The sequence below is a fragment of the Drosophila willistoni genome, chromosome 3R, assembly GCF_018902025.1.
Source record: "Drosophila willistoni isolate 14030-0811.24 chromosome 3R, UCI_dwil_1.1, whole genome shotgun sequence".
Classification (NCBI taxonomy): Eukaryota; Metazoa; Arthropoda; class Insecta; order Diptera; family Drosophilidae; genus Drosophila; species Drosophila willistoni.
Genome location: NC_061086.1, coordinates 31,136,674 through 31,188,479, shown reverse-complemented (window position 1 = coordinate 31,188,479; position 51,806 = coordinate 31,136,674). Strand labels below are relative to the sequence as shown.

At 35.2% G+C, this 51,806-nt stretch overlaps 1 protein-coding gene, 1 long non-coding RNA gene and 1 other non-coding gene across 4 annotated transcripts; 1 reads left to right on the top strand and 2 right to left on the bottom strand.

Moving 5' to 3' along the window:
* Positions 1-9,673: 9,673 nt before the first annotated feature.
* LOC6649777 (forkhead box protein O) lies at positions 9,674-36,370 on the bottom strand. Of its 2 annotated transcripts, none has more exons than XM_002072106.4 (9): positions 36,268-36,370; positions 25,769-26,107; positions 25,484-25,698; positions 11,948-12,240; positions 11,228-11,455; positions 10,719-10,923; positions 10,464-10,659; positions 10,226-10,350; positions 9,674-10,158 (listed from the first exon to the last, which is right to left on the bottom strand). In XM_002072106.4, the coding sequence occupies exons 2-9, from the start codon at positions 26,004-26,006 to the stop codon at positions 9,745-9,747; spliced, it is 1,914 nt and encodes a 637-aa protein (XP_002072142.2). In that variant the 5' UTR covers positions 26,007-26,107; positions 36,268-36,370; the 3' UTR covers positions 9,674-9,744. The 2 variants fall into 2 exon arrangements, with proteins under 2 accessions (XP_002072142.2, XP_023035448.1); XM_023179680.2 differs by having other exon boundaries at positions 10,226-10,323.
* A 316-nt stretch (positions 36,371-36,686) lies between these two features.
* On the bottom strand, positions 36,687-37,954 carry LOC124459701. Its single transcript, XR_006953739.1, has 2 exons — positions 37,813-37,954; positions 36,687-36,729 (listed from the first exon to the last, which is right to left on the bottom strand). It is a non-coding gene; the product is annotated as an uncharacterized LOC124459701 (long non-coding RNA).
* Positions 37,955-50,396: 12,442 nt separating this feature from the next.
* Trnas-gcu lies at positions 50,397-50,478 on the top strand. Its single transcript has one exon. It is a non-coding gene; the product is annotated as a tRNA-Ser (tRNA).
* The last annotated feature ends 1,328 nt before the right edge of the window (positions 50,479-51,806 follow it).

Genomic DNA, 51,806 nt, shown 5'->3' with positions numbered 1-51,806 from the left:
ATATGCATGAGCAGGACACAAAACCCTCAACCAAAAAAAAAAAAACGGCGCGGCGTTTCAATTAAATTTACTGAAATTGCGGCAACGAGGGTTGAGCGAGGTCAAGAATTTGCATGCGAATATTTTTGGCATTTTTTTGCTCTGTCTCTTTATCTGTTGGTATCTTCTTCAAACCCAACCACCACTTAGCCCTTCCACTGACCCCTCTCTCTCTCTCTCTCTGAGCACTCGCTTGATGGCAGGAACCTTAAGAATTTATTTGTTTTTTGCATTTATTATGAGCATAAGCAGTAAAAGAAAAGAAAATGAGTTGAATGCTGGGTTATGGGGGTTACAAGGCGTCGGGGGGTGTGGGGGTGTAGGGTGGAAGAACGCAAATTAAGACAACCCTTGAAACGCGTGCCATGAAAGTGTTAGAGTGCCAAATGAATTTAAGAGCCAAGAACTTTAATGGGCAACATTCTGGACTTGCGACTCCGACACGAACTTCGACTCAAATTGGCGGAGGACTTTGGTGAATGAGAATGGGAATGGGAATGAGAATGGGAACAGCAATGGCAATGGCAACGGCAACGACAACGGCAACGGCGAAGGAGTTTTCCAGGCAAACATGAACGAAAAACATGAAACGTGCTTAGACTGTTAAGGACATTCATTACGCAAGCAATGAAGCTGCCTGACTGTGTTTGCCTGCTTACCAGCTTGGCAGCTTGCTTGGGGTTTTCGCCTTTCTGCCACGCCTCCTATTGAATTATTCCAGTTTTATTTCTCGCCGTTTGGTTTCTCAAACGATGAGCGCACACGCATATTTACACACACACACACACCAAACCGTAACCATTACCCACATTCAAGCTCACGCATACACACACACACACACATAACAAAGCACTGTGGCCATAACCTGAGGCGCCTGCTGACTTCTTGGCCAGGTTATTGAACCACAAACACAAGCACAGAACTAACACACACCTGTTGATTTGGGGGCGGTTGGGCGCGCCGTTCAGAAAATTTCAGCCGAAGCCGAAGGTAACGAACAAAGGCGATTTCCTTGCAGCTTATGTGGGCTCAATTGTGTAAGCGAGCGGACTTCTGTCTAATGGCCATTGGATATTGAATCAATAAAAGGTCTTGTCTAAGATAAAAACGACTTTCTTTGAGAGTAGACCACAACTTTTTCAAAGATTTCAAAGATGCTTTTCTCTAATTGTGTTAATTCTATTAGAGTTATTCAAAATTGTTTACATGATTTACTAACTTAAAAGAAAAGCACAGCACTAGCAACATTTGGGATAGGTTACGACCATGGTGAATGCCATTCAGTAATTTAAGTATTTACTTAAATGAATGAATCATAAATTAATTATTATAAAATTTGTCTGTTTAATTTTCAATTCTTTCTCAATAAAATATTATTACTGAACACAGTATTAAAAGTAAATTCAGGTAAGTGAAAGAGTCTGTATTCTTTTTATTTAGAAATAGAAATTTTAACTATTAACTACAAGTACTTTTTAATTTCTGATTTGGCAATCTGTAAAAAGATAATAAATTGTCAAGAATTTTCATCTGTCTATTAAGATAAAATTTTCTCATTCTAAACAATGCAAAGTTCATGTGGCAACAACTTTACAAGGCTAAAATTGATGTATTGTTTTAATTTTTAGATAAAATTGATAATTTTAAAATAGATGTAGCTAATAAATAGTAAGTCTTATTTAAAACTATAAGTTTTAAAATTGTATTAGAGACTTGCATTTAAGTTTTTCTTACAAAAATAATCATAGATTCTATCTAAATTAAAAATAACTAACCATTAATATTAGTTAGTTTAATCTTAAATTTCATTCTCCTATCTTATGCTTCTTTTAATATCCTTGTCTTTGCTTTAGATTTAATTTATTTACACGCAGTCTTATTCATATCTACCTAGAACCGTGTCTAGCCAAGACACAAACCAAACGGTTTTATATGCATTTCAAAGTTTTATTTAACCGTTTCGGCGGATATTAAAGCTTTTATCCAAAGCTTTTAGTACAGTGAAAACTCGTTTTAATGGTTTGTATCGTTTATTGGAACGTATCTTAAGTACAAATACATACATCTGAAGATACCATATAGAATTATTAATAATAAGTAGCTAAATTTATAATTTCTAAATGTTGGGCTATAGCAACTAAGGTCTTATTCTTGAGATTCCTTTAAGTCAAGTGTACACTTCTTATTTTAGTTAACAACTTGCCGTTTTAAAGCAATCGAAGAAGTTGGAAACTGATTTTCAGTTTCAATCTTTTTACGTGAATCTGGCTTCAAATTTCCATCTTTTTACGACAATCTGGCTTAACCATAGTTAAGTTAAGTTAAGTTAATCTAAATGCCCAGTTAAACTAAATACCCCAGCCAACAAATCGAAAGTAAATTGATTCTGTTTTCTCATATCATCATCATCATAATCAGTTTTTATTTTCTTCACTCCGTTTGTTTTTCTTTTTAAATAGTATGAACTACATTTGAATTTTACAGTCTAGTTTTAATATATAACATTTAGCCCGAAATAGTACACAAATATGCTCATGAATTTCATTATTAATTTAAGTTTATGTTTATATTATTTATTTATATATATATATATTAATATATATATATATTGTATGTGTGTGGATATTACGATTTGCGTTTCTTTTCTTTGATTTTACATTTTTTGTGGGATTTTACGTGTTTTCCAATTTTTTTTTTGCTTATGTTTTAATTTTTTTGCCTAGCAACATTTACATTAACTAATAGTTAAATTTAATGAATTACATTCAATTTTGTTTGTTTTGTGTGTGGGTTTTTTAGTTTTCTTTCATTTTATTTAAATTTTTTATATCAACTTTTACAAGCTACGTGGTATAACAAAAATAAAAGTGAATAACTCAGTGGGTGCGAGGAAGGGCGGGGGGCGGGGTGGCATAGTAGTCAAAGCAATAAAAAGGATTCGTTTATTTTTCTTCATAAGCCTAGAGCGCTGAGAATATTACGTATATTCCAAATTGTTATTAAAATAATTATAGATTAAGGATTTTGCTTTATGAAAAATGTACAATTATAATTAAAACACTCTTCGATTACGATTTTCTCTATTTCTCATTTAATTAAGCATAAATTATTAAATAATTGTGCTAATTTCTTTTTCACTTTAGTGTTTTTTTTTTGTTTTGTATTTATTTGTTTGTCCCTTTTAGTTTGTTTTTAGCTTGAACATTGAAATTTTTGTTTACGTTTAACGCTTTATATATTTTACAGTTATTTTGTAGGAAATCAATTACGTCAATGTTATTAAAATTAATATTGTTTATACTATTTACAAAGTTTGACTTAGCTGCTAGCATTTTGTGTGTTTCATCATTCCATCCAACAGAATGCTGTCCGAGTGATTTCAAATTGTTTTCTTTGACGTTCATTTTTTCTGCTTCTACTTTTACTTTTTGTTTTTTTTTTTACCTTCAGCCAATTGAAATTACGCTTTTTCGTTCAGAGAATTTTACTAATTTGTAAGCGCTAATTATTGGTAATTAATTGGTATCGTATTATGCAATTATGTATGCGTCTATATATATATATATATTTAAGCATATATATATATATTCTTTCTTTAATAATTATGTGTGTACGTATATTAATTTGTATGTTAAATTAGAAGCGACCAGATTTATCCTGTAAAGGAGACAAGAAAAAAGTTAGTCTCTATCAAAAATTTTTCAAATCTTTAAAAAATATTTTAACATTGAAAATAAAGGAACAAATATGCAGTTTTGATGATGAAAATAGCTAAAGATAAGCGTTCATTTAGTTGCCACATTTCGGAATAAACTTTCTAGACACTATAAAATAGTTTCTATATAAGTTTCTTCTTCTTATGATATGTATTTTAAGTTCACATTAACACTTCATAAAAGTCCGATCAGCAAGTTTCTGGCCTAGTCCTAGTCTAGATGTAGCTGGCCATCTCAACTAGTAGCGCAAAGAAGAAGAAAAAGCCCTCTTCCTTGGCTAATTTATTCATTTAGGCCACTTGACAGTCCCTTTTTGGCGTGGCGTCAAAATATTCATAAGCGATAGGCAAATGTGAGAGATTGTCGCCAGCCATTCATTCACACTTCAAGCCAACTCCACTCCACGCCCTCCTCCAAATGCCCCTCACTCGTGCCACACCACAGCCTTGGGCAATTTTTATGTAAATTTTTCATCTTTCACATTTTTTTTTCTGCTTCGTTTTTGTTAACATCCACCAAGTGAAACGGAAAACTACAAACGGAACGGCAAAAATTATGCCATAAAAGCGACAACGCGAAACATTTAAAATGAAATTTTTAGCTTTTGCTAACAAAAAAAAAAAAAAAATTCCTTTTTCCCCCCAATAAATTTGTTTGCTAATAAAAATCACAGCTCGTTGCTGCTTATCGGGCTCATTTTATTAGTTACAGCTTAAAATTATATTGTATATGTAGATCACGCGCAATTTTTATGACCTGCAATTGAATTTTATGAGTTGCCAGTGGAATGAGCAAGCAGACCAAGAAGGACAATGTGTAGAAAGGAAGGAAAAAAATCATTGCCTACTTATAAGGGCAGCGCTGCTGCTGCCGCTGCGCCCATGGCATATTTGCACTTGGTGGTGAACGATGAAGATTGGGTAAGGAGCTATGTGGCAAAATTCATCGCCTTTAGGGTCCTTAAACAAGTCCTTTACTTGCAGTTTATTACACAACATGCTGCTGTCTTTGCTTGTTTGCTTTATTTCTTACAACACACACACCCAAATGCACGGTGTTTCTGTGTGTGTGTGTGTGTGTGTGAATCGTCATTATCCTTTGTCCATGCAACAAGTGTTTAAATCGCAAAGCTTTGTTTGCCATGTCTACGTATGAACGGGTCGCGTGTGTGTTTGTGTGATGGTACTAGTCCTTAAGGACCTTAAGCAGATTGTGTCGTTTCCTTTGCTCTTCTGGCTGCCCTGACAATTGTTTTCCGACCTCTGGCTCCAAGTTCCATGCTACAAGTTAAGTGAGTGTAAATGCGGTTGGTTTTTGCCTTTCCTTTCCTTTCCTTTCGTTTCCCTTTATTTCATGCCACAAGGACGACACTCAGTCCTTTTCGCCTCTCTCTCTCTCCTTCTGCTTATCAAATGTTACCGCTGGCAGCTTAAATGTTATTAAATTGCTGACAATTTGCCTTCATTCGCCCCATTCGCTGACAAATTGATTTCCCTTTTGCGCCAAGGATAATGAAATTTTCATTCCGTATGCCAAATGCTTTGCTGCCACTTGCCTGTAACAATTAGGCTGACACTTTTAGCTCTACGAGATTGCAGAGGTAAGTTAAACTTGTCCAAAGTTTGGCAAACAATCTCGAAAAAAAAAGACTAGTTTAGTCCTCTCGGCTAATTCAATTTATTCAAACCTCCCTGGGGCATTTATTAATGATGCACTGGCATTAAAATTTCATCAAATGTGACCAAAGTAGAAAAAAATGAAGTAAGTAAGTCGTCTCGCCGACTTGGGTATACCATACACCAGGTGAAACAAATATTTAAAATTTCGAAAACCAAATGTATGTCTACTAAATTGTTTTAACATGCCTCATACCATTTGCTATCTCGCTCACTCTACAAACACACAAACACTCTAGCGCCGCCACTAGCCAACGGCCAATTCTGCCCTTATGGATCGCGTAGCAAAATACGTTCATACGTATATTTTGTATGTTTCTAGTCCGATTTCAATCAAATTTGGTAGTTTGATAGAAATAGATAAGATTTATTAGTCTGCCAAATTTGATCGCGATGGTCAAAAAATTGCAAAAGCTAATCGGTTTTTTCTAAATTATGGAGGCGGAAGTGGGCGTGGCAACATATTAAAATATATGTGTTCTGCGCGCATACTAAGCCAATATACATACTAAATTTGGTGACTTTAGCTTTGTTAGTTTTCGAGAAAATCAGTTTTGTTTAATTTTCGGGGGCGGAAATGGGCGTGGCATAATTTTTAAATAGTCAATATCTGCGCGTCTATTAAGCTAACTTACATACCAAATTTAATGTCGGTAGCTGTCATAGTTTTTAAGAAAATCAGAGTTATGTAAATTCCGGGGGCGGAAGGGGGCGTGGCAAAAAGTTGGAACAATTATTTTCTGCCCGCTAACTAAACGAGTATATAAACCAAATTTGATGTTTCTATCTGCTATACTTTTTAAGAAAAACAGTTTTATGTAAATTCTGGGGGCGGAAGGGGGCGTGGCAAAAATTTGAAACAAACTCGATAAGCGTACATACTACACGAGACTGCATACCAAATTTGGTGGCTCTAGCTCTTATAGTCTCCGAGATCTAGGTGTTCATACGGACGGACGGACGGACGGACAGACGGACATGGCTAGATCGACTCAGTTTTTGATCCTGATCAAGAATATATATACTTTGTGGGGTCGGAGATGCTTCCTTCTGCCTGTTACATACATTTTGGCGACTTTAATATACCATTTCACCCTATGGGTGTATGGTATAAAAAACCAAAGTTTGCTCCTTCAATTATTCAGCAAGTTGAGGGCAAGTTTCAACACCTAGGACCACAAGCTGCCAGCAAGCAGCTTGAGGCGGCCCTTCTGTGGTTGTTGCCTACCAACGCAGAAAAAGAAAATGGAAAAACAAAAAGTCGCGCATTTCTTTTTCTTTTTTTTTTTTTGTCAACTAATAAATTGCCTCAAAATGCTTTTGTGTTTCACGCGCGGTTTCACCGGGGCAACCAAACCTTCTCCCTTATCCACAGTGTATCTCAGCTCCCCTGGCAGCTGGCGCATAGTCATAATTTGAGTGTGACTTTATTATGTGCCAAGTCAGTCAATCTGCGGACGATGATGTGATTTCCCACTCCCACTCCTCCTCCTCTTTGGCTGTTTTACAACAACGTTTTATAGGCTATGGTAACCCCAGGTTCTGTCAGCTGTTGCGGCAATTTTTAGGATTTTTATTGGCATGTGTCACACACTTGGCCTAATAAGGCCAAGACAGTGCCCGCCATTGTCTGCTAGTCAAGGCAATGTGTTTAAAGTATAGAATATTTCTTTATTAAATATGCAATATGTCCCCCACCCCCTACGCAGTCCCAGACTCAGCTTTAAGGCATTAGCATAATAAGAAGAAAAAAAAAAATTTCGAAGAACAAAATCTTATCGCTGCTGCTGTCTCTTAGAGAAAATGGAAATCCACTTGCTGATGCAATCCAGAATTATTCAGTCAAATGAAGCCAAACACAAAAGTTTGCACTTGGCATAAATTCACCCTCACTCGATCCTTTGGCCCATCGTTTTTTATTATTTTATTAGCACGTCATGCGATTGGCGCCAAACTTGATAAAGTTACAACTTTCTTGGACACTTCCCTACCCCGCTTACGAGAAGCCGGCAACTTTGTCGTTAGGGAATTTTTCTGGTCGCTTTGCTGTTTTCTAATTGTTGGCTTACAAACTTAATGTGAAATTCAATTTGTGTGTGAGTACATACATATATATATTTGCGAAGGAGTGAGCGGAATGCCATTTGTAAAAGTTTTCTTCTTTTTTTTTTGTCTCTGTTGCGCCACAAAACTTTGGCACAAAGCAAAAATGCCCAGTGACAGTTTTAGTGGCATTGAAAAAAAAAAGAAGACAATTGTTAATAATGTTAAGTAGAAAACGAGATGGTCTGCTCTAAAGAGTTGGTGAATGATAAATATTGCCAATTAATGGACCTTATGCTGCTTAGATTTTTAAAATCCAGTCAAAGAATTTAAAGGGCTTTAACGAAAAGATATAAATTGAATCAACTGCATGATTTTAAAAACAAATCCTTTACAAATTTTAATATCCTGCTTTTTTATTAGAAAAACTCCATTTAATCTTATGTAACTGGGTTTCAGTTTTTAGCAAGAGTCAGTCAATGAAACATCTGACTTGATTTTTAATGAGCAGAAAAAAAGGAATATTAATTTGCCTCTAAATTGTAACTAACTGTCCGAAAATTTGAAGATCTTCAAGGCTGTCGGTCACCCTGATTATTCATTTCTTTTAAAGAACACTAAAATAGATCGGGAAAGCAAAGACTCTTAATCCAAATCTAACTAACAACCATAAAGCTAATCGTAAGTATTTAAGTTCTAAAGACACTGATTTATATACAGTTTTAACTATTTGCTCTATCCTTTCAAGCAATTTCCCTAATCTACAAATTTAACACCTTGATGCCTGAAAAGCCAATCATTTGACACTTTTTGCCTTCTGTGCTTGTATAATTTTTCAATATCAGCAGCGTTTAGTACGCTTGATTAGTCTTCCACCTGAGTGGCCAGACCATTATCCCACTGGTACCCATCCACCACTCGGTAGAAGAGACATCAGGACATGCATAAGTCACCCTAAGGACGTAATTAATTTTTCAGCATTTGCTTTTGCAGCGATACTCGGAACTGGGCAACTTTTGTTGGGTCGCCTTGACGAATTTGCGCCGCGGTTTGCCTGACTAGAGATGGCTCCTGTTCGACTAAACGTCCACCCCCGTTTGTGTGCCTCAAGGGTCGTTTTGACCAAAAAAAAAAAAAAAGGAAAGAAAAGAAAAATGGAATTAGCGAGAAGAAGGACACTTGCCAGCCAGTCAGTCAGCCCACCTGCCTGCCCATCTGTTGTCTACCCTGTGCTCTGTTGCTATTTGTAATGGTTCGTACATATTTTATGGCTTAGGTAAATTGACTTAATTTGCTATAATTTGAGTGGCCGATCACAGAGCTTGCACTTTAAAAACGCCAAATTGAAAAGGAATTACAGCATTTATAACGTTTTCGTGTTTTCCTCCTTTTAGTTTCTCATTTTTTCGGGGTCTTTTTTCTTTTTTTTTTTTGGTTCCTGTGTGCTCTTGACAATGTATTATAATAATTGAACGCTTGTAATTGCCCCAAGTAGCGGCAGACAAAGAGTCAGTCAGTCAGTCAAACAAACGAAAAGAGAATGGTCATAAAAGATTCATGGCAATGTGAAGTGAACCTAAGACGATTTGTATATGTACATATATATAAACAGGACACGATGAAATCAGAATCTAAAGAAATGGTGAGAGGGGTGGGCAGGATGCTTCCGCTTTATTTCTTTCATTGCCTTGCCTTTACTTCGGCTTTTTCTTTCTCTCTTTTTTTCTTGCTTTCCATTCATTTTTACATATTCATAAAATGTGCTGTGAAATTACATTTATTAACATAATTTATGCTGTCACATTGAATGGCTTTTAAGGCTGATGCAAATTGAAAACGACTCGAAGCAGGGAAACTGATTTTCAGATTTCCAGTATCTGGATTGAATGAGAGGATAAAGTTTCAAGTCGGAAGATGATTTTAACTAATTCTGACACCAAATGGCAGAAGTCTTTGGCAGAAGTAATTAACCATTTACTTACTTTGTAAACTGTTGTGGCGACCAGCTGCATCTGCGTCTGCTGCTGTTCGTTCTTCATGTTTGTCATATCATGTCAGCATGATCATTTTTTTTGTTTTCTCCCGGTTTAACGGCTGCTTAAATCTTTACACTATTGTCCTTAGATTAGCGTTTAAAGCGTTCCATTGGCGATAAAATTAAAACAAACAAACAATCAATCAATCAATCAATCAATCGATCAACACATATGCACACAAACAATAACAACTAAACGTCGACCGACCGACCGACTATTGACGTGTCAATCGTCCTAATGCACCCAGGATGGTGGCGATGTGACCACACTAGGCTGTGAGTACTGTACTCGAGCGTTTAGATTTGCGCTTGCTGTTTGTGTGGCCAATTCTAGGCTATTGTTATTATTGTTATTGTTATTGAGTAGCAACTGTTGCTGTTGTTGCTGCAACTGTTGCTGCTGCTGCTGCTGTTGTTGTTGTTGCTGTTGTTGATGTTGCTGCTGAAGCTGAGCCTGCAGCTGATTCAGCTGGGCACTGGCACTGAGACTACTGCTAGAGGTGGTCGTAGAGCAGCCAATATTGCTGCTGCTACTAATTGTTGTACTACTATTATTTATCAAATTCACAAGAGGAGCATTTGTGCTGACAGCGGCCAAAGGTATATTGATATCCAACAGGCCATCATAGCTCATTTCCTGTTGCAGCAACTGAAATGATAGACCAATTGAGATGAGTTTTATTCTCTTTGGATTTATATGTATGTACAGGTTTTACCTCTTCCATATTGCATTCCAAGTTCTCAACGGGAAAATTTTCCAAATTAAATTCGTCAATTGGTTGCGCCTCATTGTTAAGCACCTCCAGACATTGTCCTATCAAAGTAGAGGCGCAGTTATTATCTAAGCAAATGGGAATTTAGTAAACGAGGAAAAAGAAGATAAGTAGATAGATAGACAGAGATGGACAGAGAATGAGATAACTGATCGCTTGTCGATCTTATAAACTAAATTACCTTCCAAGTTGGAACCCAATTGCTGTTGTTGTTGCTGCTGTTGCTGCTGCTGCCGCTGCTGTTGGACAAGCAATGATCCATTGTCGCCGCTGCCATCGATTACCACATTGCTGTAGGTGTTAAGTGAGTCCGATGAGGGCTCGCTATTTGGATACGCAGGCGACATTGTGGTAGTGACTGAGTTTGGCGAGAGTCCCTAATGGAATGAATAATTAGAATGTGAAAATGGAAATCTAGAAAGTCAACTTCACTTACATCTCGCGCATTATGCAGGCAACTACAGTTTAGAGAACGATGAATCAGACACTGGGGTTGTGGTTGCAAGGATGCATATCCTCCTGGTGGGCCCCCATTCAATGTGTAGGCCTGTTGTTGTTGCGGTTGCTGCTGTTGTTGTTGTTGCGGTGCCGGATAGGGTGGTGGTGGTGGTTGTGTGGGTAAACCCGAGGCAGCACTGAACCTACTCCAGCCGTATGATCGTTGGGTTGGCAAAAATGAGAATAAGAAAACATTGACTTTATAGACCTGTTCTCTGCCATTAAATCGAAATCAAAACACAACCAACGATCTCACACATGCAAAGCATTTTCGGATCAAAACATGCAACAATAAGAAAATACCAACCAAAAGACAGACAAAGAAAGGGCAAAGTGAGAGATAAAGAGAGAGATACAGAGAGAGAAGTATAGAGATAGCGAGAAAGTGTTTTTTTGGGGGAAGTTTTCGATTTGGAAAAGGACACAACAAAATAAAAAAAAACTGACCCTTGTTGCTGCAACATATCGGGATGCAATTTCAGCTCATCCGCTATGGAACCAGCCAGCTGATCGAGTACCTGCGACTGAGCCTGCGTCAATGTTGTATTCTGATAGTCAACCGTGAAACCCCATTCAGGCTCGAGATCCAGGGCACGTATGGGACTGAGACGTCCGCAGGAACTGGCATTGGATGAGGCGCGCTGACGAAAGTCGGGCGACAATTGAAACCCGCCGCTTTATAGAAAAAATAAAAAAATAAATAAATAAAATCAAATCAAAACAAAAACAATAATAAATAATAATAATAGAAAACAATAAATATAAGAAATAAATCTTATCAAAGTAAAACTATTTTGGCAAAGACTTTACAAAAGTTTTCAAGAAAATAATATATTATTATATTCTACATATTACAGAAGAAGCTGAAGCTCTAAAAGGTCTAAATACTACATGCTTTATATAAACTTGATTATAATATAAATAAGTCAAGAAAATTTACTAATTGTTAATTATATGTCAAATAAATTTTTGTTTCTAATTAAAATTTGGCGTTTTCCATGCTTAAATTATAGTTTTAAAATGTGTGGTTTTATTTTTGCAAAAGCCTGTTCTAAAAATTCAACACAGGCCAACAAAAAGTTCTTCAAATATTTGCTTAAAGTTCTGGCCTGTGCTCATTAACTATTTACTAAGTGTTTATCATTTATGTTTAAATTTAATAGTTACCTGTGTAATGGACTCTCTGGGAAATGATCCAATCCCTCGCTGACACTGCTACTGGGCGAGGGCGTGGCATCATTTAGGCCCACAACTCCAGCCTGTCTTAAAGCCTCGACGCGTTTTTTGGCCCGACCTCGACGCTTCTCGTATCGTGATGTTTCCATGGAGGCGGCACGGCGACGCACAGATTTTCCAGGTTTGGCCTCAGGATTTAGCATCCACCAGGATGATTTGCCAGTGCCCTCATTCTGGACACGCATGAAACGATTGTGCAGCGACAGATTGTGACGTATGGAATTCTGGAATAGAATATGAGAGACAAAATTTAAGAAAATTAAAGATATATGTATTTTCTTTTGTATTTTGCAAAATGTGCAAATCAAGTCAAGTTTTTCTTATTCTGTAACCTAACGAACTCGTGCTGCTGATGTAACAATTTCTAAGCAGCATTTTCCTTGGAAAAAGAAGGAAAAAATTCTTATGCAGCGTTTCCTGTGCGTTTCAACGTTTCTCGCTATTCAATTGTCTGTCAACAATTTTATGGGTTACATTCTAAAGGGAGCGCATGAAGTCTAATTGGAAGATGTCTGTATATCGCCCTGTTGTCTGTCTGTCTGTCTGTTGTCGCTGTTTAAGCTGTCAATTCATATTTTATAACAATAGTCATAAATAAACGCGTAAGCAACGTAATGACAGCAAATCGACAAGCCATTCTATTTTCCCTATTTCCCCATTTTTCCCATTTTCCTCCATTCTCCCACTTAGGTGAAAACCAACAATTACAAAAAATACACACAATCAAACACGTTTAGCTAGGATTTGTCATCAGGAATTTTTTGCAACAAAAATGAAGCAAGTAAAACGTTGGCAGCCAAACTAAATGGAGCATTACAAACTAAACTAACTGTAAAAGCAAACTTGCCACAGATTCCACCTACAACAACAAAAATCTGATTCTACTACTACTAACTCGTTCCATCCCCCGCGTTTTGTGTGACGCGTCGCGACTCGAGGCGGCACATTGGCGCCATTTATCACCGTTGCCGGGACGTATGTATGTACGGACGCATGTGTGGGCGGAGGGTTAGCAGATCCTTTCGGTTAGTCGCCCGCCTGACGACAACGACGACTAAACCTGTTCGCAGACAGGAGAGCAGCAGACATGGCAGACTTCCTAATTTTACTTCTTTTCGTTTTTTTTTTTGGTGTCTGTCAGTCGAAAAGTTTTGCTTGGCGTCAGTCGTGGCAATGCTTCTCGCTTCTGTTGCGTCGTCCTGCGGTAGAATCCTGTAATGACAATTTGGCTGCCATCTACATTCTATGTTCACCCCCTTCGCATAAAGTTATCATTTTTATTTAAATGTTTAAGTGCTGGTTTACTTAGCTCTAGTTCCTTTTTTTCCAATAGAGAAGCATTATGCAAATATATAGAAGGATGTTAAATTATCTTCACTACTAGAATAAAGTGGAAATTTTCTTTGATATACATGATGAGAAAGGAAAATGGATTGCTACGATTGAATGGATATGTCTTTTGATCACAGTCTGGGGTTCAGTCAGAAATGTTATTTAATCTATATTGAGAGAAAATTAAATGATTCTCTTCACAAGAATTGAATTTGATTGCAACAACTAATATAAAATCTTAAGGTTTTTGGTTTTAGGCAAGAAACATTTAATATAATGAAATTTAAGCATCTTGAGATGATTGCTCCTTTAAGAAATACAAAAAGAATCTTGTTCTTTTCACAGTCAGACTTAAGAATCTTGCTCAAGGCCATAAAATTTGTACACGAAATGCAAACAAATGGCATTCATAATTTATGGCCACACACTTCATTGAATATTCATAAACTTAAATCTGGCAAAAAGGAGGCACACGCACACACACACACACACACACACACACACTCGCATTACACACACAGAGAACAAAATTCAATTCATCTAACTAATTGGGCCTATTAAATCGCAGGATACTGAAAATGTTTGCAGACTCAATGACTGCGAACAGAAAGCACGACCACATACTAGGCGGGCCCAGGCAAGGATCTGACTAAAAGGGAAACCCCCCAGGCAACGCGAAAAAAAGTTGCCAAGGCAGTGCATTATGTACACAGTGATACATATGTATGTATAGTATGTACACATATGTAGGTCATCCCTCCAGCTACTTCATCACCCTCAAGAAAATATAAAAAGAAATCGCAACAAAAAAAAAAAAAAATAATTCAAGGAAAATACGCAAACTATGTGGGCTTCTCTCATTGCAACAAATGAGCAAAAACCTACAAAAAGAAATGTAATATATGTAAAAGCATACCAACACGCACTCACACACACACACACACACACACACGAGTACACACAATAGTCACCAAGGATATGAATGTCCTTTTTCTCTACAATTAATGTGCAGCGAGCGTAAATTACCAAGAAGCAAATAATTTTGGTTGCCACGACAAAGACTGACCCAGTTCATGTGAAGGAATCACAACTAAAGCTAGTTCCTTTTCAATACCCTCAACCTGTAGGGCATATACATACATATATACTCTTGATCTGCATCAACAGCTAAACCATAATAGATTCGCCTTCTTACAGAGTATTTTATAGTCTTTGCTTTTTCTTGAACATTTTTTTTTTCCTATGCCAATTACAATTATTAGAGCACAAGTTTTATTTATTACTCAATGAACAGCAGGAGCAGCAGCAGCATCACTAAAGAAATAGAGGGATGTCCTGTATGTCCTGATTCATTTATTCTTTATAATTTATACGAAAAGAACGGCACTAAAATATATTAAATGCCCCACATCCCTCTTCTCCCGTTCCCCTTTAGCCATCATATTCATAAGAATTCTGCTTGTCTGGCATCTGGCATCGGGCACAGAGGCACAGGGGCAAGGGGGTTGATGGTTCATTGCATGGTTGGTAGCAACTTTATCAGCAATTTGCCCTGATTTGATCTCTTTTTTTTTGCCCAGAGAGATAGGAAGAGAGAGAGAGAGAGCGAGACTGAAGCTGATGATATGAGCCGTCATCTCATATCAAATATGCATATTTCATTGGGCCATTTGAGCGGCTTATGAAGCGCATGGAAAAGGCACAAGAATCTCAATGACGACATGTGTCTTTAAGTGGGTCGCACTTGAGTTGAAGAGCTTCCATTTGTCTAAAGGACGAAAGTTCTCTTTTCGGTATCGTATGAACCCCGAAAAATCTCTTGCAAATACCTCAAATGTAACATCGTTTTAGTATCTTTCTCTTGTAATCAGACAGAAAACTTTAAATACTCACTCAAAGGGTTAAGTTAGTAAATGTGAAGGGATGGATAGATAGATGGATAAATGGGTCGATAGAGGCTTAGATTTATATAAAATTATATATACATGAAAATATTGATCGAACATTATAATAATAATGTCATCTGAATTTTTAATTTCTACAAGAAAAGTTCTTAAAACAATTAAGCAGACATCTTTTACATTAGTCATCCACTTATTTACCAAATTTTAAATTTAAGTTATATAACATTAAAAATGTATTGTCTCGTATATGCCAAAGAATTATTTATCAGACAAGTTAATTTGTTTAAACAGCTTTAGCTTTAGCAGACACTTAGTCCATTTTTGGTTAAATCTCAAATGGGAAAGATGTTTGAGTTTCGTTATTTTTATGAAAACCACAAAACTGTAGCTTTTGAATCGTTTTTGTTTTCAAGCCAAACAACAAAAATTTTGCAAGGTTCCATTTGAAATCTGAGATAAACTCTTTTAAAGTCCACTTTAAACTCTAATTATGATGTAAAAACTAAGCCATTCTAATATATCTGTATGAAATCTCTGAAATCTAAATGTTTCTATGGTTATACGTTTTGCATTTTCCATTGCATTGGAATACAATGTATTCTTTATTCTATATATTTTTCAAGTCTGCCAAACATAAAAGGTTCATTCAGTACACAAACAAATAAAGCAACTCTCTTTCTTTGAATACAGCTCAAAAATAGCAAATGTTTTGCCGCTTAAATGCCAGTTAGACGCAGATCTATATCAAATACAAAATGTTGGACACAAACACACACACACACACCAAAGAGAAAAAAAAAAGATATATACTATAATAAAGAAATCGCGCTGAAATGCTAAACAGCTGCAACGATTCTCACACACAAATCAAGTGAACTCCGAGTACTGAACTTCAATGTACAATACACACACACACACACACACACACACGCAGTCGAAAAAAAATGGGTGGAGAGGGGTGAGGAAAAAAAGAAAAGATTATTCGCATTTAGATGTGAAATTGAGATATAAATTTTTGAAACGACACTGCAAAGTTGGGAGTCCATAACAGGTTGCCCTGGCCTGGCCTGGCCTGGCTTGGCCTGGCACCGCACAACAACTCGTCCGCCCTCGCCGCTAATTGCTGTCGTGCTCGGCAGTTAAAATTTAATGTTCTCCCAGTCCAGTTGGTTTGGTTTCAATTTCATTGTTGAATTCAAACCAAACCAAAGCAAGCAAGAATTGTAGACCACAGAGAAAAATTCAACTGACCAATTTGTAAACAATTAGCAGTGAGATTCCTCCCCTCCCTCCCGCCAACCAAAAAGACTAAACAAATCCATGAGAGAGATACATTTTGTCGATATGAAACTTATGGGATGCCGGGGCCATTAAATAATGGCATGTCTATGTTTATACTAGTCTAATTAAATGTTTAAACAAACGATTACTTTTTTGGGCTTTTTTCTTTTTTTCGAATTTCTGTTTATGAATGAAACTTAAAATGGAACTCTTGCCTGGGAAAATATTTCGAGAATGCATTGCAAATTCAAATGTTCTCATCGGTTTCCAATAATTAGGCTCCGACACGCGCCTCTGATAGGTTAAAGATGATGACGATATCGAATGGCTTATCAATAAAATGGAAAAGTTTGCCTCACTCTTCGATTGGTGGCGCGTGTGTTTGAAAGGGTTTGTTTCATTTGTGATCGATCTTTGATTGATATGAAAGAGTACTCCATAGATTAGATATGAAATGACCTAGATCAAGTGAATATTAAATGTTTTCTTTTTTGGGCTTAATTTTGCAAATAAAAATTATAGTTAATACTCTCTTAAATCAATCAACTAAAGTTTGATGACATAGAAATCTAAAAATAGACCTACTTTAAATTTCGATACAGCAACACTTTAATTTAAAATCAATATTTAATCAATTTAGTCTATCAAAGAGCAATTTAAGACAAGAAAAACTTGAACTTAACTTTGACAAACTTGCTCACATAAAAAATGAATAGCTAAAGCCCTGAAGACTATAGCAAAAATGGGCCCAACCAAAATGCTATATACACACACACAACTTGCAGATACATTTACCAATACAAATACAAATACAGATACATTTATATTGACTATTCCCCTACTATTTGCCTTTCTTTCCTTTTTGTTAGCTCTTCAAGAAAAAGAGAAGAAAAAAAAAAAACTTTCTAGATATGCGAACATAAAACGCGAGGGGTTAGGATTATCATGGCAATGATGATGTGATGATATGATATGAAATTGCTAAACTTTTCTTCTTCGGTTTCGTTTGCTTGGCCAAAAACTTTCGATATGTATGTATGATAACTATTTGAGAGGGGGGGGAAATGCAGAAGACCAGGCAAATATGTAGGTTTTTGGCGACAAAACCACCAGAATGCTAGCGATTAATCGTGGGGACATGCTGGCGCCTGCCAAAATCTTATTGCAACGGAAACGGAAGTCGTGAAAAGTAGAAGAAAAAAAAATATTCACTAAACAAAATGATGAAAAAAAATTCACCTGAAGACAACTTTAAGAACCACAAACCGAAACCAAAGAAGGCAATCAGCACGAATAGAAGAAAATTGAATGAAAGAAAGAAAGAAAGAACATTTGCAGCAATTGCATTTGCCAGCCACACACTCTATGGTCATCAAATGATGTGCAATTTTCTCTATGACTGTGTGTGTGTGGAGGACATTGCCCCAAAATGTATGCAATGGCATGTGAACAAAGCCAAGTTCATAAATGTCTGTCTGTCTGTCAGTATGTGTCTGACTGTTTGTGGCTTAGTTTGTCTGATATTGCCCTTACTTATAGGGTTTATGAAGCTGATGACATTCATTAAGTACAAGTTCTGGAATATTTATAAGTAAATCCTCTATGACCTAGACTCTTCCTTCTTCTCTAGCTGGCGGCTGGTATCTACTAGTTGATTGATTATGTGGCAACATTTTTTGGGCAGACAAGGCTTAAAGTTAGCCTCGAGAACAAATTAAATAACAATTTCGCAAGCTTTAACTAACCAGCATTTATTCCCCTTGACCGCCAAATGGCAAACATATACAATTTGCACCAAACTTAATTTATGACTCGCTGTCGCAGTTCCATTCTCCTTCTCCATCTCCATCTCCGTCGTCGTCGTCGTCGTGGTCGTAATCGTTGTAGTTCTCCCTTCCCCCATTTGTCTTCCAGGGCGTCTCAACAACTCTCCCTCCCCCCTTCCTTGCCAGTCTTTTGGACCATTAAACTGGACATGAATGGGTCTCACTCAAATGATAAACGTTTCCCAAAAGGAAGTAGTCAAACAAATTTATAGAGCTGAAGTTGTCTTCATTTTAGTGTATGTTTGGCATGCCCCGGCGCAAACAGGTTTGCGGCCAATTCGCTATGCATTTTTATTAGCGTTATTACATTTAGTTAGCATTCTTAACTGAAAAGCGTGTCAAGGTTGAGTGCAGTATTTAAAAAGTGAAACAAACAAGGCTGAAAGAAATTCTAAAAAACTTCATAAGCACTCGGTTAAAAAAGTCAACAGTCTTCTTTCCATTTTATGGCGCCTTCTTATGACGATTATTGCACATTTATTGTTATTCCCCTTAGACTTGGTCCGCTTTCAATGCGGCAACGGGTAGCATTTTATGACCACATGAGATAATTTCTCAATAAATTTTTTAATTTTTTTTCTATTCCTTTTTCTTTATTTTTTTTCACTTGGGGCTATTAAAAACCAGTTTGATTTGCGCTGCTTTGTTTGTGTGTTTGCATTATTTATATATTTCATATAACGAAACAAAAAGTTCATTAAATGGCAAACTTTAATATTTATGTATTTGTTCTATATGTGATACTTTTATTTTATTTGTATTTTATTCAACCGCTTTGTTCGAATATCCGAAACACTTAAAAGTCACTGAGAAAGAAACCAATAATCGAAAAGCAAATATATTTGTCTAAAAAATATATATATTCAAATCATAAATGGTAATATGATTCTAAACCACACAGAAATATTAAGTGTTTCTTCAACTGCTTACACTGAACAACACATTAGGGCCTTTAATATATTATAATTGATATGACAAGAACTTCTTTGAACATAAAGAGCCATATCTTTTCACTCACAGCCAAATCAGATGGATCCTCAAGCTTCTGTATCCTCACTATCAAGGCATTTCAAAGTCTAGTATATATAAATATACAATAAAATGATGTCACAGATCATTGAATCAAAACTTTTATACGCTTCTTTATTAACATCATCATCAAAATGATTTAGTCATGAGGTTGTCTTTGCGTTCATCTCATACTCTTAGCCATAGATAGACAGATAGATAAAACAAAATTAGTTTATATCTATTAATAGGTATATGAGTTCGATCTAACCTATTCCAATTCCAAATGGTTATGATCTAGACTTAATTTTAACCAACTATGTTTAAATCAAAGAAAAACTATTAATAGCACTTAACGGCAGCTCTAAAAGTAGTTGCTAGTTGCCAACTATGATTTAGTCGAATTAAAACAATTAATAGCACTTAAAAGCAGTTTTAAAAGTAATTGGCTAGGTAGTAAAACGAAAAGCGATCACTTTCAATTGATTAACTTCTAACTCAAATCAATTAATAATGCTAAGATAAAAAACTTACATAAACTTTCATTGTCCACATGTATTCGCAGTAAATTAACCACAAATTTGCCTAAATTAATGTAAATAAGTTAAAAAAGATTCTTCATTTTAGGTTTCCTAAGACTCTTGATGTAAAGTTACGATCATGTAGTTAAATTATACTAAAATCTTAAGCGGTTATGCTATTTTGGTTTCTTCAACATAAGTTTCCTTCGAAAATTCTACAAAATTCTGTCTGAAAAGAATAATTTTTCAATTTCTTGTGCTGATTTATGCATTTGTATTTTAAGTTCTTCGTCAGACAATTGCATTTGTAAGTAGATATTTTATGATGCAGTTTTAGTTGTTTCGTCTAGATCATTTACAATGTTAGACGAAACATAAACTCAAAATGTATGCATATATGTTTGTATATATATTTAGATATACTATACATTTTTTGTTCATTTACGCTGAAACATTCGACCAGACGCACAGCAGACATGCCATGTGATGTTGGTGTTAATTGGTGCAAACAAATGCGAGCATTTTGTATCGTAAAAATGCCAATGCATAGAGTATAAAGGAATGTAATTTTACTGCATGTGCTTGGTGAATGGCGCAACTAATGCAACTAACCTCGCACAATGCAAAAATCAGTGCAAAGTTGCAAAAAATGCGACGCAATTACTTACACTACATATTGTGTGTGTAAATTCTAGGCTACGTGTCTCTGAAGCAAAACAAATTATGCCAGACAGGGCATAAAATTCTTAAGGTTACAATATTTGAGGATCTTTTGAGAAATGTTTCAGGAAATATTTGGCAAGGCAAACTATATGCCAGGATCATTGCGTCTCGTTAAATTGCAATTAACTCAACTTTTATTATAGTTATAAATATCTTTTATATAAATTCTTGATTAGCTGTAATAAATCTTAATAAAAGTTATTGAAAGAATCGTAGGAATACTTTTGTGTCTTGCATTTTAAAATTAATTTTCTTAATTTTTTGAGTTTCAATCAAGAAAGTTTAATCAATTTTTATGCTTTCAGGAGTCCTAAAAGTTTTTCTATTTCTCTACTCTCCACTTGAACATGATTAAAAAATACAAACTCCAAATTTGAAGTTTCTTTAAGTTTCTTAACCACATTAAATTCAATGAAATATCCTAATGTAATTGAATGTATAACAATATCATGCGTTAAAATTAATTTTTTTAGTTTGCATTTTGAAGGACACTTGTTCTTGGCCCACACTCATGAAACAGGTGTCACATTGTTCACGATTCTAATGATTTCTAAGGAATTTGTCGAACAACACACTGAACAAACAATCAATTTGTCGAAAAGAGAGGCACGACACCGTTGGCTTCCGTGTCGCCATTGCCATTGATAAGTGAAAAGTGGGCGTGTACCTCAATGGTGAGGCAAACGCCAAATGCACAACATACTACGCAGTTGCCGGTTATAATAGAGTAACAATAGCAAAGCGCTCTAAATGAAAGTTGCATGCCCAGATAGAATAAATATAAACAACACTATATGTATCTTGCCACGGTCTGTTGAGAGAACGAGACGAGATTTGTGTTTATTTGTGGGCGAGAGAGGTTTTTGGTGGGAGGCGTTTGGAGCAAGGTTAATGTTTTATTTATAAATAAATATTATGTGTATATAGACGATGCTGATGAGAGCAATATCGCCAAGTCCTACAACTAAGAGTGCTTGTGATCTCTATCACTATTGAGAGTAAGTTAGACTAAGATTTTACTCTTATCGACAGCAGAGTGTATCTCTCTCTCTCTGTGTGTGAGTTTATTTGGTGTTTTTGTCTATCAATGGGCTTAGAAGATATATTAAGTTTATATTAATTACAATTCAAAACAAAAACATGTTTTGTTGAATTTTTTTTAAAGAATAGTTGGTGCTTGTTGTTGTTTGTTAATGAGTGCATTTTGCTGTAAACAAAACAAAATGCGCCGCAAATTAAGCAACAAACCAACTCTGCGTATACTTAATGTGCGTTTAACTAGCGTGCAAAACAAATTTGATAAACTTACAGAGAAATAGAGAGAGTAAGAAAGAAAATAAAGAGGTATGTATACAAACGACCTAAATAGAGAAACAAGGGAGAGAGAGAGAGAGTGAAAGCTTGAAAGAACGAGAAGTGAGAGGCAGCACTGCAAATGCACCTTATAGTACATATATTTGTATAAAGAATTTGATTAAGACGTAGTTTAACAGGCCAAAGGAGGGGGGACTAAGGGAATACTTCCAAGCGTCAAATTGATTACACAATTGCATTTGTTAAATGGTATTAATGAATGGCATTATTTACCCACAGTAGCACAGTTATGTAGAAAACACTCAACGGAATATTCACTTTATTGCATATTAATCGAAGTCTTGTCACCGACACTTGAAGGACATTGTTATCCATATGCACAAATGGTCTATGAGGTAATCTATATTCCCCAACAGATATACAATAATCTGAGTCGCAATGCACTCGGGTGCAAATCGATAAAGCCCAATTGAATCGTACACCATGTGAGTATTCCTTTTAAAAGACAAGTACTTTTGGGAATTTATTCTGGAAATTCTTAAAAATGATAAGAATTTTTTTGTAATAGACAATTTATAAAGCAAATGCCGCAAAGTATTTTTTCCACAAATAGAAATTTATCAACTTATTTTAAGGAAAAACTTGGTAAGATAACAAAAGCTTTCCAAGAATTCTGAATGAATTTAAGGAAACGTTTCAATGTGTTAGAAAATGGAAAATGATATCAAGACCTCATTAAGACTGTGTAGTTCTTAGTTCCTAATCCTAAAGCTAAAATCTTGCATTTAAGACCAATATTGAGAGTCGTTTACTCCAGCGTGTGAATTATTATAAAGTTTCTTCTTTTGCTTTATTATTTTAGGTTCAAATTCAAATCAAAATAAGATCAATTGAGTGCCGAACGAACATCCGATTCAAGAGTTTTGCGTCATGCTTATTACGTTGTTTTTTGTTTAACCGTTCATAGCGTTTGTTATTGTTTAGCGCATTGATAAAAGTAGAATGTATGTGTGTGTGTGTGGATTTTCAAAAAATATATACATTCAAAGCATATATGTATGTGAAGCCCCTTGAAAGAATGCGCTGAGTTGGCTTATTTATGGAGCGGGTGATACCCGAAACTTTTGCGCAGACAGCGCGCTTCCAATGAACCCCAAAAAATGCTCTTGTTTGATATTTTCATTATTTTTATTAATATTTGATGATTGTGTATTTGTTTGTTTGTATTTTTCGCGGAAGTAGTCGAGCATTGTAGTATTAGTAGTAGTATGTAGTTGTAGTAGGTACTTGTCGATTACGCAGACAAAAACAAAAAAAAACACAAAATTATGTGATAAAGAAGTTGCGACGGCAATATCGTTGATGATGTTATTATTATTTCCATATCGTAGTTCTCGGTCGTTCCCAGGAATACAAAAAAAAAAGCGCCAAAGTTGCATATTTGTGAGCTTACACGGTGTTTGTTTCTATATAGTATAGTAAGGGGAATAAAAGTACGCAGTTGGCATAAAACACACGTCCCCAACACCCCCTGGAAGTGTGTGAGAATGGTTTGGGAATAAACAAACCGATTGGATTTGGCGGTTGGGGGACACAAAGCAAAGCCATTCACATGCCGGCTATTTTTAGTGATGCAGTTTTCCGGTTATTCGCATTCCTTTATAAATTCTGTTGCCAGGAATCTCCTACTACCAGGTTGTCTTGTCATCAATATGTGTGTGGAGGGCTAATTTATGCAACACGTTGCTAGTGCTTGTGAGACAGTTGCTTCCTTTCCACATCTACCTTACATATTTCTTCCTTTTTATTTCAATCTCAATGTGATTCTTGTCCACTCTCTCTCTCTCTGTCTCTGTCTGTCTCTGTCAAACACCTTCTAGTGGCGTTTCCTCATCAAAAACCTAAAGAAACTCAAATGACATTTGTGGAATTTAAAATGTTCTTCTCTGTGTATGTTTTCTCCTTGTGCCGCCTTCCATTTCCAACTGCATTTGAAAGGCTTCTTTTCATCGGTCTCGTGGCCATGTTGTCTTCATCAGCACCAGCAACATGAACGGCAGCAGCAGCAGCAGCAGCAACAGCAGCAGCAGCAGATACCAATACGACAACAATTTGGCCATTGAACCTGTGCCAAGTTTTTCTTTTTGCTCAACAACTTATTTCTGTGTATAATTTTTGTTTCTCCTTTTCTTTTCACTTATTTTTTTTTTGATTTTTTTATATATTTGATTTTTTTCTTCGCTTTAATTGGCAGCGACCCGCAACGTGTTAAAATATTTTTTGGCTCAACATTTTGTGGTTTTTAGTGATATCGTTCAGCAGTAATTTGTGTGAAAACCTGTGTAATTTATGATGCCACAAAAAACTATATGCTAAAGTCTACATTTATATATTAATGACATTAAGACATATCTAGGACATTTCAATTCAGGCAAAAATCTAAATGAAATGGAATTTTATTTGACGTTCCACAATGGATTGCCCAAAAAACATAATAATTAAAAGTCAATGACCCTAAATCTTGTTGATTACATTTAAAAAAAAAAAACACCCAAATTATGTTATCTTTAAAGAAATTTCAAGTCAGTGACTTTACCCCTATCAATTGAAAAGTTTCTTTATAAAAAATTATTTATATCGTTAAGAAAGAATATTAAATATTAAACCAGATAGGTCATGTTTCACTTTAAAAGAATTTTTCTATTTGGTAAACTATAGAAAGAGTATAAAATAGTCACTAAACACATGTTTAAGTCTAAACGTAAATATGATTTATTTTTTCTAAAATAAAATAAATATGACTGATCCGATTGACCTATTCCGGCAATGTTGAGTAAGAGACAAAAGGCAAACCGGTCTCTGAATATGAATGAAAATGAAGCATGACATATTAAGTACATACATACATATATACGTATTTACCTACCTACATACATTTGTGGATATATTCAGATAACTATATGTATGTGTGTGTGTGTGTAAATAAGCTTCTATTCATTTATGAATGGGTGTAAGCGAAGCAAAAAGAAAAATACTTCATTCACTCGCTCGTTCGGTCAAAGATAAAAACGCATTAATTGCAACATTCTGTTGAAAGGAGCGAAATGGAAAAAAAATTGTATTCATTGAGACAATTGAATGGAATAATTTGCAATGCTCAACAAGTGATACATGAGGAGTAATGCAAATAGCAACAAGAAGAATGGCTACAACTGAATAAAAAATACGTGCAAATACTTTAATTATGAAACAGAAAAACCAACAAAACGAGGAGTCATTGTCGAGCACTTGGCCTTTTGAAATTGACCATAAACTTGACCATTCAAGCACTCACTCGATGGGCTTTAATTAAACAAATCATACATTTCCCTCACAATTATTAGAAAAACATTGCTCCTGTTGACATCTGATATTCTTTTTAGAGAACAGACAAAAACCAAGGGACTTATACCATTTGAAATGGGTCAACTATATAGAAAAGAAAACACTCTTGTGCTTTTACTTCAAGGTTCTTCAAGTTTAGAGCAATTTGGAAAACTAAATTATATGGTTACTCACCTTCCAGCCGGCACTGCTATTCGAATCACCTTTATCCTTAAAATATGGCACATTCTGAACCATCCACTCGTAGATCTGACTAAGCGTTAAACGCTTATCGGTGGCAGAGCCAATGGCATGAGTTATGAGATCCGCATAGGATAGATTACCCCATGCATTGCGACGCGCTGAATTTTTCTTAGCTGCATTTGCACTCTGTATAGTCTGTTGTGAATCTAAAAAAACAAAACGAAACACATCAAGCCATTAACAGGTATTCAATTAAATTGGATTGATCGTATTTACCTCCTGCTGCCAATTGCTGATTGCTTGCTTTTGTGCTATCCAATTCGTCGGCAGGCTCAACAAAAGGCTCTGGATGGGGACATGGCCATGTATTGGATCTGGCACGAGTTTGTGGCTCAAAGCCAACATCTCCTGGCAGGTCACCCACAGCTCCACTCACACCACCCAGCTGATCCATTGTCAGGACATTGTCTGTTGTGTGGGTCAGTGAGGGCCAATCCTGGGCAAACCCGTCCATAATGGTACAAAATTGATTGTGGAGTTGCAGCTTTGCAGCTTTCGCTTTTCAGCCCAATTGCAACAGGATCGAAAACTTGATTCAAACTATTCAGTGTCAGCCTGTAAGGAAAAAACAGTTGGATATTTATGAGACCTTGAGACAAAATAAAATTGCATAACATTATCACTAATGAGTTTAAAAGTCTTATGCGTTATTTATTTCGTGCCTGAAATGTTTTCGCTTGGCAAATTCAGTTTATAACTTGATCATTTGTACGAGCATTGCATGGAAATCACTTTCAAATCAATCACTTTAAAACGTAATATTGCTCATTGTTAAATCGGCAACAATGACACTGAATTTAAGTGGACAGATGAATGCCTAATACATTTGAAAAATGCGAAATTTTTGGCAAGGGAACTCAAAAAACAAATAAATTCAATAGCCAAAGTGACTAGTAAGTTTAAGTTAAGAACCGTTAAAATCCAATATATATATACATACTTCTCTCACTTCAATTTAGAAAAGTGTTGTAATAACAATTTCTATTTTGTTTCTCTTTCTGTTTGTAAATATTCATAAATAATACTAAAAATACTTCATTTTAAGGCTGGTATCAGCTGAACAAAAGAAAGTAGTGTCTATATGTTTGTTTCAGTTATCAGCAAAAGACGAAATCAGAGAGTCTATATGTATTTATGTATATGTAGCAAGACGAAAGACCATGGCGATAATGTGGGTTATGATCTTCCGACTCACACAATTTTTGTTTTTTTTTTATTTTAGTTTGCTCTCAAAGTTATTTCAGCTTTTATTTCTAAACAAAAATAATTACAAGTGTAACCAAGTTGTATATAAACTTGAAAAAGTAAACAAAAGCATAAGAAATCCAAGAAAATTTTAAAAGTCCCAATTGATAATAGAAATTCAGGTAATCAAAACAAAAATGAAAATAAAATAATTATCAATAAATGTATAATTGTATTCGTATATTGTATATGTATATTATACATAGATAATATTTATTATATTTGTTTGAATATGTAAAGGTATGAAAGTCTATTGACTCGCTTCTGTCTACACTGGAATACTGATAAGTTATTGAAGCTTAACGAACATCGAACCAACTTTTGCTCCGATTTCCATACCCTAGAAGAGGATCACATTTGAATAGAGACTAGCTAAAGCTTAATGACTATCGATAAATATGGATTGTGGATTCTAAATAATTGACAGAAAGGAATAAGCCTGATTGCTCCTTCGTTTCAGGATCTAGGCCTTGTACAGGGTATGATAAAAACCATGTTAATATGTTCCACTTGATATGTAGATTTTTTTTTTAATTTTCGTCGTCTGCTGGCAATTATCTTATCATTCAAAAAAAAAAAAAGTCAAAGTCTCTTGTATTCTCCCCCTCTCTTTAGATTATGATAACAGAATCCACACAAAAGAGAAAGTCCAAACTCTCCCTCTCTGTCTCTCTCTCTCTTTATCTGTGTCTCCCTGTTGTTCGCATGTTCTTAAACTCTCCACTAATATATATTCTCTCTCTCACTCTCTCTCTCTCGCTGTCTCTCTCGTGAGCACTGTAAACAAAATATGAAAATGTGTGCGTAGTGCGTAACTTAATTAAAAATTCAAAAAGAGCAAGTGAGAGAGAATTGGTGATAAAGCAGAGTGGGAGAAAGAGATGCAAAAGTTCAACGAAAGAAGTTCTCACCTATAAAATAAAATATGCTTCAATGTATGTGTGTGTGTGTGAGTGTGTGTAGATCGCTGGCACAGTATATTTTATTGAGCTTTTTTTTTGTACATTTTTTAGCGGCTTTTGCTGTTTTTTTTCACTTTTGCCGACAAACATATTAATGTGTATGTATGTGTATGTATATGTACGTGTATGTAGGTGGAATGAAAGGCCACGAAAAAGAAATACCTTGAGACCAAAACCAAAGAACACGGAAGTCTACAGATGTAAGATACACACACACACACACACCGCTCTCAAAATTTTAGATGTATCTTTGGACTGACTACCTACCTGTGGCCAATATATATACAGCCAACAGGGAAAGAATCTCATCATCACATCGTATGATTCTTAGAATTCAAGTTTCATAATACATAAAACCTTCTCCTCCCATATTAAACCATGCTATACTATTCCGACCAGGTCGAATAGAAACTAGAACAAATGTGGCATGGGCTTTGTTTATACCCTATTAAAAACATAAGTATTTCCGATCTTTATTGCTAAATTATTTCTTTGGGGACAGATCTAGGCATGTAAAATGAGGGAAAATTCGCCCATCAAAGTATGCAATACAATCCACAACATCTTTTCAGTTAAAGGACATGTAAATTATTATAAGTTTTGTTCAAACCAATACATAGTTATGTATGTAGGAAATAAGTAAAGTTACTGCCATTTTACAGCCCTTGATCCGACTATATAAACTTTACTTTTGTTCTTATTATTTGTTGAGCAATAAATTTAAATTAAATATAAAAATATATCTAAATAGATATAGATTGTTTATCCCTTTAGGTCCTCATCTGATATTTGATTCATAAATCCACTTTTCATTGTGTCTATTATAGACATATTGCCATATCTACAGGGTATATATGTATGTATGTATATAAATTATCACGCTTTCTTTGACTACCTTTAGACTTGGGCCATAAAAAATAAAAGCGTTCTCAAAAGCACACACACACACAAACACTTCATATTTAAATAATGAAATTATTTAGATAACGTAGCTCGCGTTGTGTTTCTCCTCTCATTACATAATATCCACAAAAAGAGAGAAACAAAAAAAAAACATTTTACGACCACAAATAATGGCAAAATTTAATAACTAAAACAGCAAAAAAAAACCCCAAACTGACCTAAGCCACTAGCAACAACAAAAACAAGAAAAGAACAGAAACTAAACAAAATAGTCATCCATATACATACATACATACATATATATTATTAACTTAATTTTCTAGAGTCTAGAGTGCGTTATTCTAAAAATATCAAGAGAGAAATCTATTTATTTAAAATTATTATTAATTTTGAAAACAGATAATATGTTTTATTTAAAAATAGATACATTTATGACCAAAAAATGGTAATACAAATATATTTTAAAATTTTAATTAAAAAGTCAAGCAAATGATTGAAATTTATGACTTTCTTGTAAGCTGTTAGCTTAAGTTATTTGATATATTCATTTTTTAGAATCTTAATCTTATTCTTTATATACAAAAGTTATGTAAGAAAGGAAGTTTTGAATACCTGTTTAATTTATTCACTAAAAGAATGCTAATAGAACCTTAAGTAATAAATTTGTTAGTAGTTCTACTAGAATATATATTATAAATTTACATCATTTTGTATAATTGCTCTCTGTACTTTCCCTTAATTTCATGGTAATTCGAGAATCATTTTAGGAAATACCCACTAATAAAAAGGGTATTGACAATTCGTTACAGTGGCAAATTGGTTATACTCTATGGTTTTAGTGTTTGTTTGGCGGCTGCCAAACCAAACTATATTTAGCAGCTTTCGTAAATTAAACATTAACAATTTGCTTTATGCATTTCGCACCTAAAAATAGTCTAAACACATAAATTTCAACTTTTATGTGAAAGACACAATTGCGTCGCACACAATTGAAAGGAATTGAATAATATGCATTTAAAATAATATAAATAAAAGGTAAATAATAATAATCACGCACGTCATTCAGAACAACAAAAACAAAGAGAAATCCAAGTTAACTGGGCTTTGATGGATAGATTGAAATCGGCTGATTGCCTTTGATTTTGATTTGGATGAGCTCTGAGCTACGTCACACACAAACAGCTTAGCCAACTTAATTGCCAATATTAAAGACAAGACAAGAAATGAGATGTTTTCTGTTTTCCTCTTTAACGACTCAGAGAGAGAGAGAGAGAGAGAGAGCGAGATAGATTATTATAAAATTATTTTTATTACATCAGATTATGCAGATTTTAATATTGATAATAAAAATGACGCATATGTAGTTATGATTCTGATTCTGTTTTTGTGTAGGTGTTTTGCTTTGATCGCAATAATAGGTCTAAAGATCAGAAGATCTAAATGTTGTTCGAGTATGTTAATAAGTTAACAAAAATCTGTTCATTGTTTGTTTGTTTTCTTGATTGCCAAAATAAACTAATCTGGGTGACTAATATATTCTCTATGGTTTATTCCTAACAAAATTCCCTGTACAGTTTCTTTAACTAAAATTTACAAGGAAATTTCAGATTTTTAGATGGAAAAATAAAGATTTTTTTCAAATATTACTTTAAATTAAACTAAACTAAAAATAGACCCTTAAGGTTCAAGCCCAAATGGTTTATTTTATAGCTATAAAAATTTATTAATTAAAAGTTTTGGTGGTTAGTCTGTATCAGTTCCTAAGAAATAGTTAAAAACTCTGAATTGAATTTTTAACTAAAGTTGACCTTGATATAAAAACATATCATTCTAGTCACTGGAATCTGTAAAGAGGTTCTATTTACTATAAGAATTATTAATATACCCATTCCATGTATTAGAGTATAGAAATGATATCACAATATGCCATAATATGAATGATGTGCTATTGACCAACAAATCTTGGAAATTTTCTTTAAAAATATATCCGAAAAAACAAATTCTGCCCTCTCACTTAGTGCCCTCTCATCTAGAATCACTACTTATTGTTAGTAGTAGCAGGTAGTTTTCCAAAATAATGCCTCTAAAAATTTTGTGTGTTGCGGGGGCGTGCTCTAATTTTATATATTACACAATTTGCGAATAAGGAAATATGCCCATATCTATCTATATATTTATATATATAGTTTTTTTTTTGTTCAGAGAGCAATTTTCAATGTCACGAACAAAGAAAAGGAAAGACGCCCCAAAAGACATGAGCTCATTAGCAAAAAGTGTCAGGTTTGAGATACTTTTTGTCGTACGTAGGTAGTCATAGTATGTAGTATATTAAATTCCGATATTTGTTGAGGGGGGTGTGGCACTGACGTACAAAGTGGGGCAACAAGTTGTAGGGAGCAAAGCCAAAAAGAAATCTGAAAAACAAAACAAAATGTGAAAAAAACACAGCAAATACAAATCTCATAGAATAATAAAAAAAAAAATACATATGTACATTTTTATATAGACAGACAGACGGACGTACATATAATAAAAGAGAGCAAAAAAGTGAAAACAGAAAATGATGAAGAAAGGAAAACAAAGCGAGCAAAACAAAAATAACCAACACTTGTTACATAACTCTCTTTAATAGTTCTTTGCTCTTTTGTTGCTGCCGCCGCCATTCTTATATATACATATGTATATACAAATATATATATATGTATGTGTGTCTATATGTATTATATGAGTGAGTGAGTGGTTGCCTCAACATTTTCATTTCATTTTCGATTATTCAGATGTGTGTGTGTGGGTTTTGGGTGGGAGGTGGGGGGCATTGAATTGAATTATCAGCTATGTACCCAAATAGTTCGGTTGACTTTGAACAGCTGGGCCAGTCAGCCAACCAACGATGACCCTGGGGATCAAATGATAAGAACAAAAAAAAAAAAAGAAGAAACAAAGCTAGAGAGAGAGAGAGAGACTACTTTAGGGTGAAGCTTATCAGCGGCAGCAGCATAAAATTAGAGGATCACTAAACAAAAAAAACATCTCAAAGCTCTACCTACCCCAGATGCTCAACTCTCTCAGAAACCATGTGATTTTATTTACCTATGCATGAGACGAGTTTGCTTCTTCTTATGTTAGTATGGGCCGCCAGGTTCAGCAACGTGGAAGTAAAAGAGATCATACTACCAACTGAGCCCATATAACCCGTCAAACAGGATTGTTAAGCAAAGTAAGTCAATGTGGAGAGTGAGTAGAAGGAGAAGGCCTCCAAAGAAATGAAAGAAAACGAAAAAATAAAAAAAAACAAGAGACTGAACAAAAAATCTGACAAACTGACAGCTGGTCGGTCGGTCCGGTCCGGTCTGGCCTGGTCAGGTCTGACATACATACATATGTATATATCTTCAAGAGCTCATGACGGTGACGACGACTACAGACTTTGAAATCAGCACCTCGCGACCCCAAGATGCCATTCCGTTGATGTTGTTGATGATGATGATGATGATGATGAAGCTTGTTGGCTCATTATGATGATCATGACTATGACGAGGCCTTAAACCGATCACTTGTGCAGTGCCATGTCATTTCCCCTCCCTTTAAGGCCGGTCGACCTTTGCTCATAATTCTCCTTTAATTCTTGCCGGCCAACAGCGTTGCAAGTAGCAGGTCAAAAGCTGTTCATAAAATGTAAATTTCTTAGCCCAGTGAAAGAATTTTTCATTGTTTTAAGTTAAGCATGTTTAAAGTATTACATAAATTAACAAAAGTGTTTAACTAAACAAGAGCTTAGTATGGTTAATTTGATCTGGCAGCAGATGAAACTAAAGAACAACTATTAGAACTTTGACTAATTGTAAGAACGCCTGACTTATCGACTAAATTTCTCTTGATATTAAAAGATATATATATATTTAAGAATTCTAATAGTAAAATCAATGTACAATTCGTTTAGATTTGTATTAAAGTATAGGATATAGTTGTAAACTACCAACCTAACTATATTTTACAAGCACTGGCAACTAAGGCCTTCGGCTTAGACGAAAACTACATCCATACACTAGCCTGGAATTCAAGCCATGTTCGTTCAGATTAAATCGTTTATGATATGAATGAGACTGAGATAAACAAACGATCCTTAAAAAAATGAATCACCTTACTGTGAGTAGGATTGGAATTTCAGTTCCGTTTTTGACTGTAAAACGCTAAATCAAAAAAAATTCTGATGTCAATAAAGATGAAGATCTCTACCCACTATGCCATAAGGGTTCTAGGGAACCATAATCCTAGTAGTAGGAGCAATACTAGAAGGTAATCAAATCAAGGATACGAGATAATGAAAGAGAAAGTGGATTAACCATTAATACACAAACTACCACGAATAGTAAAGGTCTTTTAAATATTCCCATGACGTATGAACACTCGAAATACTGTGTTTAAGCAGGATAATCTTGGCTTGATAAGAGATAGAAACTTATGTTAAAGAGGTTTCATTTGGATAACTTTTTGGCACCTTTTTAAAAATGACATTTACTTTCTTTTGTAGACGATTCGAGGATGGATATAAATGATTGTGTCTGTTATACAGTGTAAATTAACTTTGTGCTCACTTTTATCCACTTGCTCGCTCGCCTTTATGGTACGGTACATATATTTAACAATGAGATAACAATAACCAAAGTGCATACATGTATATGTATATTTTTATAAGCATTTGTATGTATGTAATATATATTGTGTGTGTTTATGGTATACGGATATGCACTCATGTCAGAGCAAATGGCCTTTAACTGTTGCCATGTGTGGTTATGATTGGTTGTGGTTGGACGGTTGGTTGGTTGGCTGGATACTCTCATATTCATATCTTTTGGTGTTGTTGTTGTTGTTGCTGGTTTGTCATAATTGTCTGGCCCCAAGCTTATCGGCAACGCCAACGCTAACCAGAACATATAAAAAAAAAACCTTGCCCAACAAATTCTACTCTATGCGACATAATTTTCGTTAACAGCCAAAAAGAACTACATATCCAAAGGCGTATCAAGGATTGCCCCTTGAAGTATGCAAAGAGCTTTGTTCATTATTTTTTATCCATTGACTTGGATCGTTTGCATGATTATGTCATAAGTTTTCATTAGATCTGCTCCTCCACTGGTTTTTTCTACGCTGTTAATATTTAATAATTTATTAAGTCAATTATCGCGGAAGCCTCGTTGCATTGAAACAAAAAGAAAAAAAGCTTATTGAAAGTGCAGTTAGTTGACTGCGTCTTACACGTGCATTTTAATGGCGAGAGAAACACGCGCTAGGCAAAAACCCGGAGGCGCGCCCGCCACAAAGATCAAAGCAAAGAGAACAAATTGTTGCTTAAATGCAAATGCATAAAGAGCAATTGAAAGAATTGCAATTATACATATATTTACATACTATACAAATATATATATATCCAAAGAAAATCACATTTTTCTATAATTGTTTGATAGCAGTTTTTGATTGATTGATTTCTAGTGACTTTCAAGATGCGAATAGAAATTCATCGTAGGAAAAAAATTCCATCTTTCGATTTAGTAAAAAATAAAAATCATATTTACCTCAAACAAATGCTTTAAGTTTAAGCCTTATCATTTGGCACGTTCCAGAATTGTGGCCAGCAAACACTCAAGATATGAAAACGAAACTCACACACACCCAAAAAAAAAAAAAAAACAGTGTGAGATAAGTTTACGGTCTTATCTTGATGCCGCCGCCCCCGTAAAGAGGAATATTTGACGCCCCAAATAATAATAATAATACCAAGAGAACGTATCGACCCAATTAATAGAAAATTTATACCTAATCACATTTCAATGTCAATTTTTTGAATGTCCAACATATATAAGTGGAAAATGTTATATCTCTAAATATTATGAAGCTAAAATATATATTACTAATATTTATATTGTATAGCTATTTTATTATACTAAACAGAGAGATGTGTGTGCCTGAATAAATATTGTTGGCCTTCATGGACGACTACGAAATATCGACAAAATATAAAAAGCACACGGACAGATAGACAAACGGACGGACGGATAGACTCACACACACTCAAAACAAAAGAGCAAACTAAATGACACGCGCTTTGGCGCTATCAGTGCCTCCGTGTACTATTTATAGGCGCACATTATCAGCTATGTTCTAATTAAGATCTTTCAGTACTCTCAAATAAAAATATATATACATATACACACATACATATGCACTCACTAATCATCTACAGTTAAACGCTTATACTTTAGTTCAACTAGTTCCAGGCCAAATGGTTCCCCGCGTAAAGATAGAAAGCTAAAACTTTAGGGAACACATAATGACCCAAATTTTTAGACATTTCGTGATCGGCCTATAGAGAGATCGGTCTTAATATCAAAATTCAACCGAATTCTCAGTTTTAAAACTCTACTCCACGGTATTTAATATCTTAAAATGTTAAGAGACTTGCATTTCAGAAATAAACACTTAAAAAGACTAAGGTTCATTACATTTCTAGAGGCCCTTTTTCAATTAGAAATAAGCCAAGCTTTTTTTGATATTTAACTAGGAATACGTTTTTAAATTATATTAAATTTTTTTAATAAGAGTCTTCATTCTTTTCCTTTGCATGATTTTTTATACTTTCAAGTCAAGAAAAGTCTCTAAAACTAAAGAGTTTCACTTGTCTTTCCAAACTAATTGAATCGTTCAATTAAAGATTAAAGCATGAAACTGATGTAGAAAATGTGTAATTTCCAATAACCGTGTTTAAAGTTTAATAACCGTGTTTAAAGTTTAATACCTGTTTTCAAAATTGACGTCAAGACGGTTATAATTTTCGTAGCAGGTTTATAGATTATTTTTTCTATATTACTGTTTCTGATACAAATTACTTTTTAAAAAAAGGCAAATATATTCTTTTTATAACATTTATAATACTGATATTAAAAAATCCTTTAAAATTTGTAATGCCGATGGCCAAGTTGGAAATTTAAGGAAATATTGTAGTCTCTTTTTTTCAAAATACCCGAAAAAGATTTGGAAATGCTTGTCTAAAGAATCTTAAAGAGGAATCCTTTGGAAATTTCCATCTTTATATCACCACCTTCTATTAAATCAATGGGTATTCGGATTCAAGTTGAAAAATTGAAACCAATTCTATATCCAGTTAGATATTATACTTGGTATACTTGTGCTATCTCTTTAAATCTAGGGATCTAACAGATAACAGGTGTTAGATGATGGAGTTGCTCAAACAAAGTTTGCAATGGATTAACCTCGATGGATGCCAAGTTAAAGAAACATCATAATGATAAATTCTTCACAGTTATCATAAGAATGCATAAATAATTCTAGATTAAGCGTTCTAAAGTTTGTTGAATGTAAAATTAAGGCATTTTCCTTGTTTTTAAACTGTTTTTCCACTGTGTTATAGTTTGGCGATCTGTGTCTATAGTTTATGCACGATCACTGGCATTATAATCGCACTAAAAAAGTGATAAATATTAAGTACACATTGAAATGTTTGCATGTAAATATAATACACCTGTCTGTTATATGCTTAAATCTATTTATAAGGTTCATTTAAGATATGATTTTTAGTTTCGTATTTACCCGCCAAAAAGTCCAAATTGAAAATATTTCAGCAACTGTTAATACGTCGGTCGGTTGGTTGGTTTGGTTGGTCGCTTTGCTTTTTTGTTGACAATTTGTATTTGTTGTTATTTCACTTGAATTTGTTTTACTTTTTATGGTTGACTCTTATTTTTATATGGGGTATTATGCGATTTTCTTTTGTTGCTTTGAGCAAAACTTGTGCAGGTTTTTATTTTTATAAACTTTTTGTGGTTGTTGTTTTTTTTTTCTTTTGTAGATTTAGCTCTTTTTAGGCTCGGAGGGGCATAATTTTTTGCTCACATACACACGCACAGTTACAGAGGGGGGCGGGGGAGTTGCGAGAAGGGTTACAGCATAATATTTGTTGTTGTTGTTGTTGTTGTTGTGGGCGGTAATATTTTGTTGTTGCTGTTGTCTTCCCTTTTTATTTTCTCTGTTATTCTGTTGCTATTGCTTAAGCTATAGACAAATTTGTAAATTAGAATTATATATATATATGTATAACAATAATAATTATAAACACAAAAGCAAACATATAAACACAATAAAATAACCAAAGAGCACTCGCGCGTACACTATTAAGAAGAGACAGCGAGAGAGATAGAGAGGAAGAGGACAAAGTAGGAATGAGAGCTTATAATAAAAAAGCATGAAGAGAGAGCCACTTAAACAGATAGTGAGAGGGAGAGAGAGGAAGAGCTTGAAGACACATTGATAGAGAGAGAGAGAGAGCTTCGCGATCACGTCACGTCATCAATTCATGCCAATTGGAGGCGCACACACCAAAAAAACTTAATTGGAATTCGTATGAGAATTCAATGAAAGCTGCGTACATTCATATGTACACATGTGTGTCTTTGTGTGTGTGTATATATATGTAATTATTTATAACAATTTGTTTAAAGTTCAAATGAATACAATTTTAATATAAACACGTTTCAGTTTTTTACTCCAATTTACATTTACAGTGTACGCGCGTCTTTTTCATATGTGTGTGTGAGTGGGAAATTTTTTAATACATTTCCAAACCCGCAAGCAACGTGACTACAACGAAGATCACACACACACACACACATATGTATGTATGTATATGCATATAGTTGGCAAAGTTGGGGAGTTTAACTGATTCTTTGGGGGGCAGTTGTCAATTTTGTTTCCTAATTTTTATAAAATTTTATTTACGATTTAAGATCGTTTCTATAGATTTCTCAGTGTGTTCAAAAGAGGCAATTGTTGTTGTTTTAGTAGTTTTTTTTTTCTGGCGGATTTTGTTTTTATTGTTTTGTTTTTATTTGTATTATTATTAAGTTTCTTTTACGCGTTACTTTAGTTATTCTTGTGTATGCAAAATCGTAATCATTTGTAGTTTGTTTTGGCGCTTTCTTTATCATTCCTTCTTTAATGCACATTTCTTTCACATGTTGTGATTTTTGTTTCACTTTTCTTCTTATTCTAGTTAACGAAAGAGGCGGTGTAAAGAGACAAACGAAAGCATGATCGATCTTATTGTGGGGCGGGGGCAAAGGGTGAACGATGAACGACCTCGTGGCTTTTAACCCCAAACGCTTAAGCACGGACTTCGTTTAACTGTTTTCTAGTTGGAGGCGAACTGACAACTGATTCGCCGGACTAAACTGTATATTCGCCCAGCCGCCGAGTGGCGCAAAAAATGTATGCGTGTGTGTGTGTGTGTGAGTAAATGCCTACGAATGGTATTACGAAGGCAAAACCGAAGACAGCCCCCAATTTGCTAGCAAGAGAGAGACACAGAGAGATAAAGAGAGAGAGAGTAAGCATAATAAAGAGCGTTAGTGGGGCGAGGAGAGCGTAAGCTTGTTGGCTTCCACACGCACTGTGGGGTGTACAGTCGTTTTTTGAGCATTTAATTCAAAAATCTATGTTTAACAATAATTATCATTGTGTGAAGTAATATGTTTTGCAATTGTTTTTCGACAAAATGGGTGTGGCATCTCGCCTACACGGTAAAAAACCTGTTTTTTGCCCCAAAAAGTATGCTAAGTACCTCATTAAACACAGCAGAATTATACAGATTTTAAGACACACACATAAATTTATAATAAAACAAATCTTCTGACCGACTTTTTTAATTTCATCTTCAGTTTTATCAATAACGTTTTTCTTTTAAAAGTTATATACACTCAAAGTCGAGCAACAATATACAATCTATAAATTGGCATAAAAATATTTGGCATAATATTTATACTTTTAAAAATTGACTTAAGTGCTCAAAAAACGTCTGAACACTCCATTGTGCACACTAACTCAACAAGTTCCACACACTAAAAAAAAACCCGCTCATTCTTTTTGGCGCTCATTTTTACGTTTTTTGTAGAAATACAACAACGACACACACACACACACACACACATAAATAGCAATAAATAAAAACCATACATAGTTTACATTTGTATATATAAAATATTTCAAATTTAAATTTCTTCTATTCCTATTTCTTCCACTTTAGTTTAGATTCTATTTCAGAGGGGCATCACAACTGCATCGTTTAATTGTCCTAAGTTGCCAGGGAGTATGGGGGGATTTTTTTCGTGTTTTTTTTTTTTTTTTTGCATGGCATTGCTGATAAGAAACGTAAGCAGTTGTTATCTCTCATATATTCTCTCGCGCTTTTTACACGCACACACAGACATAAGCATGTAAGTGGGTATGTGTGTTGTCTCGTGATGGAAAATTTCCCAAAAATGCATTTTGCTGATAATGACCACGTTGCACGTTTTCAATATATGCACTTGTGTTACTCTTTCAAAAGGCTCCACATACCCTTTCAAATCGATCGTCAATTTTTATATCAAACACATAGAGCTGTTAAATCTCCCAAGAAACAGATTTTTTCTCATACACGAGATATCCAAGTAGAATTTCAGGAGTATTTGGATGACAATATTCAGAACATTCCTAAAATGTGATAGAGCGACTGCTTTTAGGGAGAAACCTTTCGTACTAGAAAGGTTCCTTCTTGTTGTTTAAAAATAAAAGTGATCTTTCAGTTTGTTTCTCAACTCAGATAAATGATTTGAGACCCAAAATAAAGTTAATGCACTTTTAGTTTTGAAAATTTTTGCATCTATGATTTGTTTTCTAAATTGATTTATCACATTTTCAATGCATTTCTATTTTTTTTGAACACAACTGTATGAACAATAAGAATTTTGACTATTAAATCCAATCTGATGAACACAATTTTGCATAATGAAACGATTCGTTTATATTTTAAGGCAAACACTTGATACCGAGAAGTAGCCAAGTTAGTCAGTCGGCTTTACCAGTTTTTCAGTTTCCCTAGACTGGTTGTAGCACTATGCGAGTCTCTCTTATGGTGTGTGTGTGTGTGTGTATGTTTTTCTTAATGTGGCCTGCCACATAAATTTCACAAATTACACTGCTAATGAAGTCTAGACGCAGTTATTTTATGGATCTTTAAAATATATCCGATGTTAAAAATTCCTTAAGGTGGATTAGAAATGATTACAAGCGAACGCATTTATAAATTAAGCAGATGGGCTGAAATTTACTAACAAATTTCTTTCAAATTGTCCTATTCTTAGATCTTTAATTATTTAAATTGTTATGAAGTTATACTTTATTGCCTAACCCATCAAACATCGACATATTTCATTAGTATTGCAGAAACGCCTCGATCATCGACACACCTCCCCCCTTCCGCACGGCTTGAAAACTTGTCCATATACATATTGAAGCTCCATTCTGCGCATGGCGCGTGGCTCATTTGAAAAACCGTCGTCTCGTAATTGCTGCCAAATTTGACGGCTAGACACGCAAGACATTAAACTCAGGTTTCAACTGTGAGCCAAATGTCGTACTTTCCATCATTCTGTTGGAGAATTCTCCAGCCAGAGGAACCAATTAGAATGAGTAAGAGTGACGAAAGTTGATGCGGTCAGTGGTCGGTGGTCGGTGGTTCTTGTGACGTTGTAGAAGAATTCGAATAGCAATTTGGGTAGTCTTAGGGGGGATCATATTTCCTCCATCTACGTATACTCAACTCTAAGCTCTCTCTCTATCTCTATCTCTCTCTCTCTCTCTAACCCACTCTCTATGTATACAAACGACGACGTAGTAAAAAAATTAGCGCTATGTCGGCGCAATTGCCATTAGAGATGGAGCACTCTGCCTGTTTCGCTGATCTGGCCTTCAAAAAATTATAATTTCTGCCTTAATGTCTCGACGGAGTGGAGTAGGATGAGGATGTGTAGGGTGTAGGGGCAGGGGGGGAGTTACTCGATGTCGACTCGCCTGATGTTTGTTTACCAGTCTTTCGAATTATATGAGTGTGTGTGTGTGTGTGTGTGTGTGTGCGGAATGTTTGTTCGCAGTTATAAATGTATCGCATATAGAATGTAGAATTCGTGCATTGTTACTAACAATTTGTTAGCTCAACAATTTATAAAGCCAAGTCGAAAGCCTTAAACTCGATTGTTGCCATAACTTGTTCACAACTAGACACTGCGAATCTATTACGGGGATGATGGCTCATTTCATATTTATTCATATTCTTTACAAATGCATATTATCTATAGGTTTCAATAACATATTTAACTAAGGGAAATTTCTAGGTGCCCATTTCGCTGGTTATTCGTTAGTTTAGAAACTTTAAGACGTTCAAGTAAAAACTTCTAAAGGGGTCTAAGCAGCTACAGTTCGTATGAATAACGTATTTAGTATAAATTTTTAAATATATGTTCTTAATAACCAAATTTTTCATCTTTCTGCAACGCCAGCTGAAAAAAAGCAATTATTGATCTGAAATTTAAACTCTATAGTCTTAAATATATGTATTTACTATGTTTTAGCCATGAATCAGTTAAGAATTTTAGATTTCACATTCCAAAAACTTTTGATATTTGTTAAAAAGAACATTTTTGTTTTGAAATTCCCCTTATTTGTTGTAAATTATTTATTGTTTTAGAGATTGTAGCCTATAGCATGAGAAAATCAATTTAATTTAATCATAACTTTAGATATTTCGAGTTTAAACCATAGTTTATAGTAGTTTTAAAAACTTCTTTGGAAAAAAACATCTGGGAAATACGCAAAAGCCCCACCAAAATAAAAACAAAAAAACTTGTATCACTTAATGGCGCGAACAACTTGAAGCATTAACGGTATTGAAGCCAAAACAAGATCCGAGAGTGGTCTTTTGATAATCTATAATCAAAAAGTTTAAAAGACACCTATACAGTGAAACATACTACATGCATACACAATTATAGACAGCTAAAAAACGAGCCCCCCAAATATGATCACACTATTACCATACACTCGCTTACACATAATCAGAAACGACTAGCAGCAATTTGAAGGCTTTCAAGCTTTCGTAGTACTCTCGGGGCGTAGACCAAGCCTTTAGTTTTCGTTGTTGTTGTTGTTGTTTTCTGTACCGGTTCCCCGGTAGCGTGTGGCATTAAAAATGCAAAATATCGCGTAAGCGTTATCTCTAATTTATTGAGATTAAGTCGAACTGATTAATTTAACGACGTAATTGATGCAGCCGCAAAATGCAGTACAACTTGAATATTGACGCAACGCGAACTTCCCCTCCCACACACCACACCACCCCCTGCCCCTTCCAAACCCAATTCAAACACCATTTGAATTCTCCTTGATGAAAGTAGTACGTCTTTCGATTGCGGTCAGTGACGGAAGCTGCCATGAAATTCTTCTCTAAGAGTGGAACAGCGGGTGTTGTCGAAGGGGGGATGGGGGAAGGGGGCTAGGTAAATACATACGTATGCAAATAGAGGTAATCGAGAGTGGCGCATATGTAAATTTTTGATGAAGCACTTCCTGAAGTGCCGCTAGAAGATACAACGAGATATGCCCAAGTCCCCCCAGTGTTCGCTCTCCATCCAAATGGCATCCACATTCGCTCACACAACAACACACTTGGCATCCACATATAAAAATTGCCCCACACACATAAAACCACGTGGTCTTTCAAGTTCAGCATAAAGAAGAATAGCGCAAAAAAAAATAAAACAAATACAACAAATCCATAGACAAGACAAAGAGCACAATAAATAGGCAAAACAAAAAAAAAAATAAAAAGCGTAAAAATAAACACATGCCATGAGAATTGAGGAAAACCACATGCTACTAAAATATTTCAAAGCACAAAACCAGCAAACCAGTTTTTTTAGACAAAAAACAAAAGAGAGAAACAAAAACAAAAGCAAAGAAAGCGGAAACAAATGCAAAAGAAAAATAAAAACAAAAACAAAAAAATAGTAAAAAAAATATGCTCGAGCGCGGTTTATGTAAACAAAGCGTAGGAGGGAGCAGGCGGGAGGTCCACGGGTATCACTATGATAGTTGGGGCAGGCAATTTGGAGAGAGAGAGCGCGCGAGAGTGAGATCAGAATGAGAGCGAGAGCCGGCTGCTGCATGATCATTTGAAAGAGAACGATAAGAGCAAATGGCAAAACTAAAATTCAAGTCAAAAAGCAATTGGGGGAGAAATATGTGGCGAAAGATAGATAGAAACCATAAAATTGAAAACCTAACCTTACCTAATGTGGCTATGAGCACGACACACACACACATTTCCAGACACCTCATGAATTAGCGCAAAAACGTGGTTTCAGCCGCTATTGCGTCGCAGCCAAAAGAAGAAAACAAAAACAAAAAAACGCTAGAAAAAGAGAAATATTTACAGAGGAAGGTGTTGAAATTCCACCGAAAAGCTTTTGATTTTAAGAAAAAAGGCCGACTAACAACTACAGATAACGAACTTAAATGAAGTTAAAATAAAGCCTACAAAGTGTGGCTAAGATACCAATCTAATGAAAAACGGAAAATTCACGTTCTTGCGTTCTTCTATCCTGTCTAGCCACCTGTATGATTCCATTTCAATTCCACTTACGCTCCACAATTGCTCTCTCTTTTTTTGGGCGACGCTCTTTGGCGATTGCTCTCTTTGTGTCAAACATTTACCCTCACCCCACCCCCCACATAGAAACGAACAAACCTTTTTTGCTCCAAGTCTTTGGTTTTTTTCTCTCTTTCTACCTTACTCAACCCTCAAATCAAACATCACTGTGTGTGCCAGCTCACTCGCACCCTTAGATTAAGTGAGTGTGAGTGAGAAGGTAGATGGGCAAGGACTTGCCAGGTACATAGGACATACATGTGTGTGCGCGCACTTTCTTGACACACTTTTGGGCCGCGACTTGACTCGGTTGTCGTCGGCCGTTTAACAGTTGGTTAATATTGCCTCTGGAGCTGTTGGCTTCCTTGGTGGGTGTGGCCGTTGAATGGAAATTCTGGAGTCTGCGCATCGCATACTCGGCTCCAATAGGTTGTATTTGGCAGTTAGTCTTGTTTAATTGCCATCTGGTTGGATCCTGTACGGACCTCCTGGTTGGATGAATGTTTGAATACGTGCGTAGGGAGCCGCTGCTGCTGCTGCTGCTCCGTCACACTTTGACTTTGACTTCGTTTCGGCGTCGGCTTTTGCTCAACTGTGAGGGATACAGCGTTCGCATGCCGACGGCTAAATGGGGTAGGTGGAGGACACCACCCCCCCTCTGCCCGTTTTACGGAGTGTCCTTGGGTCCCATATTATGTGTAAATGGATGTATCCTTCGTTTATTATATACACGTGTAGTGTAGGTACCACAATATGGTAATAGGCTATTAACGTTTGTCGCTTCAATTGTTAGACGAGCCTCCAATTTTCTTTCTTCTTCCCATCTCCATACCCCCCCGGCAGCGAATTTACCGACACTTGTTTAAGCTTACATCACCACTCTAGTCTTTAATTACGAGTAAGGTGCATGGATGAACTCTGAGAGAACAAATAGATTCTAATATATCTCACATTACAATTTGGTTACCAGCAACAACATTATACAACACATAATTGATAGCCATCATCACATCATTATTATTGCCATATCAACAAGTTGATGCCCCTCCCCCACCTTGCACCTCCTGCCCACCCCATGTCTATTTTTGCTTCATTGTCCATTAGGAAATTATGCTCATGCCTGTGTTCGCCTGTTGTCTGACCTACTTAAGTCATTATAAAACCTGTTAATTAAACACTTTGTTCTTGTGGTTAAATCATCCCCCCCCCCCTTCCCCCCCTCTACACCATATGGATATGGGCAAGTGAGCTTTTCAAAATGTATTTTTATATTACATTTTCTTTTGTGTTTGCAATCATTCTCTTTCCTTTTGCGAAAACTTTTCTCCTCTGTCAAAAGGGCGCTGAAAAAGACTCGAATCCTAACCGGGAGGTAATTTGAGATACAAATCTCGACTTCATACATTTTTGCGGGGAAATCCTCTCTACTGTTATTAAAGTCTCCTAGTTTAAACTTAATTTTATAACAATTAGCATTAAAATACCTCAATAAAAAGTTTTCAGTTCTATATGATCAACTCAAATCCTATTTAAACATAATATCACATAAATCCAGGACTGCTTATACATGTATATATATCTTAATACCTTAATTGGACAGATTCGAATATAAAATGTGCTATATAGTTGATGGGATACGTTTTCTATATAATCAAAATGTAGGTTCATTCTACTTAAAATATTTAACAATTTTATAGAGCTTAATTTCTAATAAACCTTTTTTTCCAAGTGAGCAATTAATATAATTTAATTAGTCTTCAATTTAATATAAATAATTGAGCTAAAGTTCCATAGTAATCGGGATATTACCCATACGCACTGTCTTCCATTTAAAACCCACAATTTTGACATGCTCCATTCTATGTATTTCAACTCCATATTAATGATATTCTTGGTATAGGTTTTTGATATATTTCAGTGAAGTCAATCGCTTATCATGTTGCTTGAACCTTATCAATTTCCGACATCACTGCCAATCTACTAACGAGTGAACATGGGCGTAGCAACGAAGAGGCTTTCATAATTTTACTTTATCAATTAACTAAAGACAAGTGAGTGAAATGAAACCGACAGCTGATCTTTCGGAATAAATAAACTTATCTTGTCAGTAATTAAAATGTAAATTCTTTAAAGTTCATTTCAATATGTTTAATAAATTCAATGAAAATCAAATCAGAACAGAACAGAGTTATCCTTTTAGTACCCTTGCTCATAATTTTTGTGGGGGAAATCGGCCATTTGGGGAGAAAAAAGAACATTTGAGAGGGAAAATTGTTCTTGGATATCAAAATTATTTTCAAAAGTAAAATCGTTGGTTCAACTTGCTTATTTTGATGGGAGTGAAATCCTGTCTACGCCTTTGGCGGCACGAGCGTGTAATTGTGGTACCCGCTCACACTTGTATGTAATGCACAACCATTTCAACACAGAGACATAGATATACATAGACATCAGGCACCTAGGTATATATGTATATGTAAGTATTATGTACATATAGAGAAGCCGCACATTTGATGGTTACATTGAACTTGCGAATGCTGCAAAGATATTTCGCTATATTGTTATTGGAAAATTTTGTTGTTTCTGCCGGTCATTATTATCTGTGGAGTGTGTGATTACAATGAATACTTAAAGAACATGTCATGGGAATGGGGAGGAGGCTGAGGGGGTGTGGTATATTCTCGGCCTTGCTGATTAGACTGATGGTACGAACATACTTACTACTCCTCCTCATCAATATGTGTTGCCTGTTGCTGTGTGCAAATGTGTGTAATTGTTACTTTATAAATATTCGTATATACGGAAATGTGCATCAGACAGTCATTGTTTGTTGTAAATATAGATACGAGTTGATTTTATATTTAAATGCAGACGACTTGGACGTATCGGTGAATAGCTCTCTGACTCTGATTCCCATTCTGACTGGCCTGGCGACTATGTCATCTGTCATCTACATATGTGTGTGCCGGTTTGTGTCTGGCGCCTATTTTGCCACTGATAGTCAGAGTTCGGTTGGGCAAGCAATTGGGAATGCAATCGGAATTGCATTTGGCAGAAACAATAAGTGGCTTTATGCACATTGTATGATGGCATAAATGCACATGACTCAATCCTTTCATTTGAACTGTGTTAGATTACAGAATGAATCAAGATTTTGAATATTGAGTTTTAGTTACCAAGCAGCAAAGGAACACTATAAATATATGTATGTGAGATGGAATAAGGTAGTTGCAGCCTAGTGACAACTCCTTTATGCAGATTGGCAACCCAGCAGGAGTTGTGAGGTATTGTGTGAAGTTCAGCAGTCGATGTTCAGCAGTCAGTACTCGGTGTTCAGCAGTCAGAAGTATCAGCAGTCAGCAGTAAGAAGCCGATAAATTAGCAGTACACAGAACCCGAGATTTTAGTTGCACGATTTATAATACTATTAATAAACTATTTTGTGCTGCCTATGATTTAAAATCTTACAAATAAATCAGTAAGATTGACCTGAAGCCCCGCTCAAACAAATTTTTTGATTAACTTCAATAAGGTCGAAATCTAGACAAAATTAATAAACTATAATATAATACATTTGGGGACTCATTTGAGGACTCCATCTTACATGTATAATTAGCAGAAGTTTTGCTTACAATTAAGATAATTAGACTATAAAAGGATCATTTCTAAATGGGATCTTGAAGAAGAAAGCTCACACCTTCCCTTTGTAAAGAATTATTATAGCATAAAGCTAATTAAGAGAAATTAGGACTAAGTCCTCTAACAATTATTGCTGAAATTCTCAATTTGAAAGGATAATCGTTTGGTCAGAAGGATCCTTTCTATGGCTATTCACTACAACAATATTATCAATGTTATATCCGACTCCAAATTTATCTGAAAAGATCTATGAATTTTTTCTTAGAAGGTATAAAGAGATCAATTAAACCAAAGACTCACTATTTTTGACTTAAAAACAATCGAAAAAGGTGAGCAAAAATGCTTAAAAATATCGATATTTCGGGGTGTATCTGGAATTTCAATGCTCCCACCCCAGATCCGTCAATGAAACAATTTCTATATTAATAGGTATCCATTTACAGCTTCTTTAATAAAAGAAACATATCATTTCACTCTTTTGCTCCTGGTAAGGAGGATATACCAAATGCTCGGGGTGGGAAGAAAAATGCGAAATTTTTGTGGCAAACAATAAAATAAGAAGAGAATAGAATGATTTATGGACAGATATTGAATATTCTTTATTCGCTTGTTCACCTTAAATCTAGTTAATATGTTAATTTGATTTGCCAATAAGGAAAACATTTACATTGATTAGTTTGATACATAAATATTAGCAGTTTATTCTCATAATCATAAATATTGGCTAGCATTGACCCTTTTTCCTACTACATACATATATACATTTATTTTATTTTGGTATAATAAACCGATTAAAATGTACAAAATTTACATATGAAATGATGACCCCAAAAAAAAAAGAAGTGAACTAGAATAAGAATAAGTTAAATACGTTTTACCCTTTTGTTGGCCAAGATTTTTGGCAACACAGCTGTCGATGAATGAAAGTCAGAGGGAGAGAGACGGAGAGAGAGAGAGAGATAGCAATTGCCAGGGCAACCGAATAGCCACTAAAAGGCTTAGATAATCCATTAGTGCCAAAAAGGTACAACAAAAAAACAAAAAAAAAAGGAACTAGAAAAAGAAACATAAGAGCTCAGAGAGAGAGAGAGAGAGAGGAGAAAAGAATAAAAATGAAACTAAGCTACATTGCCAGGACGACACAAGGATGCTATGCGTGCGGGTGCGTGTCAGTGTGTGTGTGTGTGTGTGGGTGTGCCACTGTGTGTGTTTGTCGATGTCGACACAGCAATTTGTACAAGTCAAACTCGTTGGCGCCAAAAGTCTACGGCCAAAAGAAAAGTCCAAAAACGAAAGATGAAAATCGGCTTAAAAAAAAAAAAAGTGCCAAGCCAAAGAGTGCCAAAGGTATCCACATACACCAGCCAGGACCTGGGTTACTTTCTGCCTCCCCCCCTCGCCAACTTCTCCCTCCCTCCCCCTTATAGACGTTTCGGGAATAATTTATAACCCGGCAAACTTTGCGTACAAAAGTTTTTTTTTTTTGCTCCCTCTTTTCATGCTACCCTAACCAAATGAAGTAACTTAGTTAAACTGAGACAACAGAGCTTACAAGAGTTCTACGAAAATAGCTTTCTGTACGAAGAAAGGGTATTCCAATATTTAGTTTGATAGATATTCTTTTTTCCCTTTTGCGTTGGTGAGTGAAAACTTTTACACGTTGCGCGGCGTTGGCGATTTTTAATTCTTGTGCTAAATTGTTTAAAAAAGAAAAAAAAAATAGCGATAGATAGGATGAAATGTTTTAAAAGAATTTCGTAAAGCGCAGAACTTTTTGGGCTTTGATCTAACCCCCCTCCCCATCCCCCTCACCTACCCAAAACTCCAACTCCATGTGGCCTTCTTTCAACCGCTTGGCATCGGCAGCAACTAACAAAGTTTGCGGCATGTTGACCACTTTGTCGCCACCGACACTGAAGATAGTTTTTTATTTTTGCCCAGAGAACTGGGGGGAGGGGGGAGAAAGCCATTGGACTCGAAATTTCCGCTTCAGTGTCGATGCAATTTGTATTAGTAAAGTTTTTTTTTCGGCAAGAAGAATTTCGCAATGCCGAGCAAAAGTATCAGTTGGCAATAAATTTTTCAAAAATTGTTCAACGCTGATTTATGCTCAATTAGCGCAACGCTTTAACCAGCCTCTCTCTTGGCCCCCATATCATAACTTCTGACTCACAGATATCCATAATCCTTCTTCGACTACCACTGACGACAATTCATCAAGGGAACTCTTTCGGCACTTTTTGTTGTGTGTGTGTGTGTGTTTTTTTTATGCTTTTGACTTTTATGGTAGACATTTAGTACCAGAAGGTAGTGAGTAGTATGGAGTCCTTCCCCACTCATTTGGTAACTCGTAAAACCGTTTAAGTCGATGCCGACGCCTTTTGGGTAGATTTTATGCTCCGTTAACCCGATAGTGATGGAAACCCGTAACCAAACCCACCAAGACACCCTCATGATCGTAAAACTATACGCGCCCTTCATAAAAAGCGTCAAAGTCAATTTCTTTATCCTTCTTCCTGGTCTTTGGTCTTCACACATTTTTTTTTTTATGACTTAATATGGTTTGCATTTTGCTCGTTTCTTTTTTTTTTTGTTTTGTGTGGATACAACTTTTTTTTGGCATTGCCGGTCGTAAAAATTAATTTAAATTGATTTTTGTGGCTTTGAGGCGTGGCAAAATGTGAAGGCTGAGAACGGCCTGCTCTGGATATGATTTGAGAGAATATGAAACTTGTATTCAGGAGAACAGGTTCAAGGAACTCTTCTTCTTCTGCCAGCTTACTTAGTTAGTTGCTAAGTGGTTTTTGTGTTTATAAGATTTGTGGGAAAGATAACTTGCCACATAAATTCCTCTAACTAATTATGTTTACTATGGGTCTAGGGAACTAAACTAAAAAAAAGAAACCTTAAGCCATTTATAAAGGGAATCTTAGGCCAGAATGGGGATAAAAAGATCTTTAAATAGGTAATTTGAATATTTTTAATCGCAAATGCATATCGTGGACTTGTTCAATGAATTTATAACATTTTTAATTGAATAAGATAAGATGTACATAGATATGTGAAGGAATATTCGAACCATTGAACTTATTTTTAGGATTTTATAGTGAGTAAATTATGGTTTTAACTTTTTTTTATATCACACTTTTGTTTCTATTCCGTTCATCAATCTTCTGTCATACTTTTCGGTCAACCAGCAAACCTAACAAATTGCTGGAAAAATACATAATGACATCGACTTTGAAAATACCCTGTAAAAAATAAAGAGCTTGATGTTCTCTGCAAAGATTGAAAACTTGCTGGCAACTTTGTGATTCTCTATGGTCCAAAATATATAATGCTGATCACGAAAATATATAGTCAGAAAAATATTCCCCCTCTTCTGCTAGTAACTCTTATTTTTTGCTTACCTATTTCTATTTAAAGGGTATAATTAGATAAGAAATTTCCATTCATAAGCATGATAATACAACTTCTAAATTCTTTGATCTACCCTCTTGAAAAATGGGGTTATTGCTTTGTATAATGATAAGAAGGGTTTCAGGCGAGGTGAGGATATAGTGACGAGGTGGCCGAGAGGTTAAGGCGTTGGACTGCTAATCCAATGTGCTCTGCACGCGTGGGTTCGAATCCCATCCTCGTCGACGAGAGTCCTTTTCATTTTTTTTTTTTTAAATTAAGAATTTCTAAACCTTATTGAGAGAGATATGGGAAAAGAAAGACAAAGGTCTGGAAGGAGCCAAAAGTTTGTATACTCTTTTAATATATATTAGTTATAAAATTGATGACAAAGTTATTGATATTTGACAGATTTTTTCGAATCTGGAAGAACTTTGTTTGTCTCTTCATACAGATGGTTAGATAGTCGGATACGGCTATATGAACAACTGAACAACAATTATACCCATTAAAGTAATCGGTATAATTATTGAAGGTATTTAAAAAATTGTTTCATTGATTTTAATCGACAACTTAATCCAACTATCGATTCATAAAATTAAACCCAATCATTTGCTTTGAAATTTGAGGCTGGAAAAGAAGAAAGTTTTAGCTGTTTTGGGTTTAAGAATCAAGTAATTCAAAAACTAATTTGTTTTCTTTTAAACTTTTTATTCTTAGAAAAAGTTTTAGATTCCTTTTAGTTGCAGTTCAAATAAAATGTTTAACTTTTTGATTAAAACATTCATTAATATATAAATCATAATTTTATATATAACAGAGACATCATAGAGACCATTAGAGCGGGTCATAGATACTTCCTTTCAAATTAAAATTATTTGTATATTATAATATTTAAAACTAATAACAAAATTATTCGTTGAAATGAAGCGAGGCGAAACAAGGCCCAGAAAATAGTACAAAACGGCATCCAATTCATAAAGTTTGTTTTAGTGTTACTCAAAATTTGACGGGATGAATCGAATCGTAGTATTTATCGGTATTTTAGCCATTTTACTAAATGGCATTGAATTGAATGTAAGTGACGTTTGATAAAATATATTGTCGTTAATACCTGATTCCATCTGCAGGATGCTGTTGTCTTTAAATTGACAAACTTTGAATGCGAAAGCTACAATCAGTCGTGGGTTGTGATCCATACCTGCCGCCTAAAGGTAATGAAACGCAATCAGATTGGCGGATATTTCAATGCAACAATTCTACATCCGGCCAGTGTTATATCAGTGAACGGTCAAGTTTACAAAAAAGCCAATGGCTATAAGCCTTGGGTGATAGCCACAAAGTTTGATGCCTGCCGATTCATTACCAATTATAATTACAATCTAATTGCAAAAGTGGTCGGAGTTTTATTTTTGGAATTCACAAATTTGAATCATAGTTGTCCCTATAATGTAAGCTGTTTAATGTATTCAATTACAATTTTGATATCACATATATTTTTTGATTTCACAGGGATCACAAATAATGAATGGATTCTATCTAAGACCAGAACTCTTGACCCTTCCCATGCCTA

Excerpts from the sequence above, each read along its gene's own strand:
- LOC6649777 (XM_002072106.4), bottom strand. The coding sequence starts at position 26,006 with ATGGACGGGTTTGCCCAGGATTGGCCCTCACTGACCCACACAACAGAC. Across the intron at positions 10,924-11,227 it reads GATATGTTGCAGCAACAAGG|GTTCAGTGCTGCCTCGGGTT; the intron begins GTCAGTTTTTTT and ends CGGCTGGAGTAG. Across the intron at positions 10,351-10,463 it reads ATTGGGTTCCAACTTGGAAG|ATAATAACTGCGCCTCTACT; the intron begins GTAATTTAGTTT and ends CCATTTGCTTAG.